Raw genomic sequence first — 72089 nt, 5'->3', positions numbered from 1 at the left:
AATTGTCGTTAACATCCGGTTACCACCCACAATCCAACGGGCAAACCGAACGAGTTAACCAATCATTGAAACAATATTTGCGCTTGTATTGAGCCAAACTCCGGAATGATTTGTCCGAGTTTCTTCCGTTGGCTGAATTTGCTTACAATAATTCTTGTCATTCCTCCACTAAAGAGTCTCCATTCTTTTCAGTTTTTGGTTTTCACCCCAGAGCTAATTCTTTTTTTCATCATTCCTCAGTCTCCTCGCTAACCTTAACCTCCCATCTCAGAGCCATTTGGAAAAAGGTGCACCTTGCTCTCAGAAAAGCGGCCTTTCGAGAGAAGAAATTTTCTGACAGGCTCCGACGTCCTTGCACTTTTAAGGTGGGAGATAGGGTGTGGTTGTCGACTCGCAACATCAGGCTTCGACAATCCTCGGCTAGACTGGGACCCAAATTTATTGGGCCATTTCTTATTATTAAAAGAGTCAACCCAGTTGCCTTTCGGTTACGTTTACCAAGATCTCTCAGGATTGGAAATACGTTTCATTGTTCCCTGTTGAAACAATACGTTTCTTCCAGTAGATTTCCTCGGAAGATCTCTCAGGGTAGATCTCCAGTGGATGTACAGGGACAACAGGAGTTCTTGGTAGAGAAGGTTCTCGATTCCAAATTGTCCCGGGGTCGGCTGTATTTTCTAGTTCACTGGAAAGGCTATGGTCCGGAGGAAAGGTCTTGGGTCCTGGATAAGGATCTTCATGCCCCGAGGCTCAAGAGGGCATTTTTTTGGGAATTTCCTCAGAAACCTGGCTTTAGGGGTTCATTGACCCCTCCTCAAGGGGGGGGTACTGTTAGGCGCCGGGGTCCGCTTGTCTGCGCGGCCCGGCGCCTAGCAACTAGAGACGCCGTGCGCGTACAGTCGCCGACTCCCTAGCAACGCTAGACGCCGGGCTGAGCCGCACGGACCCTAGCAACGGGGACGCCACTGGCGGACCGCGTTCCCCGTTGCTAGGCTTTAGGAAATTAAGATTTCACCTGCTCTCTGGCCGTGCAGCAAGGCAGCTGCACGGCATTTATTCTAATCAGCCTTTAGCAGCTGATTGGAGGACTCCTTGTTAAATACACTCCCAGGGCTTCTCACAGACGCTGGTAATAGCTTCCTGCATGCTGCCTTTGTTTGCTGAGAGTCTGTTTCCAGTCCTGCTGTATCCGGTCATTCCAGTCCTCAGAAGTCCGGTATTCGGGAGTTGTCATCTCATCCCAAGAGGTCGTTTGGTTCCCTGGAGTCCTGACTGATCACCGTTTTATATCCAGTGGTGTTCGTGAGTTGCGGCTCTGCCGTGTGTTGCGGCTCAGCCGCTTTACCTTTTATATTTTGTGTTTGGAGCATTTGCGGAGGGTTCCGCTTCCACAAGTCCTCTCTGGTGCTCGGCGGTGCCGGGTAGGAGACTTGGACATGTGGATATTTTGGTTGTCCTTTTCCCTGGCGGTTTCTCCGCACATATTATAGTTTTGAGTTTGCTTAGCCCCTGGCCTGGTTGTTTAGTTAGAGGGCCTCTTGTTATCACCCTGTCTCGGGTTTCCCTTTGTCTCTCATTAAGACCGGGGGGCATCGAAGTTGGGCAGACATAATCCGCCCTTCAAACGCGGCTGCCAAGGGCTCAAGAAACTATAGTCTCGCAGGGGATTTCTGACAACACGGGTGAGACAACAGAGTTAGGGCGCCAGGGGCTATTTTCCTGTCCTGCTCCCTTCCCCAGCATTCCGTTCCAGTGCTCCGGTTCTTGCCATAAGATCTCCTCTGACCAGAGTGCTGGAATCATAACAGGCAGAGGCCATGGGTCCTCTGAGATAATTTCTTGTAGTTCTGGGTACCAAGTTCTTCTTGGCCAATCCGGAACGATGAGTATAGTTCTTACTCCTCTCTTTCTTACTATCCTCAGTACCTTGGGTATGAGAGGAAGAGGAGGGAACACATAAACCGACTGGTACACCCATGGTGTCACTAGTGCGTCCACAGCTATCGCCTGAGGGTACCGTGACCTGGCGCAATATTTTTTTAGCTTTTTGTTGAGGCGGGACGCCATCATGTCCACCTGTAGCAGTTCCCAACGATTTACAATCTGTGTGAAGACTTCTTGATGAAGTCCCCACTCTCCCGGGTGGAGGTCGTGCCTGCTGAGGAAGTCTGCTTCCCAGTTGTCCACTACCGGAATGAACACTGCTGACAGTGCTAGCACGTGATTCTCCGCCCATCAAAGAATCCTTGTGGCTTCTGCCATTGCCATCCTGCTTCTTGTGCCGCCCTGGCGGTTTACATGGGCGACCGCCGTGAAGTTGTCTGACTGAATCAGTACAGATTGGTTTTGAAGCAGGGGCTCTGCTTGACTCAGGGCGTTGTAGATGGCCCTTAGTTCCAATATATTTATGTGTAGAGAAGTCTCCAGACTTGACCACTGTCCTTCGAAGTTTCTTCCCTGAGTGACTGCCCCCCATCCTCGGAGGCTTGCATCCGTGGTCACCAGGATCCAGTCCTGTATGCCGAACCTGCGTCTCTCGAGAAGATGAGCACTCTGCAGCCACCACAGCAGAGACACCCTGGCCCTTGGGGACAGGGTGATCAACCGATGCATCTGAAGATGCGATCCGGACCATTTGTCCAACAGATCCCACTGAAAGATCCTTGCATGGAACCTGCCGAAGGGAATTGCTTCGTAAGAAGCCACCATCTTTCCCAGGACTCGCGTGCAGTGATGCACCGACACCTGTTTTGGTTTCAGGAGGTCCCTGACCAGAGATGACAATTCCTGGGCCTTCTCCTCCGGGAGAAACACCTTCTTCTGTTCTGTGTCCAAAATCATTCCCAGGAAAAGCAGACGCGTCGTAGGGATGAGCTGCGACTTTGGGATATTCAGAATCCAGCCGTGCTTTTGCAACACTTCCTGAGAGAGTGCTACGCTGACCAACAACTGCTCTTTGGACCTCGCCTTTATGAGGAGATCGTCCAAGTACGGGATAATTATAACTCCCTTTCTTCGAAGGAGTATCATCATTTCGGCCATTACCTTGGTAAATATTCTCGGAGCCGTGGAGAGACCAAACGGCAACGTCTGGAATTGGTAATGACAGTTCTGTACCACAAACCTGAGGTACTCCTGGTGAGGTGGGAAAATGGGGACATGCAAGTAAGCATCCTTGATGTCCAGCGACACCATAAAATCCCCCTCTTCCAGGCTTGCAATAACCGCCCTGAGTGATTCCATTTTGAACTTGAACTTCTTTATATAAGTGTTCAAGGATTTTAAATTCAGGATGGGTCTCACCGAACCGTCCGGTCTCGGTACCACAAACATTGTGGAATAGTAACCCCTGCCCTTTTGAAGGAGGGGGACCTTGATTATCACCTGCTGGAGGTACAGCTTGTGAATTGCCGCCAGTACTACCTCCCTTTCCCTGGGAGCAGCTGGCAAGGCTGATTTGAGGTAACGGCGAGGGGGAGTCGCCTCGAACTCCAGCTTGTATCCCTGAGATACAATTTGTACAGCCCATAGATCCACTCGTGAGCGAACCCACTGGTTGCTGAAGTTTCGGAGACGCGCCCCAACCGCACCTGGCTCCGCCTGTGGAGCCCCATCGTAATGCGGTGGACTTAGTGGAAGCAGGGGAGGATTTTTGTTCCTGGGAACTGGCTGCCTCGTGCAGCTTCTTTCCTCTACCCTTGCCTCTGGCCAGAAAGGATGCTCCTCTGACCCGCTTGCCTTTCTAAGGCCGAAAGGACTGCATTTGATAATACAGTGCTTTCTTAGGCTGTGAGGGAACCTGAGGCAAAAAAGTCGACTTCCCAGCAGTTGCTGTGGATACGAGGTCCGAGAGACCGTCCCCAAACAGTTCCTCACCCTTATAAGGCAAAACCTCCATGTGTTTTTTAGAATCAGCATCACCTGTCCACTGCCGAGTCCATAATACTCTCCTGGCAGAAATGGACATTGCATTCATTCTAGATGCCAGCAGGCAAATGTCCCTCTGTGCATCCCGCATATATAAGACGACGTCTTTTATATGTTCGATGGTTAGCAAAATAGTATCCCCGTCGAGGGAATCAATGTTGTCTGACAGGGTATCAGTCCATGCTGCTGCAGCACTACACATCCAGGCTGAAGCAATAGCAGGTCTCAGTAGAGTACCAGAGTGTGTATACACAGACTTCAGGATAGCTTCCTGCTTTCTATCCGCAGGATCCTTTAGGCCGGCCGTATCCTGAGACGGCAGTGCCACCCTTTTAGATAAGCGTGTTAGCGCCTTGTCCACCCTAGGGGATGTTTCCCAACGTAACCTATCCGTTGGCGGGAAAGGCTACGCCATCAGTAACCTCTTAGAAATCACTAGTTTCTTATCAGAGGAACTCCACGCTTCTTCACACAAATCATTTAATTCATCAGATGGGGGAAAAGTCACTGGCTGCTTTTTCTCCCCAAACATAATACCCCTTTTGGTGGTAACCGGGTTAATATCAGAAATGTGTAATACATCTTTCATTGCAGTAATCATGCATCGAATGGCTTTTGTAGACTGTACATTTGTCTCATCCTCATCTACACTGGAGTCAGACTCCGTGTCGACATCTGTGTCTACCATCTGAGCCAGAGGGCGTTTATGAGCCCCTGACGGCCTCTGAGTCGCCTGGGCAGGCGCGGGCTGAGACCCCGGCTGTCCCAAGGCTGCTGCGTCATCAAACCTTTTATGTAAGGAGTTGACACTGTCGGTTAAGACCTTCCACATATCCATCCAATCAGGTGTCGGCCCCGTCGGGGGCGACACCACATGTATCTGACCCTGCTCCGCCTCCACGTAACCCTCCTCATCAAACATGTCGACACAGCCGCACCGACACACCGCACACACACAGGGAATGCTCAGACTGAGGACAGGACCTCACAAAGTCCTTTGGGGAGACAGAGAGAGAGTATGCCAGCACACACCACAGCGCTATATAACACAGGGATTTACACTGCTAATAAGTGATTTTCCCAATAGCTGCTTGTTTGTATCGATTTGCGCCTAAATTGATGTGCCCCCCCTCTCTTTTTAACCCGTCTTGTACCTGGATACTGCAGGGGAGAGCCTGGGGAGTGTGCTTCCAGCGGAGCTGTGAAGGGAAAATGGCGCTGGTGTGCTGAGGAAGAAGGCCCCGCCCCCTCAGCGGCGGGCTTCTGTCCCGCGTTTTCTTTAACTTAATGGCGGGGTTTTTTACACATATACAGTTAGCTGACTGTATTATGTGTATATTTAGCCAAAAGGTAATATAATTGCTGCCCAGGGCGCCCCCCCTCCCCCCAGCGCCCTGCACCCTACAGTGACCGGAGTGTGTGGTGTGCTGTGGGAGCAATGGCGCACAGCTGCAGTGCTGTGCGCTACCTTAATGAAGACCGGAGTCTTCTGCCGCCGATTTCATCTCCTTCTGTCTTCTGGCTCTGCAAGGGGGACGGCGGCGCAGCTCCGGGAACGGACGATCGAGGTCAGGCCCTGTGTTCGAACCCTCTGGAGCTAATGGTGTCCAGTAGCCTAAGAAGCACAAGCTAGCTGCACACAGGTAGGTTTGCTTCTCTCCCCTCAGTCCCACGTAGCAGTGAGTCTGTTGCCAGCAGATCTCACTGAAAATAAAAAACCTAACAAATACTTTCTTTTCTAGCAAGCTCAGGAGAGCCCACTAGGTGCATCCAGCTCTGGCCGGGCACAGATTCTAACTGAGGTCTGGAGGAGGGGCATAGAGGGAGGAGCCAGTGCACACCAGATAGTACCTAATCTTTCTTTTAGAGTGCCCAGTCTCCTGCGGAGCCCGTCTATTCCCCATGGTCCTTACGGAGTTCCCAGCATCCACTAGGACGTCAGAGAAAATGTATTGTATTTTAACATCTGACTTTAGGAGTTAATGTCGGACTCTTTTCCAGGACATTGATCCTTAATGTTATGGTCGAACTGACTAGTCATGCCCACTTTGAGACGTTGTACATGCTTCGACCGAGCAGAGAAACTATCACGCATTGGCTGACTAGTCTAGTCGTGGACAGACACACACACACGACTGGCATTGGCAACACTTCAACAATTCCCCGGGCGCCTCATTTCCAGATTCAGATCTAACTTCACTGGACTACTTCCTATTGGGAAGCATCTGAAGGGAGATAGTCAGTACGGTTGCAGAGCATGGAGAGTGCCTCTCCAGCCTGGATCCTCCCTGCTTTGTATCCCTTTGCTAAACGGGTTGCACTGGTCCAGCTACCAGGTCTGGATGGATCAATTGAGGAATACATTTTTATGTCGGTACTCAGCAGGTCTATTGGTTTGTAGTCTTTGCATTCAGCTGTGGGTTTTCCCTGGCTTAGGAAGTGCAACAATTTGAGTTTCCAGCATCTTCCTACAAAAAGGAGCACCAGAAGAAAGACTATTGAACAACAAGGCTGGGCAAGATAAAATCGGCAAAATATTTACAAAAATAAGTTCATCAATCCATCCGAACCAGGTGCTTTTGCTTACAATGACCTAATGGCATTTTGAACCTCCTGATCTGATCAGGGAGCATTTAGCTATAGAAGACAGCTTTAAATCTTCAAGGAATCCAGAGATAGGTGCGATTGCACCTGAGACCATCGACGCAACGTACAGATTTTGGGTACTTTGCGGCACAGGATGCAGGACTCATTCTGCGTGTGCGCAAACGGGTCCTGTGGCATAGCATGCAGGCCAGCATCAGACTGTCATTGATTGACAGTCTGATGCCGTTTCGGGGGTAGCGAGTGGGCGTGACGGGCTTCATTTGGAAAATCGGAGGCATGTCACTGCCGTTTAGGGAGTGAGAAGAGGCCAGTGATCTCCATAATAGGATGGAGATTTCTTGGCCTCTGCGATGGACAGCTTGCGTGGCACCATGGGTGCTGCAAGCTGCACGATGGTGGGAACTTTTTCACTATATAAAGGGGATTAAAAAGCTTTTCACCATTAGATGTAACTAGTGGTTTTATTCTATTCCTAGCTTGATGTGCTCTGAGTTTTTGGGCAAGATATTGACCAGTTCTGTTCCTTAAAGTATAGAACTTTTGTTGGATTTTTAAAAAAGTACCTTACAATCATTCCATATGTAAGTTTTATATTTTATTCTTTAAGGAAACCAGTTAATTTGAGGGTTTGGAAAGGGGGAGTTTTATTTAGAAAATCTAAATACTTATTGTTGTAATAAGGACTGTTTTTTCAATCAAGATCCTATCTGGATAGCAGTTCCCCTTAGGACTGCTTTAATAGCACACCAATATCAAATAGGGTTGAGGTTAGTTAAAGAATAAAAGAGGGGGCAGACTAGATGGGCCAAGTGTTTCTTATCTGCCATCAAATTCTATGTTTCTAATATGTGGTCATCTGGGAAGTTAGTTTCTTGATAGGTTTGAATAGTATCTTTCAGAGCTTTTACGGCTTTATCTGAAGCCAGAAAGTACTTAGGAAACATCCATGATTCTTGCATGTTAACAAACGTATTAATGGACCAGGTCCGTGTAACTGGAGCTTGGTCTGACCATCCCATGGGTAGAATGTTTGAATGATAGGTATTTTGTAACGTCCATTTATCTAGTAAAATCAAGTCTATACGGGATTATGTGTTATGTATAGTACATGAGAGAAAAATGTATAGTACTTAACTGTTTAATAGTAAACCCTTCAGGCATCATAAAGATCATATTCTGATAATAAAGCACACAAAGTTGCAAAGTGAGCTTTATCGTTTTTTCTAACACTAGAAGTTGTAGTACAGGTCGGTGTTCTATCAAGGTGCAGGTCAAGGACAAGGTTAAAATCTCCCATGGTAATAATATAGCTTCTAGAAATTCTTCTAGTTTTTTTCCCAAACTTTACTAATGAATGGAAGTTGTCATGTATTAGGCATATAATGAGACAATTATAACATCCCTGTCTTCCAATTTATCTTGCACTATCATATAGTGATCATTTTTATCTTCTAATTTAGTTGAGAGTTTAAACTGCATTAGCATTGTAAAATAATAAAGCAACCCCATTTTTTTGTTATCCTATTAGCATAATACGCTAATGGGTATCTTTGTGTGAGATAGTTGGGGGAGCAGATGATGTAAAATGTGTTTCTTGCAATGCCATGACTTTAGCATTATGTTTATGAAAGGTTTCAAGGGCCAATCTCATTTTATTAGGAGAATTCAGCCCGTGAACATTTAAAACATAAAATGTACCCATTTAAAGAAAAATAAGGCACAGTAATATGGCTAACTGTCTCCAAGTAAAAGACACTGTAAAAAAAACATGAACTTTGTGGCTCTAGGAGGGGAGGACAGGAAAAAGGGTCTGGGTCTTATTTAAGTGCTACGCCATGTCCCTGATGGCACATATCATATTATAATGTATAGTAAAGTATAATGTGAACTGGGGCATCTGTTGATGCAGAGACTAATTGTTGTAGTTGATTATGGGGTATGAAACTATAGTCTATGCTTCTGTAGAATTTATGTGGTCACTGGTCCCAAATGTAAGGTGCAACCAACCAAACATCTCTTAAAGAGAGACCTCTAACTGGATGTTTGGTATTCAACAGAGCCACAGGGACACATAGGGAGAGTCTGGTGACCCGTGACTTGTTGTGTCCAGTGAGAGGTTGAATACTCCAAAACTGATAGGATCTCTTACTTCGTTTTTTTTAAATAAAAAAAACATGTACACTGCATCAGGCTGGTTCAGCAGGGATTCACTTCCAATCTATTTATGCTGGGATAATGTTTAGAGGCACTTCGTTCTCTGCACTCACACCTGTATTCACCTGCGACACAGGTAGAGGTTATAAAGAGCCAGGTGCTTCTAAACATTGTTCCGGGATAAATGGACCGGAAGCGAATCCCTGGTCAGCCAGTCCGACGCTGTAATTACAGCATTATGCGAGGCTTGGCATTTGGCATAAATAGGATAGTCAAGGTAAATAACTTTAACACATGAAGTTGTTACTTAATACCACTGAGTGTGTCAATATACATTACATTAATACACAATCAAACAGAAACAATTGCCACTTTAAAGAATAAAAGAATCTGAGTGAATACAGAGAATACCTTTATTCAAGATGATGGTGAAAATGTATAGTTCATGTTTTAGTACTGACTTTGCCAAGTTAATGGGTTCAGAAAACGCTACATGTATATTCACCATACAGGTGCAGTTAAAGCAATAAAAATTGTTGAAGGTCACTAGTGATCCTTGTGGTAACCCCAACCGATTATGTTAATAGAGCCATAGGAACTATAGTCCTAGTTGTAGAGCTGCACGTGTATGCTATTATTCACGGGAAGGTAACGGCACACATCTTATGAAAACAAAGGCTTAAGGGGGGTACTCACGGGAGAGATGTGTGCTGAGCGATCTTAACACAGACCGCTCAGCACACATCTCTCACCCCGCTCAGCACAGCGCGATGTGCTGAGCGAGGGGGAAAGCCGACGGGGGGCCGCTCACTTCACACAACGGTGAAGTGAGCGACCCGCTAGATTGAGCCTGCATGCAGCTCAATCTAGCATCGGCGATAGCGATGCGCGGGGCCGCGCATCGCTATCGCTGGAGGGCATACACACGGCAGATCCGCGCTTAAAATCTAAGCAATCTAGCAAGATTGCTTAGATTTTAAGCACGGATCTCTCCGTGTGTACCCCCCTTTAGAGGGGTATTTATCAAAGCTTGTCGAGATAAAATTGTGAGAGCATGCAGAAGTTGATTGGCAGGTACTTTATCTCTCACAATTTTACAGATGGAGCCATCTTTATCTTGGCCTTTAATCGGATTAAATGAGCCAGGGCAGTCAGACTTAATCCCCTGCTGTAATGACTTAATCCCCTGATGCATTGTTCTCTCTGTATTGTATTGCAGCTGAGAACAATAGATGAAGGGCTAATGCTAATAAGCCTCCCTAGGCGCAGCAAGGAAGCCAAGATAAGACTGGCTCTATCTGTATCTCTCTTTCCGAACTTTGACAAATAACCGCCTTAATAAGAAGACTCAATTTAAGGTGCACTCTGTATGCCATGAAAAGAACATGAAATAATATATAGATAGTGATTAGTAAAGCTGCGCATTCACATCGGTTAGTCTCACGGTTTCTTGAAGGGTTAATAGTCCAAATCAGTCTCAATCAGATGTAGCATGCAGCTTCCTTCTCTTAGAGCCAGTGCTGCAAGTATGGTGGTACGGGGCAGTACTGCGTATCGGTAAGAAATTGACAGCCAGTATGCAGTACGCCAACCCGACCACTTGGCTTGCAGCCGCTGCTGTGTGTGAGGGGAGGAGAGTGCAGCGTGCGCCTCTCCTGCCCCTCAGTGCTCAGTCTGGTCTATGGCGGTGGCGTGTATCTCAATCACAGGTGCCGGTTTGTTAGCAAATCAGAGCTCGCGGACTGGCAGCGGCAACTTCTGATTGGCTGCTGTACCAAGAGTTTTGATTGGCTCAAGAACTGGCGTCTGATTTAAGATACACGCTGCTGCCAGAGACTAGACAGAGGGGCAGGAGAGGCGCACACTGAGCTCTCCTCCCCGCAGAGACACACTGGATGAGCAGCAGTCAGCAAGCAGCGGTGAGCAGCACATGTGTATCTGGCACTGTGGGGGCATATGTGTATCTGGCACTGCACTACTGGGGGCATATGTGTATCTGGCACTATTGCGGGCATATGTGTATCTGGCACTGCACTGTTGAGGTTATATGCGTATCTGGCCCCCTGTATGTGTATCACGCCCCCGTTTTCATTGACCACATCCAGTGTGGCATGTGGCCACACCCATATTTTGGCACAGTACCACTAATCATTTTTTTCTACTTGCACCACTAATTAGAGCCAAACCAGCAGCTCGTCAAGCACATGTGAAAAGAACAGAAATGGAAGGCGCAAGTATGAGTATAAAATATTCATATATTTACTGAAAGATAAAATCTGACATATATCTCAATAAAAGGTAATCAGCTCAGTGTTTTTGTAGTACAGCCTCTGGATAGCATATACCGACGAGCCGCAACAGCTCAGGTTGCCAGGTGCTGCTGGACGAATCTCCCACACACACAGACCAACTGGCTGACGTCACTGCGTCTAGCTTTATGGACTAAATGAACACAACATCATTACACCCTTTCTACATTAAAGTTGGTGCACCGGGCATTTGCTTGGTGGTACACTGTTGTTGGGTCATTTGGCTCCTCTGGGCCACTGCAGGCAGTTGTCATAGGGGCTAATGAGATGCAGTTTGTAAAGTCTTTCAGTGTGGGATATAAGAATTTATTATGAGAAAAATGTAATAATACAGGTTGAGTATCCCATATCCAAATATCCGAAATACGGAATATTCCGAAACACGGACTTTTTTGAGCGAGAGTGAGATAGTGAAACTTTTGTTTTTTGATGGCTCAATGTACACAAACTTTGTTTAATACACACAGTTATTAAAAATATTGTATTAAATGACCTTCAGACTGTGTGTATAAGGTGTATATGAAACATAAATGAATTGTGTGAATGTAGACACACTTTGTTTAATGCACAAAGTTATAAAAAATATTGGCTAAAATTACCTTCAGGCTGTGTGTATAAGGTGTATATGAAACATAAATGCATTCTGTGCTTAGACTTGGGTCCCATCACCATGATATCTCATTATGGTATGCAATTATTCCAAAATACGGAAAAATCCGATATCCAAAATACTTCTGGTCCCAAGCATTTTGGATAAGGGATACTCAACCTGTATATAGATTTCATTTGGACATGGGTAGTGTCTATGCTTTTATTATATATGTTTTATGTTTGTGATGTATATATTTGTGTAAAAGATTACATTTTCAGTCCATTTTTTATAAGAAAAATGTTTCTATATGTAAATTAAAATGTGGGTATGTTGCTTTAAGATTTTTATCTGGTAATGTGGTGTAAGTGGGGACGCACTGATATAACAGCAACCCCATGATTAAATGAATTTCTTAATATGATGGATTACATGCTATTTAATATGTAGTATACAGAAGGATATATTGACTTTATTCTAAATGGTACTAAGGGAAATTGTCATGGTCGGGACTGTCTGCTGTCTCTCTGCATTTCCCAAATGTAACATCATTGGGGGTCATTCCGAGTTGTTCGCTCGCAAGTGAATTTTAGCAGATTTGCTCATGCTAAGCCGCCGCCTACTGGGAGTGAATCTTAGCATTTTAAAATTGCGAACGATGTATTCGCAATATTGCGATTACACACCTCGTAGCAGTTTCTGAGTTGCTTCAGACTTGTCGTTCCTGGTTTGACGTCACAAACACACCCAGCGTTCGCCCAGACACTCCCCCGTTTCTCCTGCCACTCCTGCGTTTTTTCCGGAAACGGTAGCGTTTTTTCCCACACGCCCATAAAACGGCCTGTTTCCGCCCAGTAACACCTATTTCCTGTCAATCACATTACGATCGCCAGAACGATGAAAATGCCGTGAGTAAAATTCCTAAGTGCATAGCAAATTTACTTGGCGCAGTCGCAGTGCAGACATTGCGCATGCGCATTAAGCGGAAAATCGCTGCGATGCGAAGATTTTTACCGAGCGAACAACTCGGAATGACCCCCATTATGTGAATTGTATTTTGAGATCAGGCATTTTTTATATTGTATTTTGATATATTTATATATGAAATGCGGTTTATAATATGTGCCTATTACGTTGCAATTCTGGTGTAGTCAGAGGACACATTTCCTAGGAGACGATATGCTACTTAAGAACTCTAGTATAAATTTATGGCAATGTGTGAGAGGGCCACACCCCCTGATGAAGTCGATGACGAAACGCGCTGGGTATGGCTTAACGAGATACTAGACGCGGTGACGTCAGCCAGTTGGTCTGTGTGTGCAGGAGATTTGTCCAGCGGCATCTGGTAACCTGAGCAGAGGCAGCTCTACTACAAAATCGCTGAGCTGATTACCTTTTATTGATATGTATGTGAGCTTTTATCTTTCACTAAATATATGAATATTTCTCATACGTCCTAGAGGATGCTGGGGTCCACTTCAGTACCATGGGGTATAGACGGTTCCGCAGGAGCCATGGGCACTTTAAGACTTTTTCAGAGTGTGAACTGGCTCCTCCCTCTATGCCCCTCCTCCAGACCTCAGTTTAGAAAATGTGCCCAGGCAGACTGGTCGCACTCCAATGGAGCTCTACTAAGTTTCACTGAAAACTTTATGTTAGGTTTTTTGATTTTCAGGGAGACTGCTGGCAACAGTCTCCCTGCTTCGTGGGACTTAGGGGGAAGAAGTAGGAACCAACTTCCTAAAGAGTTTCATGGTTCTGCTTCTTGCTGACAGGACACCATTAGCTCCTGAAGGGTACTGAACACTAGCTGCGGCTACGCGCTCACTCCCACAGCACGCCGTAACCCCCCTAACAGAGCCAGAAGTCAGAAGATGCGTGAGTATTATTACCGGAGATCTGCAGAGAGGGATCTCCGTTCATCGTGACGGCTCAAGGTACTGCGCAGCGAGCGGGAATGCTGCGCGAACGTGCTATCCATAACACAGTGCACAGCAGGGTGCAGTGCGCGGGAGGCGCCCTGGGCAGCATGAAACCTACTCTCACTGGCAAAAGGTAGCATACTTTGTATTTACACTGTCCTACACCCCCGCCAGTATAAATATCTATTCTAAAGCTGAGGAAAAACACGCCATTACAGGGGGCGGGGCTTCTTCCTCAGGCAGCCAGCACACTGCTCAGCGCCATTTTCTCCCAGCAGCTGCAGGGCAAGAAACGCTGATCCTCCTCTCCACTTCTGAATCAAGTATCAGGGTGCAAAAAAAAAGGGGGGGGAGTGTAATAGTCGGTGCTAAAACCTATTATTCGTAATAGAAAGCGCTTGAAGATCTCTGTGTACAAAGTACGCAACACAGGGATTTTGTCTCTATGTACAAAGTACGCGACACAGGGATTTTTTCTTTTGGCGCTGAGTTGTGAACTGGCTATTCCTTTCTGTGTCCTTCTGACAGACTTTACTGTGGGTCTGTCCTCATTAAGCCCCGGAGTGTTGGTGGTGTGATTGTGCACGTGTGTGACATGTCTGAGGCAGGGAGCTCTTCCCCTGAGGGAGCCATTTTAGGGACACCGAGTTTTAATGTGGTGGCGCTGCCGGCACACCACAAGCCTGAATGGGTGAAAGAATTATTTGATAGTGTTAATCATATCAGTAAGAGATTGGATAAGTCTGAGTCTCATGCAGAAAACTGGAGAAAATCTGTTGAAGATGTGATTTTTAATAGTTCTGCCTTTTCATCCACAGGGGACCCCACTGGGTCACATAAAAGGTCATTTACACAAGTTGTACAGACTAATACCGACACGGACTCTGATTCCTGTGTCGACACTAGTGATTCCAGGGGAATAGATCCAAAGTTAGCAAAAAACATTCAATATATGATTGTTGCTATAAAGGAGGTGTTAGAAGTTACGGAGGCCCCTCCTTTACCACAGGAGAAGGCTTACTTTTGTAAAGATAAGAAAATTAATGTAACTTTTCCTCCATCTCATGAGCTGAACAGTCTTTTTGAGGGAGTCTGGACAAATCCTGAAAATAAATTTCAGATTCCCAAAAGAATTCAGGTAGCTTACCCTTTTCCTGCAGAGGACAGGAAAAGATGGGAGTCACCCCCCGTTTTAGACAGTGCCCTGTCACGGTTAACAAAAAAGGTGATTCTCCCTGCGCCTGGTACGGCTTCACTGAAAGAGCCGGCAGACCGCAAGTTGGAGAATACATTGAAATCTATTTATGTGGCCAATGAGACACTACTCAGGCCTACCATTGCCTGTGCATGGGTGAGTAGTGCTATTGAAAAGAGGTCAGAAAACTTGTCATCAGACATTAACACAATAGATAGACGAGATACTCCTAACGTTAGGTCATATCAAAGACGCTGCTGCATACATGCTAGAGGCCATGAAAGATATTGGTCTCTTGGGATCAAGATCCGCAACCATAGCAGTCTCAGCATGGAGGGTGTTGTGGATTCGCCAATGGAATGCTGACGCAGATTTCAAAAGGAATATGGAGGCTCTCCCGTATACGGGTGAGGCCTTGTTTGGAGATGGGCTGGATGCCTTAGTTTCTGCGGATACCACAGGTAAGTCGACATTCTTGCCTCATGCTCCTACGCCGGTGAAAAAGACACATCACTCTCAAATGCAGTCCTTTCGGCCCAATAAATACAAAAAGGGTAAAGGTTCCCCTTTCTTTGCGGGTTAAGGAAGGGGAAAAGGAAAAAAGTCTGCAGCGTCTACAGGATCATAGGAGCAGAAATCAACTTCTGCTTCTGCCAAATCTGCAGCATGATGCTGGGACTCCCTTGCGGGAGTCCGCTCAGGTGGGGGCACGTCTAAAACTCTTCAGTCAGGTCTGGGTTCAATCTGGTCTGGACCCGTGGGTCTTACAAATAGTTTCCCACGGATACAAACTGGAGTTTCAAGACATTCCCCCATACCGATTTTTCAAATCGGCCTTACCAGCTTCTCTCCCAGACAGGGAAGTGATAGCGGCAGCAATACAAAAATTGTGTAAGTATCAAGTTATTGTCCTGGTTCCCTTGTTACAACAAGGACAAGGGTTTTATTCAAGCCTATTCATAGTTCCGAAGCCGGACGGCTCGGTCAGACCGATTCTAAACCTGAAAAATCTGAATCTCTACCTGAAAAGGTTCAAGTTCAAGATGGAATCTCTGAGGGCAGTGATTTCCAGTCTGGAGGAAGGGGACTTCATGGTGTCAGTGGACATAAAAGATGTCTACTTACATGTTCCCATTTATCCTCCACATCAAGCTTATCTGAGATTTGCGATACAGGGTTGTCATTACTAATTTCAGACGTTGGCATTTGGACTCTCCACGGCACTGAGGGTGTTCACCAAGGTGATGGCGGAGATGATGGTCCTCCTTCGGCAGAAAGGAGTAAATATAATTCCTTACCTGGACGATCTCCTGATAAAAGCGAGGTCCAGGGAAAGGTTGGTGCAGAACATTGCACTCTCCCTGACAGTACTTCAACAACACGGTTGGATCATAAATTTTCCAAAGTCACAGTTGGAACCGACGACAAGATTGTCTTTTCTGGGGATGATACTGGACACAGAAGTACAGAGGGTATTTATTCCAGTAGAAAAGGCTCTGGAAATCCACAGAATGGTCAAACAAATTCTGAAACAAGAGTGTCGATTCATCAATGCATTCGGTTGTTGGGAAAGATGGTAGCGGCCTACGAGGCCATACAGTTTGGCCGATTCCATGCCAGAGTATTCCAGTGGGACCTGTTGGACAAGTGGTCCGGATCCCACCTACACATGCACCAGAGGATAATCCTGTCATCCAAATCCAGAATTTCGCTCTTGTGGTGGCTGCACAGTTCTCACCTACTAGAGGGACGCAGGTTCGGGATTCAGGACTGGGTCCTAGTAACCACAGATACAAGTCTCCGAGGCTGGGGATCAGTCACACAGGGGGAAAGCTTCCAAGGAAGATGGTCAAGTCAAGAAGCTTGTCTTCACATAAACGTTCTGGAGTTGAGAGCCATTTACAATGGCCTTCTACAAGCGGTACATCTTCTTCAAGATCGACCCGTACAGATTCAGTCAGACAATGCAACAGCAGTCACATATATAAACCGTCAGGGCGGAACGAAAAGCAGAGCGGCGATGGCAGAGGTGACAAAGATCCTCCTCTGGGCAGAAAGACATGCAAGAGCTCTGTCGGCAATTTTCATTCCGGGAGTGGATAACTGGGAAGCGGACTTCCTCAGCAGACACGATCTCCATCCAGGAGAATGGGACCTCCACCATGAAGTCTTCGCAGAGGTGACATGTCTTTGGGAAGTTCCTCAAGTAGACATGATGGCATCTTGTCTCAACAAGAAGCTTCAGAGATATTGTTCCAGGTCAAGAGACCCTCAAGCAATAGCAGTGGATGGACTAGTGACCCAGTGGGTGTTTCGGTCGGTGTATGTCTTCCCTCCACTTCCACTAATACCAAAAGTTCTCAAGATCATAAGAAGAACAAGGGTTCGAGTGATCCTCGTTGTCCCGGACTGGCCAAGGAGGGCTTGGTATCCAGATCTTCAGGAGTTGCTCATAAAAGATCCTCGGCCTCTTCCTCTTCGAGAGGACCTGCTCCAGCAGGGGCCGTGTGTATATCAAGACATACCGCGGCTACGTTTGACGGCATGGCTGTTGAGTGCCGGATCCTAGCCCGAAAGAGTATTCCCAAAGAAGTCATTCCCACTCTGATTCAGGCCAGTAAAGGAGTAACATCTAAACATTACCACCGTATTTGGAGAAAATATGTGTCTTGGTGTGAATCCAAGAAGGCTCCAATGGAAGAGTTTCAGTTAGGGCATTTTCTCCATTTTCTCCAGGCGGGTGTGGATGCGGGCCTATGATTGGGGTCAATCAAGGTCCAGATTTCGGCATTGTCCATTTTCTTTCAGAAACAATTGGCCTCCCTTCCAGAAGTTCAGACCTTCGTGAAGGGGGTTCTGCACATCCAACCTCCATTTGTGCCTCCTGTGGCACCATGGGATCTTACAGTAGTGTTGCAGTTCCTTCAATCGGATTGGTTTGAACCTTTCCTGGAGATAAAATTGAAGTTTCTCACTTGGAAAGTGGTCATGCTGTTGGCTTTGGCATCTGCAAGAAGGGTGTCTGAGTTAGGGGCCTTGTCTTGCAAGAGCCCTTACTTGATCTTCCATGAAGATAGGGCTGAGTTAAGAACTCGACAGCAATTTCTGCCTAAGGTGGTTTCGTCTTTCCATATAAACCAACCTATTGTGGTGCCAGTGGCTACTGACACCTTCGCTGCGTCAAAGTCTCTGGATGTGGTCAGAGCTTTGAAAATTTATGTCGCAAGAACAGCTCGGATACGGAAAACAGAGGCTCTGTTTGTCCTGTATGCTCCCAACAAGATTGGGTGTCCTGCTTCTAAGCAGACTATTGCGCGCTGGATCAGAGGTATGATTCAGCACGCTCATTCCACGGCAGGATTGCCGATACCGACTTCGGTAAAAGCCCATTCTACTAGAAAGGTGGGCTCATCCTGGGCGGCTGCCCGGGGGGTCTCGGCTTTACAACTTTGCCGAGCAGCTACTTGGTCAGGGACAAACACGTTTGCTAAGTTTTACAAGTTTGACACCTTGGCTGATGAGAACCTAAAGTTTTGTCAATCGGTGCTGCAGGGTCATCCGCACTCTCCCGCCCGTACTGGAGCTTTGGTATAACCCCATGGTACTGAAGTGGACCCCAGCATCCTCTAGGACGTATGAGAAAACAGGATTTTAATACCTACCGGTAAATCCTTTTCTCCTAGTCCGTAGAGGATGCTGGGCACCCAACCCAGTGCGTACTTCACCTGCAGTTGTTATTTCGTTGTAGTTACACAAGCGTTGTGTTAAAATTAATTTCAGCATGTTGCTGCAATAGTTCATGCCCGTTGGCATGTGTGATGTTGAATGCCATGTTATGCGGCATGGTTGAAGTGTGAGCTGGTATGAATCTCACCGTTAACGTAAAAGTAAATCCTTTCCTCTAAATGCCCGTCTCCCTGGGCACAGTTCCTATACTGAGGTCTGGAGGAGGGGCATAGAGGGAGGAGCCAGTTCACACTCTGAAAAAGTCTTAACGTGCCCATGGCTCCTGCGGAACCGTCTATACCCCATGGTACTGAAGTGGACCCCAGCATCCTCTACGGACTAGGAGAAAAGGATTTACTGGTAGGTATTAAAATCCTGTTTTTACACTTACACCTGCACCCACCATTTCTGTTTTTTTAATATACAGATAGTATCACAACTGTCTTAGGAATGGCATGGATGCTGACCATATTTGTAGGATTTGCCAATACCCTGAGCAGAGATGCGGAGTCTAATGTTTTGGTGGTTTTCACAAGAAAAGGGATTTGGGCTTTGCTTCGCCTGATACATAGGTCACGACCCTTTGACTAGGTTTCTATGCACAGGGCTGGTGGAAACTGGAGGAGCTGTAGGCAGGTAGTGTGACTGGTCACTGTGAGGCATAGTGGAGGATAGACAACAGGAACTGGTCAGAAACAGGGAGGCACTGCAGTAATGGGCAGAAGAATAGCCAGTCAGAACAGAACCAAGAGATCACTGGAAGCAGTACCAAGGAATCAGGCAAGAAGAATTGACTGGATCAAAACTCTGGGAATCCACTGGGAGCTCTAACAGAAACTGATGCTGGAGTTTAGGCATGAAGATTAATACCATAGTTTCCAGAGACTTCCTTATATAGGGAGGTGTTCAAAATAAGCACCAATGTGATGTCATGTTATTGGCACACCTGTTCCTTTAAATTTAGAATAGAGTGGCGTGCATGCCCCAATGGGAGCCGCAATTGCCTCGTAGCCAGAGCAGCCATGGCAGGAGGAGATGTCAGTGCCAGCAGCCAGGGGAGAGGAGCCCTTGGCAGACTAGCGCCGCCAGATCCAGAAAGTAAGTAGTGAGTTCCAGCACGCTCTGACAATAACCCCCTAGTGGTTGGCACTGAACACCCCACAAAACATAGGGAGAACTTGTGGAACTTGGAAAGAAAGCTGGGGAGCATGGACATCTGAGGATTTTACACAACATTTATCTTCAGAGAGGTGAAATCCTTGCAATCAATTAATGACTAAATGAACCCACAAAAAATTCTAGAATCCAGAATCTGTTTCACCTGGTATTCCTCCTGATATTGATCCTGGTGAAGTTGGACCAGATTTTTTAGGATGTAAATAATGAATTACATTGGGATCTTTAGAGTAGGCAGAATGCCAACGGATTAACAACCTGTAAGATTTGAAATAGCCCAATGAACTTAGGGTCAAACTTCATGGTAGGGACTTTCAGGTGTAAGTATCTTGTTGACAGCCCGACTCCCGGCTTTAACAAGGGAACCTTTCTTCTTTTCTTATTGAATAAGAATTTGTAGCGCAAAGAAGTTTTACACTGATTTTTTTTTTACCTCATCCCAAATTTTGACAAAGTGTTTGACAGTGTCACAGACTGCCGGGAGTGGTACTGATTTACGGGAGGGCAATACAAATAGGACAGGATGGGTGTATCAAGGAGTATGACCTGAGGTTTCACAATAAAGGTTATTATGGGTAAAATCAGCCCATGGCCATAGACAATCATCCTGGATGGCACAAACTGTAATAAATGTTTCCAGATTCCAGTTTGTCCATTACTTTGATCATGGTAGGCTGAAGAAAAACTCAATTTAACATTAAAATACTTAAAAAATACTCTCCAGAATTTGGAGTTAAAGTGTATTCAGGAAAGATGATTTTAGGGAATCCTTGTAGCCTAAATATTTATTTGATGAATATGGGCTGCTTTGGAGAACCTATCCACCACCACCCAGATTATATTGAATCTTTGACACGGAGGAAGTTATGTAATAAATTCTATGGAGATACGGGTCCAGGGATCATCTGGAGTCGGTTGTGAATGCAAATGTGCTGAGCACAGTAAAACAGGGTGTCACAAAATCCATTACATCTTGACCTCCACCAGTAATTCCTGAGAACCACGTCTAGAGCATTTTTCACCCTCAAATGACTGGTGAAGTGGAATGCATGTGCCCACTGGAGTAACTTCAGCTGTAGTTTTGATGACACAAATAATTTTCCAGGAGGTATTTTCACCTTGCTACTCAATTAAAGAAAACAAGCTGGACTTGTAATAAATTTATCCTTGCAAGGAAATTCCTCTTTCGTGGTACAGAATGTATGAGACAATGCATCAAGCCTTGATATTTCTCTTACATCCTAGAGGATGCTGTGGTCCATATTAGTACCATGGGGTATAGACGGGTCCCTTGGGAGCCATGGGCACTTTAAGAGTTTAATAGTGTGGGCTGGCTCCTCCCTCTATGCCCCTCCTACCAGACTCAGTTTAGAAAATGTGCCCGGTGGAGCCGGTCACAGCTAGGGGAGCTCCTAGGAGTTCTTTCAGTTTTGTTGTTTTTTAAAGAGTTTAGGCACAGGGAGGCTGCTAGCAACAGCCTCCCTGCTTTGTGGGACTTAGGGGGGGAGAAGTGTCCAACCCTAGAAATTAATGGCCACTATCTCCGCTGACAGGACACTGAGCTCCTGAGGGTGATGATCGCAAGCCCCCGAGGTGACCGCTCACTCCCGCAGCACTGCTGCCCCCTTCTAACAGAGCCAGAAGAAGTCAAGTGGTGAGTAGAACACCGGGGACCCGACAAGTGGGGAGCCAGTGAAAATGGCGGCATCAGGGTGGGAGCGCAGCGCTCACGCTGAGCTCCAGAGGGCTCAGAGGCACACTGTGCGATGCTGTGAGGAGCTCCCTGGGCCAGCGCAATACCCTACAAACTGGTCACTCGAGCTATCAGGGACTCTGTCTACTGCCAGCAATGTATTACCTCAGGCCAGTATAATCTTCTAAAGTGCGGAAAGACGTGCCATTACAAGGGGGCGGAGCTTCTCAGAGCGGATCCAGCACTCACAAGCGCCATTTTTTCCCTGCAGTTCCACGGACAGAGACGCTGACAGGGAGCGCTGACCCTCCACATAACTCCAGCTATCCTGTGCGGTACCAGAGGGTTATAGAAAGGGAGGGGGGGAGGGAGTGTTTTTAATCACATAACAACTGTGTAGTCTATTAACCTTACTCAGTCAGTGCCAGGCTTTTATTCTATAACTTCCTACTGGGACGCTGTGTGTGCTGGCTCCCTGACTCTGTGTCTCTCTGAAGGTACTTGGGGGAAACTGTGTCTGACATTTTCCTCTGTGTGTGTGTGTACATATATCTTACATTGCCATATCCAGCGACTCTGTATCTTGTGCTGCAGAGTGTGTATCTTCTCCAGAGGGATCCATTCCATGTACTCAGGAACGTAATATAATGTCTCAACCTGCTGAATCCGAACCATTGTGGGTGGCTTCAATTAAGGGAATGATATCCCAGATTTCATGTAGGATAACTCAGAATGAGACTGAAACACAGGTTTTGAGGAAATCTACAGAGGTTTTGTCGTGTTCTGTTCCCAATGCCTCTTTAAGATCCCCTGGTATATGCCCACAAAAATGTGCTCTTGCCCAGATAATGTAAGTCGACACTGATACCGACTCTGATATGGGAGACGGTGATGGGGATATACTGGGGGGTGAGACATCCCTTGCTAAGGGGGTGCAGCTCATGATTGAGTCCATTAGGGACGTTTTACACATTGCTGACAAAGTACCTGAGCAGGTCGAGGAGGCTTACTTTACAGACAATAAGAAAGCCTCCCTTACCTTCCATACGTCTAAAGAATTAAACGCACTGTTTGAAAAATCCTGGGAAAACCCGGAGAAAAAAATCAAGATCCCAAAAAGGGTTCTTATTGCTTTTCCTTTCCCTGAAGAGGATAGGAAAAAGTGGGAAAACCCCCCTATAGTAGACGCTTCTGTAGCTAGATTGTCTAAAAAAGGTAGTTTTACCTGTCCCCAGGTCTACCGCTTTGAAAGAGCCGGCAGACCGCAAGATTGAGACTACGCTCAAATTCATATACACTAATTCAGGCGTGCTGCTAAGGCCCACTATCGCTTGTGCATGGATTTCTAAAGACATAGTAAAGTGGTCAGGCACATTACTAGAGGATTTAGATACCATGGATAAAAGTGACATTGAAATGTTTTTACGTCACATACAGGATTCTGCAGGTTTCATGGTGGAGGCCATGAAGGACCTTGGTCATCTGAATGCACGGACGTTTTCCATGGCTGTCTCGGCACGCAGGGGACTCTGGCTACGCCAATGGTCTACGGAGGTGGAATCTGAGAAGAGTCTGGAGAACCTACCATTCACAGGTCAGGCTCTGTTTGGGGAAGCGTTAGATGCGTGGATCTCCACGACAACTGCTGGTAAGTCAACCTTTCTTCCCTCTGCTGCACCACAGACTAAGAAATCATATTCTATGTCTGCGATGCAGTCCTTTGGACCGCTAAAGCAAAAAAGTCCAAATCCTCATCCACTTTCTTTAGAGGTGGCCGGGGAAATCCCTTATAACTACACCCGCAGGTTCCCAGGAACAGAAACCTGTTTCTGCTTCCTCAAAATCCTCGGCATAATAGTGGATCCCCCAGCCTGGAGATCGGGCAGGTGGGAGCAAGACTAAGAAATTTCAGTCATGTCTGGGCATCCTCTTGCCTGGATCCTTGGGTAATGGAAATTGTTACCCCGGGGTACAGACTGGAGTTTCAAGAACTCCCGCCTCACAGATTCTTCAAATCGGGCTTGCCAGCTTTGCTGACAGAAAATTCTATCCTACAGGAAGCCATTCAAAAGTTGCTAAGGTCCAAAGTCATTGTTCTGGTTCCACCTCACCTACACCACACGGGTTATTACTCAAACCTGTTTGTGGTACCGAAATCGGATGGTTCGGTAAGACCAGTATTAAACCTAAAGTCACTGAACCTGTACTTGAGGGAATTCAAATTCAAGATGGAGTCTCTGAGAGCAGTGATCTCAGGTCTGGAGGAAGGGGGATTCCTGGTATCCCTGGATATCAAGGATGCTTACCTTCACATCCCGATCTGGCCGCCTCACCTGGCTTATCTCAGATTTGCCCTGCTGGACTGTCACTATCAATTCCAGGCACTGCCGTTTGGCCTCTCCACGGCACAAAGAGTGTTCACCAAGGTGATGGCAGAGATGATGCTACTCCTTAACACGCAGGGTGTTGTGAATTTCAGATTATTTCTAAATAAACATTTCAATGCCAGCGTTAATATATACTGCGGACGCAAGGCGCATCTTATAACCATATACGTTAAAAGTGCGCTGAACATCGCAACACTATATCCCTTAAGAGAAAGCAAGCAGTCACACACGTAAGCTGAGGTCCAACGCTCAGAGATATATATATTTGATATTAAAAGGGTATGCATACAATATAACATATGTACAGTATATCATTCAGTTATAATATAAATAAATATGGTTACAGAATTATAGTTACATAAGAAGCAGATACAGTTACAAAAGAATCAGTTACAGCCAGCATACTTCACCCTGCTGCTCAGTGCACAGTCCTCTCCATCTCTCTCCCCCTCAGTAAGCAACTAACTAACTAACTAACTAACCATATATTAGAAAACTGCCTATATCCAAACAGTGGGAGTTAACAGTCTTGTGGTTTCAGTCTCCTTCCATTGGTCCAGAGGCCAGATCTCTCAATCATGATGTGTTATTGGTCAGTTCATATGCAAGCATCGTCCAGTTTGAAGATGCAATTATAGGGGTTAGGCACTGGTTTTTGCTGTACACATGCTGTCTTCAGGAAGTTCTTTGTTCTAATAAGAGTGACTTTAGATTTCATACATTTAATCATAACTAATCGTTGCAATGTGCTACAATCTACCCATAGCTATCAAATTACTCCACACATTCTCCTGATCATTTTGACACTAAGCATGATATAATTAACTTGTTCCATTCCAATAATACATATATATCTGATGTTACACTCTATTATATAATTTAATACAAAATGGTGCTCAACATGTTTTGTCTATGTGTTGTATGAATATGTTGTATATGTCTTTGTGGCTTCTCTGTGCGAATGCGTGCGCTACCGTATATGCGTAAAACGCACGAACAGAGGCCACTCTGTTTGGAGTTTACATGTAGTGTGTATGTAATATTTTTGACTTCGACAGTGTGAACATAATTCCTTATCTGCATGACCAACTGATAAAAGTGTCTTCCAGGGAGAAGCTGTTACAGAGCATTGCTCTCACGACTCAACTACTCCACGATCACGGATGGATCTTGAACCTTCCAAAGTCGCATTTAGAGCCGACAAGGAGACTGTCCTTCCTGGGGTAGATCCTCGATACGGAAGTACAGGGGGTGTTTCTGCAGGAGGAGAAAGCGTTGGTGATACAAACAATGGTCAGGGATGTCCTGAAGCCAGCCCGGGTATCGGTTCATCAGTGCATTTGCCTTCTGGGGAAGATGGTTGCCTCCTACGAGGCTCTACAGTACAGAAAATTCCATACACAGTCTTTCCAACTGGATCTCCTGGACAAATGGTCGGGATCTCATCTTCACATGCACCAGAGGATACGTCTGTCACCGAAAGCTAGAATATCACTCCTCTGGTGGCTGCAAACTTCTCACCTACTAGAGGGCTGCAGGTTCGGTATTCAGAATTGGATCCTCCTAACCACAGATGTAAGTTTCAGAGGTTGGGGAGCAGTCACCCAGGGGGAAAACTTCCAAGGAAGGTGGTCAAGTCTGGAATCCATCCTTCCGATAAACATTCTGGAACTAAGGACTGTGTACAATGGTCTTCTACAAGTGGCACATCTTCTAAAAGATCAGGCCATTCAAGTTCAGTCGGACAATATGACGACAGTGGCCTACATAAACCGACAAGGTGGAACGAAGAGCAGAGCTGCAATGTCAGAGGTGACAAGAATCATCCTCTGGGCAGAAAAACACTCAGTGGTGCTGTCAGCAATCTTCATTCCGAGAGTGGACAACTGGGAAGCGGACTTCCTCAGCAGACACAATCTCCATCCGGGAGAGTGGGGCCTCCGCCCAGAGGTGTTCGCAGAGGTGACAAGTCTTTGGGGCATGCCTCAAATAGACATGATGGCCTCATGCCTCAACAAGAAGCTTTGGAGGTTTTGTTCCAGGTTGAGGGATCCACAGGCAGTGGCGGTGGATGACCTGGTTACTCCGTGGGTGTTCAAGTCAGTGTGTGTGTTCCCTCCACTTCCACTCATTCCAAGGATTCTCAAACTAATAATGAGAACAAGAGTTCAGGCGATCCTCATTGCTCCATACTGGCCAAGAAGGGCTTGGTACGTGGATCTTCTGGAGTTCCAAGGCCTCTTCCTCTTCGAGAGAACCTTCTGCAACAGGGGCCATTAGCTTATCAAGACTTACCGTGGCTACGTTTGATGGCATGGAGGTTAAATGCCAGATCTTAGCCCAAAACGGCATTCCGAACAAAGTTATTCCTACCCCGATACAGGCCAGAAAGGGAGTAATATCAAAACATTACCATTGGATTTGGAAAAAGTACGTGTCTTGGTGCGAATCCAAGAAGTTTCCTACAGTGGTTTTTCAACTTGGTCAGTTTCTCCTCTTCCTGCAAGCAGGGGTGGATGTGGGCCTGCGCCTGGGCCCCCTAAAAGTGCAGATGTCAGCCTTGTCCATTTTCTTCCAGAAATAACTGGCTGCCCTCCCTGAGGTTCAGACTTTCTTGAAAGGGGTGCTGCACATCCAACCTCCCTTTATGCCTCCAACGGCACCATGGGACCTTAATGTGGTAATGCAGTTCCTGCAATCGGATTGGTTTGAGCCTTTGCAGGAGGTGGAGGTCAAGTTTCTTACTTGGAAAACTGTCACACTGTTGGCATTGGCATCTGCTAAACGTGTGTTGGAATTGGGGGCATTGTCCTACAAGAGCCCCTACTTGATTTTTCATGAAGATAGAGCTGAGCTCAGGACGCGTCAGCAATCTCTTCCGAAGTTTGTGTCGGCTTTTCATATCAACCAACCCATCGTGGTGCCAGTGGCTACTGACTCCTTAATAACTTCAAAGTCTTTGGATGTTGTGAGGGCTTTGAAGATTTATGTGAAGAGAACTTCTCTTCACAGAAAGTCGGATGCTCGGTTTGTCCTTTATGATCCCAACAAGGTTGGGTGGCCTGCTTCTAAGTAGACGATTTCTCACTGGATCAGGTTTACTCTCCAGCGTGCTTATTCTATGGCAGGATTACCGTGTCCTAAATCCGTTAAGGCCCACTCTACTCGCAAAGTGGATTCTTCCTGGGTGTCTTGGCTTTACAGCTTTGCCGAGCAGCAACTTGGTCAGGGTCAAACACGTTTGCTAAGTTCTACAAGTTCGATACTTTAGCCTCTGAGGCAGTGGCGTAAGTTCGTCCTAGTCGCCCGGAGGCATGATACATTTTGGTGCCCCCCTACACATACACACACATACCATATGTAGCTATCCGGCACCCAGGGTGAACAGTAGCAGCGTGCTCAGGTACCTTTCCCAATAGTAATATAGATACACATAGAAAGTGGACGCACTCCAAGTCAGTCATTACAATAAAACAGACACCAGCATACCATTATAGTACACCTACAGTGCTCCCTCACCCGCCAGGTCTCCATGGAGATGCTTTGGCGCAGCGGTGTGCCAATATAATTAGTGTTCACTGTGGTATTTTTTTTTAGGGCAGGGTGCTGATCACGGGGAGGGCACATTTTTCATTCGGGAGGGCACATTTTTAAGTTAGATGGGCAAACTTAGGTACATACTATAATGCTTGGTGCTCCCATTCCTATGGCCAAAACATGGACAGTGCGCACCGAAGGTGCGCAGCAAAAATCTAGGGGCGTTGTTTCGTGGGGAAGGTAGTGCCCCTAATACACATTGCACCAGTTAGAACCTCCTATACACACTGCGCCAGGTAGAGCACGTTATACATATTGCGCCAGATAGAGCACATTATACACATTGCGTCAGATAGAGCACATTATACACATTGCGTCAGGTAGGGAGCACTGAGGCACATTGCACCAGGTAGAGAGCACTGAGACACATTGCACCAGGTAAAGAGCACTGAGGCACAATGCACCAGGTAGAGAGCACTGAGATACATTGCACCAGGTAGAGAGCACTGAGACACATTGCACCAGGTAGAGAGCACTGAGGCACACTGCACCAGGTAGAGAGCACTGAGGCACACTGCACCAGGTAGAGAGCACTGAGGCACACTGCACCAGGTAAAGAGCACCGAGGCACACTGCACCAGGTAGAGAGCACTGAGGCACACTGCACCAGGTAGAGAGCACTGAGGCACACTGCACCAGGTAGAGAGCACTGAGGCACACTGCACCAGGTAGAGAGCACTGAGGCACACTGCACCAGGCAGAGAGCACTGAGGCACACTGCACCAGGTAAAGAGCACTGAGGCACACTGCACCAGGTAAAGAGCACTGAGGCACACTGCACCAGGTAGAGAGCACTGAGGCACACTGCACCAGGTAGAGAGCACTGAGGCACACTGCACCAGGTAGAGAGCACTGAGGCACACTGCACCAGGTAGGGAGCACTGAGGCACACTGCACCAGGTAGGGAGCACTGAGGCACACTGCACCAGGTAGAGAGCACTGAGGCACACTGCACCAGGTAGAGAGCACTGAGGCACACTGCACCAGGTAGAGAGCACTGAGGCACACTGCACCAGGTAGAGAGCACTCAGGCACACTGCACCAGGTAGGGAGCACTGAGGCACACTGCACCAGGTAGGGAGCACTGAGGCACACTGCACCAGGTAGAGAGCACTGAGGCACACTGCACCAGGTAGAGAGCACTGAGGCACACTGCACCAGGTAGAGAGCACTCAGGAACACTGCACCAGGTAGGGAGCACTGAGGCACACTGCACCAGGTAGGGAGCACTGAGGCACACTGCACCAGGTAGAGAGCACTGAGGCACACTGCACCAGGTAGAGAGCACTGAGATACATTGCACCAGGTAGAGAGCACTGAGATTAATGTTTACAGCTGCAAAATACTAGGTTAATTTAGCCCAGGGGGACTCTCATGTACGTACCGGGTCTGGCGGCGCACGGCTGGCCGACGTGGAGGGGTCCGGCAGGCAGCAAACGGCGGGGCGGCAGGGCGCACAAAAACTGGCAGGGCGGGATTCAGCTGTCTAAAAAAGGGGCAGACACCTAGCGTGAACACTAGATATATATTAAAAAAAACACAAACGCCTCATTCACTTAAACACTCACACACGTCTCACTTAAACACACACGCCTCTCACTTACATACACATGCCTCTCACTTACACACACCTCTCACACACGTGCCTCTCACTTACACACACCTCTCACACAAGTGCCTCTCATATACACATGCCTCTCACTTACATACACATGCCTCTCACTTATAGGCCCTACACACATAGCGATTTCACTGCACGATATGAACGATCTTGTTCATTAATGAACGAGATATCGTTCATATCGTGCAGTGTGGAGTCCCCAGCGATGAACGATGTGCGGCCCCGCGCTCGTTCATCGCTGGGGCCATGTCGGCTGTGCATGCAGGCCAATATGGACGAGATCGTCCATATTTGCCTGCAAGTCTACGGAGCCGAGTGACGGGGGGAGTGAAGAAACTTCACTCCCCCCGTCACTGCCCCCCCGCCGCCGGGTCGCTCGTCGGCCGTATCGGCCGTCGGGCACCTTGGTGGCGCATCGCCTAGTGTGTAGGGCCCCTTACATACACATGCCTCTCACACACACACACACACACACACACACACACACATGCCTCTCACTTACATACACATGCCTCCCACTTACATACACATGCCTCACACACACACACACACACACACACACACACACACACATATGCCTCTCACTTACATACACATACATGCCTCTCACACACATGCCACTCTCACACACACATCACACATGCCTCTTTTACTTGAATGTACAACTTTCCTTAAAAACACACACACCTCACTTAAAAACAAGCACACACAAAACACAGTACTTCCCCCCCAAATACACCTCTCCCCCACCCCCACACAGTGCCTACCTTTGGCTATCATCCAGAGCATGGAGGAGCAGAGAGTTCTGAGCTTCCCTCGGCTGGCTTACTAAGGGCCCGGGAGGAGCTGTGCTCTGGAGCTCCCCCTAGCTGCAGCCAGTGCCATCTCTCTCTACAGGAGGCAGCTTCCGTGTCACTGACACAGCTCCTCCATCTGCAATAGCAGCGCAGTTCTCAGGCTGCGGGAGACAGTGGAGGAGATGCGCCCCCTTGTGGCGAGGAGCCCGGCGGCAGCCGACTCCACTGCCTCCCACAGTTCCGCCCCTGCTCTGAGGACCTACAGTTTGGTCAATCAGTTCTGCAGGCGCCTCCGCGCTCTCCCTCCCATGCTACTAATATGGACCCCAGCATCCTCTAGGACGTAAGAGAAAATAGGATTTTAATTACCTACCGGTAAATCCTTTTCTTGTAGTCCGTAGAGGATACTGGGCGCCCGCCCAGCGCTTCGTTCTTCTGCAGTTGTTACTTGGTTTGGTACTACCTTGTTCCTTGGTTAAGTACTGCATTGTTACTTTGTTAAGTAATGTTGTTCAGCTGTTGCTGACTTATTCGAGCTGGTTAGCTTGGTTTGCCTTGATATGTGTGAGCTGGTGTGAATCTCACTACTATCTGTGTATTTCCTTCTCTCGAAGTATGTCCGTCTCCTCGGGCACAGTTTCTAGACTGAGTCTGATAGGAGCGGCATAGAGGGAGGAGCCAGCCCACACTATTAAACTCTTAAAGTGCCCATGGCTCCCAAGGGACCCATCTATACCCCATGGTACTAATATGGATCCCAGCATCCTCTACGGACTACGAGAAAAGGATTTACCGGTAGGTAATTAAAATCCTATTTTTTGTTTCCAGTGCAATAAGTGATGACCACATTGAAACTATCGAAAAACAATGACCAACAATTCAGTGAGCTGTTTGAAGATCTCAGAATAGGTGCTGAAACAAAGAGCTGTTTCAGACGCGTGAATCACTATTTTGTGATTTCCTGGAAAGTACTGCGATGGGAGCAACTATGGTAAAATAATTCCTGATGAACTGAATCTCAGAAATCCCTGATTTGCTTTTAATCCTGGAGGATGTGGCCAGTTGGCAATGGCAAAGAGCTTCTCAGGATTAATCCCTAGACTGGATCCAGAGATGATATACAGTAGTCCAGAAATGCAATCTCCTCTTGCTCAAAGATGCATTTCTTCAACTTGTAGTACAATTGGTTTGCCCAAAGAAGGGTCAGAACTACACTCACATGTTTACGGTGGGATGTTAAATATCTAGAGAACATCAGAATATCATCTAGGTAGACCACAGTGCATTTATGAAGAAGATCCTGGAATATGCTATTCATACATTTTTGGAAGACATCTGGTGCATTGCTCAATCCTAAAGGCATGACCAAGTATTCATAATGTCTTCACGGGTGTTTAAATGTTGTCTTCCACTCATCTACAGACCTAATTATTATCATGTTGTTGGAGCCACACAGAGCCAATTTAGAAAATTCTGGCCCTCTTAATGTGATTAAAAAAAAAAAGCTCAGAGAATAAAGGCATGGGATACCAGTCTTTCACTGTAATGGCATTTAATCCCTGGTAATCAATACAGGGTCTGGGATCCCTAGCCTTCTTTTTAATGAAGAAAAGACCAGCTTCTGCATGTGTATTTGATTATCTAATGAAACCTCATTTGAAGTTCTCCCATACATTCTCAGTTGCTGCTTGAGTCTCAGGTACCAACACAAGATAGACTCATCATCAAGGAAGCATTTTTTGAGGGGTAATAAACCAATGGGCAATCCCATTCTTTGTGGACAAGCAGATTTTTTGCTGAAAACATCACTGCAAGATTGTTACAGAAGTGACAGGGAGCTGACTTGAGTGACAGTGCTATGGAGAAATTATTAGTGCTATGGAGAAATGATTAGTGCAATGGAAGAATAATTGCTGGAAAGCACTTTTGATGGCAGCAAAGTCTAGAAGACAGGATTTAGGGTTTACTCCAATCAGGGTTGGGAGCATGTATGCTTTGCTAGGGAAGACCCCCAAATAATTGGATTTTCAGCCATCAGGAGCATGAAGAAGGATATTAGCACCGTATGGAGAGCACCAACTTGCATGGTCAAACTCTGGAATGAGTGGTAACAGTAGGAATTCTGTTTTCCATCTACACCAATTGTACAGAGTGAAGACTGCAGAAGCACAGTAGGAATTCTGAGTTTTTTAACTTTTTGTGCTCTACTGACTTGTTCAACAGTAAGGATACTTCAACTTAAAATTATTATAAGACATTCTCTACCAGGGTGTGTAGAACTGAATCTAATCTGACTACCCCTTGAACAAAAGGCTTTTCACTTTTCCTGAATGCTTGGGACATTTGGTTAGAAGGTGCCCTGGCTCGTCACAATACAGGCAGAGCCTTTTCAGGAACCTCCTTTTTCTCTTCTGAAATGAGAGATTTGATTAATCAATTTGTATTGCTATTCAGGGATTGCAGAATGGCAGAACCTGCATTCGGCAATTGTCCGAGCATTGTGAAAGTCATCCAGGCAATTAGCACTACTGTGCACCAGATGATTTTCCCTTTTTCCCACAAGGGAGGGGCTTAGGCCAAGGCCTGCCCTGACATCAATTAAATCATACAAGATTGTGCATTTTCATTTTCACTTTTCCTGCAAGACATTCTGAAGCGTAGTCAGCAGGATCAGACAAAGTGGCATTAGGGTCATGCAGAGTCAGCTATGAGAGAGGTGCTTGACCAAAAAGACTATGCACAAGTGTATACTGAAAGTGATATCTGATAATGAAAACCAACCGATAAAAAAATATTTTTATCTTTCCATAAGACCTAGAATTAATGGATCTGGTTGGAGGTGCGCCTGAAAGCGAGTTACAGTATTCAAGTTAGAGAGTTCAGCAAGACCACTAGTGGATCCCTGCCAAGAAGGCTTCCTTGGTGGCGCACTCTTTTATTGTGATGTATATTGTATGAATGTTAAAACGTAATTCTTTATTAACATCTAATTAAAATAGATTTTAATAAGGCATGACACAGGTTTACGTTTTTGTCAGCCTAAGATAATAAAGAGTAAAAATCAAATGTTTTAGTTAGTTTTAATTACTATTCTTTATTAACTAATTTAGAAGTGAATAAATATATCAATGAGACTATATATATATATAGAGAGAGAGAGAGAGTTTGATATAGCAATAGTGAAAATATAAAAGTATTTATAATGATAAACAGGCACTGTTATAATGATTGAGATCTGTTTAATTAATTTCAGATCTCTGCAACCTGTTATACAGTATACCGGCTCCCTGCCAGGCTCTCCTTCTATTATGCACAATATAGAATAATCATAGGCACTGATCCTTATCTCTTAATTGGTCTAAAATATACATAAAGTGGTATTCTGATAAGGCATTGAGGTCATTCCTTGCATAGTTAGCCAAAGTACAATGATATGCAGTGTGCAGTAAAATTTCTGCGTAGAGTTTGGGTCATTCTTTACATAATTGATGAAAACAGTGCAAGAAAATAATATGCAAAACAATCCCGTTCCAACAAAGCATTTAGATCATTAATGGAATAATATGAGAACAATGCAAGAGGACAGTATAAGGCCAATTATTCATCCTATATATTACTGGGTGACATGAGCAGGGGTTAAAGTGAGCCAGAATGGGGCGGAACTGCATTCCGTCAGTCCCACTTGGAGACGGAATGCAGTTCCGCCCTCCTCCAGCTCACCTCACCTGATGTGTGCCGGCGCCGCAGGGTGATGCTGTTACCAGCGGCGCCTAGCTCTCGTTGCACAGTGGAAGACCGGCGGCAGGAGCTCACTACTGAGCTCCTGCTTCCGGCTCCCGGCTCTAGTGTGCGCTATGAGAGAGACGTCATGACGTCTATTTTATAGTGCAGGGAGCCGGACGCCAGGACGATCACAACGGCCGGACGCGGGAGCGGGGCTTGGTAAGTATGTTTTTTTTTTTTTTAAGGCATGTCTACTGGGTGCAAGCTATAGGGGGCAAGCTTCAAGGGGTAAACTACTGGGGTCAAACTACAGAGGTGCATTACTACTTTGGGCATTACTACTTGGGGCACACTACTGGGGGCATAACTACAGGGGCTAAGCTACTGGGGGCATTACCAGGGACGTGCAGTCAGGGGAGGCAGGGGAGGCAGTGCCTCCCCTATCTTTAATTATGAAAATAATACAAAGAAGATACTTATGACACATATTCTGTGTCATAAGTATCTTCTTAATATTATGGCAATCATAAATACCTTTTTAACTTAATGTCAGCGGCACCTCACGCTGGCCATTGTATATGGCCGGAAGCAGGGGGCGGGTAGGGGGCGGGATCAAGCAGAGGGCTGTAAAAGACCATTAAAAAATCCACAGAAAGCGGCACCTGTACAAGTGCCTCGACTGGCTGACTGGTGCATGGAGCCGCCTGTCATCTGTGGCACCGCCCCCCTTATGTGTCACCCGGCAACAAGTTGTGCATGACAAATTCCGTGACCTGGTGACGTACTATTGGGGGCGGGGCCACAAATGATAGGCGGCCCCGCACACTAATCAGAGCTGACTTCCCCCGCCACTGCCTTCACCCCAGGGAACCGGCACTGTTCCCCCCTCCTGCAGCGTCATCTAAAGGCAGCCGAGCTCCACTGGTGGAGCGGCCGGAGCCAAAGCAACGGGGAGACCACATGGACCGGGATGCGGCCACTATCTTGCCGCCTGCACGCCTCCGCACAGCAACACCGTCGGCTTCCCACCTGCCTCCGTCACCGGATCCATGGGGCTATACAGCGAGGCTCACCCCATCCTGCCTGGCTGCTTCCCCTGCTCTGGAGCTGCTCCTCCCACCAGGCATTGGCAGTCCATTTCACACCGGGTCATCATCCAGTGGAGAGAGCACAGGGATCAGGCCTCCTCCAGCTCCAGGCCCACCCCTCCTGCTGAGACCACCTGGTCTGGGCCCAGCTCTGGATGTGCTCCTGACCTAATCCACAAGGTGAGCGGGGAGCTGAGGGGGGTGAACACTAGGACTGCCCTGGGTTCTGAATAGGTATAAAGACAGTTCCCTCACTTCTGAGGTTTAGTGACCACCATCGATGCTGCAGACGACATACCATAAGCTTTGTGGTATGTCACGGTGTGTTGTAATGTGAATTTCGGCTCATACCGTGTGCTGTAGTGTGAATTTCGTGTCATACGGTGTGTTGTAATGTGAATTTCGGCTCATACCGTGTGGTAAAATATGAATTTCAGGTCATACGGTGTGCTGTAATGTGAATTTCGGCTCATACCGTGTGCTGTAGTGTGAATTTCGTGTCATACGGTGTGTTGTAATGTGAATTTCGGCTCATACCGTGTGGTAAAATATGAATTTCAGGTCATACGGTGTGCTGTAATGTGAATTTCGGCTCATACCGTGTGCTGTAGTGTGAATTTCGGGTCATACGGTGTGTTGTAATGTGAATTTCGGCTCATACCGTGTGGTAAAATATGAATTTCGGGTCATACGGTGTGCTGTAGTGTGAATTTCGGCTCATACCGTGTGCTGTAATGTGAATTTCGGCTCATACCGTGTGCTGTAATGTGAATTTCGGCTCATACCGTGTGCTGTAGTGTGAATTTCTGCTCATACCGTGTGCTGTAGTGTGAATTTCGGCTCATACCGTGTGCTGTAGTGTGAATTTCGGCTCATACCGTGTGCTGTAATGTGAATTTCGGGTTATTATGTGTGCTGTAATGTGAGTTTCGGTTCATACTGTGTGGTATCAGGTGAAAGGGGCAACAGTACTAGATAGTATAAGGGGTCCTACTACACTGAAGGACACGCCCCCATTTGAGTGGCCACACCCCCTTTTCCGGAGGCACGCGCATAATTGCAACCTTCACTTTTCCATACACCCACTTCAAAATTTCCACTTCGACCACACTATATATATGTTCTCAGTGCCTCTCCAGCCAATGACCTCACCGCACGTCACTGGGCATTACTATTTGGGGACTAAACTACAGGGGGGTTAAACTACAGGGGGGCTAAACTACAAGGGGCAATACTACAAGGGGGCTAAACTACAAGGGGCATTACTACAAGGGGGCTAAACTACAAGGGGGCAAACTACAGAGGGCATTACTACTGGGGCAAGCTACATGGGGCTAACTACTGGAGGCAAGCTACTGGGGGCAAACTACAGGGGTACATTACTACTGGGGGCATAACAACAGGGGTGCATTACTACTGGGGGCATAACTACAGGGGCATTACTACTGGGGGCATAACTACAGGGGTGCATTACTACTGGGGGCATAACTACAGGTGCACATTATTACTGGGGGCATAACTACAGGGGCATTACTACTGGGGGCAAACTACAGGGGCATTACTACAGCGGGGCTAAACTACAAGGGGGCATTACTACTGGGGGCATTACTACTTGGGGCAAGCTACAGGGGGCTAACTACAAGGGGGCAAACTACAGTGGCGCATTACTACTGGGGGCATAACTACAGGGGGGCATAATTACAGGGGCTAAACTACTGGGGGCATTCCTACTTGGGGGCAAACTACATGGGGCTAAACTACTGGGGCATTACTACTTAGGGGGCTAAACTACTGGGAACATAACTGCAGGGGCTAAACTACAGGGGGCATTACCACTGGGGCATTAATTACATGGGGCTAAACTACTGGGGTCATTACTACTGGGGGGCTAAACTACTGGGGCATAACTGCAGGGGCTAAACTACAGGGGGCATAACCACTGGGGGCTAAACTACATGGGACAAACTACATGAGGACTAAACTACTAGGGGCTAAACTACTGGGGGCATTACCACTGGGAGGCTAAACTAAAGTGGGGGGTAAACTACTGGGGTCATAACTGCAGGGGCATTACTACTGGGGGCTAAACTACTGGAGGCTAACTACTGGGGCTAAACTACAGGGGGCTAAATGACTGGGGGCATTACTACAGGCAACATTACTACTGGGGGCAATATTACACAGGGGCATCATTACCATTAAGGGCATTACTAATGGAGGCACTACTAATGAGGGCATTGTAAAGGGGGCACTTCATAAGGGGCATCACTCCTTGGGACATAAGGGGCACTACTACTGGGGGCATTGCATAAGGGGCACCACTACTATGGGCTCTATATAAGGGGTACTACCACTGTGGGCACTACCAGAACAGTGGACATTGCATAAGGAGCACTACTACTGTGGTCATTGTAAAAGCTTCTGCTGTGGGCATTGTGTATTACGGGGTGCTACTACTGTGGGCATTATTACTATTGTGTGACCACACCCCTTTTGTTTTGAGATCACTTTTTGGGGGCGCGCACCTACTTTTATAACATGGGCGCCGGGGGAGGGGGGGGAGTGAGTTCCACCAACTCTCTAGGACCACTTTAAGCACTGGACATGAGGCTGTGCAGGGAAAAGAGAATTTCATATACCATTGGCATCTGGGGGTTAGTATCAGGTGAATAAGATATGCCAGTGGCTTGGGGAGAGAGGAGAGCTGCCTGCAGTCCCCATAGCACAGGCTTTCCCAACCACGGTCCTCAAGGCACACCAACAGTGCAGGTTTTAGTGATAGCCAGGCTTCAGCACAGGTGACTTAATTAGTAGCTCAGTTATTTTGATTTAACCATCTGTGCTGCAGCCTGGATATCACTAAAACCTGCACTGTTGGTGTGCCTTGAGGACCGTGGTTGGGAAAGCCTGCCATAGCAGATGGGGAGAGTGATCAATGGCCAGCAGAAACCTCTCACTGCAGCACCCACAATGGAGCCCCAGGAACCAGCACCTCTGAAACTGAAAAGTAAGTACTAGGCTAAGGCAAGTTGTGACAGAATGCTTTCTCTCAGCAATTTACTTCAGTAAGCATCCAAGTAGGAGGTTGCAATGGAGTATGCTTTTCTAGTAGCAGCATTGGAGCCTTGCACTGCCAAGCTTTCAACAAAGATTGCACTGCAGTTTCAAGAGTACATTACTGTTGAGACTAATGCTGAGAATTCTATTCTACTGTCAAAGGATATAAAACCCAAAAAGCCCAAGTACAAGTGCTTCAAGTGTCACATAAGGACATAAGAATATAGAGCAAGTAAACCAAGTGGTACCTCTTCATGCAAGTGTGACAGAAAGTATGAGTCAGAGCTGAATGTAGCCAACAGTCACCACAAAAATTGCTGGTACAGTACATGGACACAGAAGCCACTGGCACTTTAGCTGTAATGAAGGTTGGTTCAAGTCACTAAATTCATGCAATCCTGTAAAGGTCAATGGAATATGAGATAAAGTTCTAAATGTCAAGAAAGTTGGGATAATTACTGTGAACTTAAGGATTAATGACATACAGAGCTGGCCCTAGGCATGGGCAAACTAGGCAATTGCCTAGGGCATCTGATATGCCTAGGGGCACAAGCAACTTCTGCTGATAAAAATGATATGCAGCATGCCTATATTCTGTGTGTAGCATTTCATATGCAGATACAGCCACAGTCGCACACAGTATACAGGCATGCAGCATATCATTTTAATCGGCAGAAGCTGCTTGTGCATCCTAGCCACATAGCAATGCAAATAAGATGCATTTTCATAGAAAATAGGCACCCGATGTTAGCAGAGCTGCCAGTTGACTCACGCCAGGAACTAACTATATGTGTATAAGGGCATTAATAATGTGTAACATATGTGTAAGGAGCACTATGTGTGTGATTATGTGTATAAGGGCACTAATAATGTGCAGCATACAGTATGTGTAAGGGACATTATGTGTGTCATTATGTGTATAAGGGCATTAACAAAGTGCGGCATATGTGTAAGGGAAATTATGTGCATAAGGGCATTAATAAGGGTTGGCATAATGTGTAAGGTGCATTATGTTTATAAGGACATTAATAATGTGTGTCATATGCGTAAGGGGCATTACTGTGTGCTATTATGTGTATAAATGTATTACCAATGTGTGGAATTATATGTATAAGGTGCTCTAGTGTGTGGTCTAACGTATAGAAATGGCACTACTGTGTGGTCTAATGTGAATAAAGAGCAATATGGTGTGGTGTAATGTGAATAAGGAGCAATTCAGTATGAAGTTATGTGAATGAGGGGCACTACTGTGAGGAGTAACATATATAAGGTAAATTGGTACTACTGTGTGATGTAATGTGAATAAGGGACACTATCGTATGATAAATTGTGAATAAAGTTGCACTACTGTGAGGCATAATTTGAAGTGCCAGCAAAACACATACCTTTTTGGGCTGTGCGCCGAATGTACTTATTGTTCTTATTTAAATTACAGGGGGTAGGAAAAAAAAAAAGGACTGCTATGGGTGGGGTGTGATGGTGCTGGGAAAGGGGTGCAGGGTCAGAGGCGGAACTAGTGGTGGTGCTAGGGGGCACCAGCCAAAACCTTGCCTAGGGCATCACATTGGTTAGGGCCGGCTCTGAGGACATAACAGCTGTTACAGACATAGAAGATGTACTATATGTCCCAGTTCTGGGAACCAAACTGATTGGACAAGAAGTGATACAAGGCCCAATTTGCAGAGCAAGAAAATGCTGTGTACAATGAAAGAGGGACTGTAATTGCTATGGCAACACCATGCCAAAACTTTATATCCTAGACATTGAGGAGTGTTGTCCAATGGCGACTTCATATTCCAAGTAATTTATGCAGCTGCAGTGTGGTATAGGAGACCAGAGTCTAGATGGCATGGTGACGGATGTCTGTGAATAACCCAGAAAGACCAGAATTTGTAAGTTGCATGAAGGGCAAGAAAGTATTTTACCAGTTTCCAAAGTCAGTGTCCAGAGCAAGATCACCATTGCAACTAGTGTATGCAGACATGTGTGGACTGATACAAATAGAGTCAGTGAGTGGGAATTACCACTTCATGATGCTTATAGGTGATGTTACCAAGGTGACTCACTGGAGTGCAAGTGATAAATACTAAAGGTCGATTTTCATCGATTACAAAACAATGATGAAAAATTATCTAAATGGATGTTTTGCTTCCAGGGCTATAGCACACATTTACTAACATTTTAAAAAATAATATAACAAAAATCGTCATAGAAAATGTGTGTTTTAGCCCCTGAAGCATGACATTGATTGTTATCGATTTTCATCAATTAAAAAATGATTTAAAAAAAAGTGGATACTCCCAATTCTAATGATTGCCTACATACCTGGGCAACATAGTGTGAGATGGCCAATAGAACAATCATTGAAAGATCACAGGCTATGGGGATTACTCAGAGATGGATGCAGATTTTGCTTCTGAAGCAAGATATGCGCCCATATACTCACATGCTGGGGGCCCCCCAGCACAGGGCAAGGCCACCCAGCATGTAGCATGGTAGGTAGTTCAGCGCCATTTTTTTTCTCAGAGTGGCTGCGTGTGACGTCGCACAGCCAACCTGAAAATGATACGGACAATGCAGCGGTGTGCGCTTACTAAACCCCATGGCGCCGCACCCACATCACCCGTGGCAGTCGTTCAATATGCAATCGCATCCTTCCAGGATGTGATTGCATGTTGACAGGTCGTGCACTGTGGCCAGTGTGCATGCACAGACCCGTCCATCTTTGAATAAGGCCCTATGTTAAGTGATGTGGGTCGGGATGTGCACGGCATCTATCAGTGCAGGGAGTGGAGCCGGGGAGCTGTCCAGCCGCTCAGGGAGCACTGGGCACACCCCTAAAATTACAAAATTGGGGGTCACGGTCAGAGGCTCTGTCCAAGGCCCCACCCCCTCGTCACGTTCGGCGCGGCATGTCCCTAGTACATGCACTTGAAATTTTGGAGGTATGCTCTTTCAGCTATACTGGAAGCTGAATGCCACTGCAAAGTACCTCACACACTTTTACAGTAGGGAGTCTTTTAGGGAGTAACCCAATTTTGTAACTACAGTCCCTTCTTGCAAACTGTGACATTTAATGAGGAGACGAGGACATCTCCATTGTCCCACTGCTGCTTGTGTTTATGTACTTCTGTAACACTAGGTTCAATGAAGACATCAGATGCCATTTTTGGGATATATTCTGAAATTGGACTACAGACCCAATTTCTGTTTCTCCTGTGCTATTGTTCCAGTAATGTTTTTGACTGGGCCATGGTTATTTACATCTGTAAACTGGCCTCTCCACAGCTTCCAAAAGTGGGAGAAATATGTCACTAATACTGCATCATACATTAAATAATGAACTAAGCCAGCAGTGGCTACAGTGGAACCATGCTGTGTTTCTATGTTCACTTCTGCGGCAACATAATACAGAGTATCCTCGTGCATGAAGGTTACCCCAACAGTTTTCCCCTGCCACTTTGAGGGGTTCAGCCATTTGGTTTTTACAAGAGTCATCAGACTACAAGAATGTAACAGAAATTTTACCTGTTTGCCTTCTATAGTGATTGTACATAATACTTTCTTTGGCTCAGTCTGTTGTTCTGCTAAGCAGTATAATGATGTTCCATGATTCTCATAAGCATAATCACATTGCATAGGTTCAGAGGTTATTGGAAAATTATTAGCAATATGGCCCAATTCGCCACATTGGAAGCATTTAATCATACTTTTATCAAGTCTTTGGCGAGAACCTTCCTGGAGCGTATGGGCAATTTCTAGGTTCCAAGCCCTCAGTCTTAAATTCATTCCCGTGGCCAGCACCCTGGACAATCCATTCTGCTTTTTAAATGTCTCTATGTCTGGAATATCACTTTGTACCCCAATACTTTGAAGATTACTATCATATAAAGAATCAAATATCTTTAGATCGCCTTCTCTTGCGGTTTTTCTCGATGGCCAATAGTTGCACGCTGGTGTTTTCCAGCAGAGCTAGTGTGGCTTCCTGCTTTTGCCTGGTGGCTTCTTGCTGTTGCCTCTGGGTAACAGATGCATCCTGGTGGCTTCCTGCTGAGCCTTCGTAGCCTGTAGCAAGGCCTTCACCATGTCCTCCATGTTATCTCGTGATGTAGGGGTGAAGAAGAATTTGGCTTGCCTTTTCAGATGACGACACCATCACAGCGAACACGGGACAACAGTCTTTTCAGCCATAACAAATTCAGTGTCTGTCACTTTAAAAAATAAATAAAAATCTTATTAGCAAGGTTCTTTTTATTTCACTTGCAACACTTGGCTTTCAAATGTATTCCTCTCACAATAACACAATAACACAACAATTGCTTTGGTTGTCACTTGCACCACACTTTGACTACAATGACCAGCATATAACAAGGCTCTTTCTCTTAATAGCAACAGGAAATCCCATACCACAGAATGCCACACCTTGAATTAATGAGCAGATCATAGGCTTGAACCCTCAACAGAATAATAAACACATTTTTCTTTAACCCTTACAATGCTGCAAAACAATACAAACACTTTTGTTTTTGCTATGAAAATAAATAAAAAACCGCGCTCCAGCTGAGATTTATTATGCTTGAGCAACTCTGAAAATTTAGGGAAAGTAATAACAATGTGAAGCAGAGCGCTTGTTATTATGTATCTATTCTATGCAATATGTGTTTGTAACAAATGTTGCTTAAAGGATAATTTGTAGCAGTGCAATACCTGTAAAAAAATAACGGGTTAGTTAAATGTTAACAGCCCTTTTGTATTTTTGCCACAGTCCTTAGTTTAGCATTAGGGTTCCATTGCTTGCTGTCTTGGGAGGTCAGGATTATTATATCCCTAACTATCCCTATTCTACCAACCGGGTCCACGATGACAGGGGGATGTTGGTTCCCCACTCCGTAAAGCCGCTTCACTCCGGCCACGTCTCCTATGCGCTGTGCGGCGCGCTGAGTCTGCTTGGAGTCCCGGTCTGTGTGTTGGCTTTGCGGCGTGCTCTGTATGTGAGAGTCACTGAACTGACAAACAGACTGTCTGTTCAGTGACTCTCACATACAGAGCACACCGCAAAGCCAACACACAGACCGGGACTCCAAGCAGACTCAGTTCGCCGCACAGCGCATAGGAGACGCGGCCGGTGTGAAGCGGCTTTACGGAGCAGCAATGTGGGCACATACACTATAATTTGCCATTTTGAATAAGTACTGTAGCTGTAGTTTTGCAAGGGTTAATGAGTCTCGGGCAACAAATTTGACTCCTGAAGTCAACAGAGTGGGGTCACTTGCATATGATCCATATGGATTTTGCCTTGCCCAACACTGGTTTGGGTATGGAATACGCAGGCAAAGTGGGCACATACACCGTATTATGATTTACTATTTTGAATAAGTAGCTGTAGTTTTTCAAGGGTTAACAAGGCTTGTTCAACAAATTTAACACCTGAAATCAACAGAGTGGGTATCTTTTTAATAAGAAAATTGCAACATATATTAGATAAATAGAGTATGATAAAATTCATAAAACAAGACACACAATATACACTGAATTGTTTTCTAGCTAACCAAACAGAAAGCAACAAAGCTTGTATGGCTACACACACTGCCATTACAGCTTAACACAAATCATCTAGACAAAACCAACCTACTATACAAACAATACACATCATAACCACAAGCAATAAAAAAAAATGAATGAAACCTTTTAGGCACATGTAAACCGTTTCAACAAAAAAAAAAAAAAACAGAAAATCTACGGGGAGGTGAAGAACAGAAAGCCAGAAGATGAACAAGAAAAGGATTTCTGCTACCCACTTAAGGGGGTTTCAAGTGGCGCCAGAGCCTGGACCACCCGACAGCATCCAACCTCCTCCTGTCCATATCCATCATCCTCCTAATCTCGTGTAGAATATTTCCCACCACCACTTCACAGGGGAGGACCTTTGCTCTGAGAGAAACCTGACACCGTGCACTCCATGTGTGAAACCTAATTGCTAAACTAACTAAAAAAATTGTGGTTAATCATATCCTTTATACCCTTTGTACGTCCCATAAACCCACTCAGGGTAACTATGCCCCGAAAGGCACGGGATGCGTAAGGCCCTTGAAACCGCTTTACAAACCTTTATATTGAAGGGACACTCAAGGAGGAAGTGGTCCATTGTCTCCTCCTCCCCTAGACATTCCTCACGTGGGCAACCACGATCATCGGCATTTCGGCACTTGAGATTACCCTGCACATAAAGTCTCCCTTGGAAGGAAAGCCAGGCAATATCCCTGAACTTCAGTGGGATTCTCCGAGAATTAATCAGAGACAACCCATCTGAGAAGACACTGCCCGGGCAGTCCCTTAACGACAGCGGAGCATAGAAGTGAGTCTGTAAAATTCTTCTTTCCAACTCCTTTCTAGAGAAGTTTTTTACTTCACCCACCTCCAGCCCCCAAAGCCTCATCATTTTCAAGCACAGTATAAAATAGATTGGGAGGTAGCCATGCCGGACTCCAAGGGTTTTTACTCGGCCACCATCCATCCATAACCCGAGGAAGGGAGACACCCAGGCCCTAAAACTTTCTACCCATCGAGGAGGAGTTTCTAGAAACAAACTCCCTAGATTTAGCTTTAAAAAAGTTGTAGCGAAAAACACTACAGGGTTGACCATACTCGGCCCCCCTTGTTCCCTCGATCTGTAGGTAATCCCTCTCTTGACCAGATTTATTCCATTCCCCCATAACATCAGGAAGAATAAAGAATACATCCTGGTCCACAAAGATTGTGGCAAAAAGCACACATAACTGACATACAAAGAAAAGCGGAACCAAGTAGGTTTTGCACAAATCAACCCTTTCCCTGAAAGAGAGCTACCACCCTCTCCAGGACTGCACCTTTCTAGTAGCATCTTCCAGTCTCTTATCCCAATTTTGAGTGGCATAATCACCACAACCAAATTTATTACCTAGAACTTTTATCTCTGGACTGGCACGGGGGAGACTATCCGGAAGGGCAAACTCGTCACCTTCATCCCCCATCCAGAAAGCTTCACACTTGTCCTGATTGATCCTGGAGCAAGAAGCCTCAGAGTACTCACAGATAAGACGTTCCATGTCATGCGCCTCTGCAACAGATGACATGACCACAGTAACGTCATCCGCGTAGGCCGCCACCCTTAGTGGTAGCCCAGGGTCCAGCTGCACCCCTGCAACAGTACCGCACTCAATCCTCCGTGAATATGTACAGAAGGGGGCTCAGGGGACACCCCTGATGGACACCCGAGTCAACCGAAAACGAGGGCCCAACCCAACCGTTGACAAGCGGGAAGCTCTCAGCCTGATTGTAAATGACACGTAGCCAATCTACCACCCTTACTGGAAGACCATACCTTTCCAGCACAGCCCACAGGTACCGGTCAAAAGCCTTGGACTGGTCAAACGCCAGCAAATACTTACACCATTTTTCAGCACGACATTGCTCCACAGCCTCCCGGATGCCAAGGACAGCCCTAAAGGTGCTTCGACCCTTTACAGTGCAATACTGAGACGGGGAAAGTAACAGCCCTGAAACTTCCATCAGCCGATTAAAGAGTACCTTTGCCAGAATCTTTCTGTCCGTATTGAGAAGAGCGATGGGGCGCCAATTCTCAATACGTCCTTACCTTTAGACAAGAATATGAGAGCAGAGGATCTCATAGAGGGAGGGAGCACTCGAGGGCACTTCGAGGGAGCACCCAGGCTTTCATTAAATACCTCTACAAGACGAGGAGCCAAGACGTCTGAGAAAACTTTAAAAAATTCAGATGTTAACCCATCTGGGCCCGGAGATTTTTTTATAGACAAACCGTCTATAGCCTTCTTGACCTCCTCCACTGTCACATCATTCCCCAGAGTCAAAAGAAGGATCAAGCTGCTCAAGCCCAGGTGTCTCCCCCAGGAACCGATCCGTCCTCTCTCTAATGAGTGGCTGCTCAGACAAAAGGTGGGAGCAATAAGACCTGATGACTCCCAATATACCCTCCCTGTCTCCATGAAGAGTACCCTGGTCATCAAACAGGCCCCGGACCTCCCTCAAATCAACTGATTTTCTGCAACTCTGGTAAGGATCAGGCGAGTGGTATTTCCCATAATCCCTCTCCAAAATCAAAGAAGCCAGACAATTATACTGATATTCTTTCATCTGAGCCTTCACTCGGGAGATTTCCCCACAATCCCCACGCCCAGAGATCAAGAAATCTAGTTCCTTTCTCAGGCTCTGGTAGATTATATCTTTTTGTCAAGTTTCTCCTGACTACCAGCCTTTGAAAAAATCTTTGAGTCCTCTTTTTATACTCCTCCCACCACTGAGATCTACTCCAACCAGCCTCCAGAAGTGTTTCCTGCAGTTGAAAAAGTCTGTCTACCTCCCTCCTCCTTCAGGAGCCCGGTATTCAAACGCCAAAGGCCCCGCCCATTCTGAGGGGTTTCTGAGACGTTCAAAGCAACACACAGAAAAACATGATCAGAGAACTCTACTGGCTTTGTATCAGGAGGCAAAGTTTTCGAAGACTCCTTAACAAAAAACCTATCTATCCTAGACCTACGGCTACCACAATGATAGGTGAAACCAGTGAGGTCTGGGAAATGGCGAACATGCACATCGATCAGACCAACCTCTCTAATCATGCTAACTAAAAAATTGGAATCATAGCCCAGGGTCATCTTTGTGACTCCCCTATCTTTTGGCCTAATGACGGTGTTAAAACCACCAAAGACAATCTGCTGGGCCGTAAAGAGAAATGGTTTTATCTCCCTGAAAAGACATTTCCTATCCCAAGCTGTTTGGGGCCCATAGATGTTTATTAATCTCAGGTCATGTCCTCTCAGGTTGACATCCAAAACCATGCACCTACCTACCTGTAATTCTACAATCCTGTGCACGTTTACCATATCAGTAAAAAGCACTGCCAACCCACCGTACGCCTCAGCCGCAAGAGACCAGAAGGAAGGCCCACGTTTCCACTGACCCTTGGCCCGATGAAGTGTGGCCAGGTCACCTATCCCGGTCTCCTGCAAAAATAAAAAATCAACATCAACCGTATTGAAAAAAATCAAAGGCCACGAAACAAGCATGTTCGGAAAACATGGAAGGCACATTAATGGTGGCACATCGCATAGGTTGGGGATCCATGTTTTTTGGATTATAGAAGTAGGATCCCATTCACTTTTTCTTTGGTTGTCTTTTAGAGTCCTCATCCGAGGATTCAACTCTTTTACATGCCAGCCCAAAAGGGATAGCATCCTTGTCAGACAGGGAGATTTGTTCCACCTCCCCCTCACTCACACTATCAGCAACAGGGACCACAGTCTCACTATCAATCCCCTCCCCAACAACCCACCCCTCCTCCTTTACCACCTCGTCTGGGGGAGGATCCAGATCAGGGGCCTTTAGGGTACTAATAAAGGAGCCGCCTCCAGGACCACCCCCACCAGGGCACCCAGGAGTTTCATCAACCACCAACACCTCACCTGAAAAATGAGGGACTTCCCCTTCTGGACACTGAGCTACTTCAACCACGTCTAACAGGGGTCCTACAGCTTGGCTCAACTCTATCCCCACAGGATCCCACTCCAGCTCCCCCTGAGAACCATTTCTTTCCAAGTGTTTAGTTTTGCTTTGGGCTTTACCTTGTTCCATTTTTCCCTGTTTATCCTTAGCTACAACCTCCTTCACAGCAACTGACAGATTAGAGGCCTGCTTTGGCTTTCTATTTTTTGAGACATTTGGGACAAAAACTAATTATTTTCCCCCAACCATCACCACCTCCCCCTCTTATTCATCATCAGAAGAAGACAGGACATTGAACCTATTTGAGCAAACAACATCTGCCTCTTTTTTTTTTTTTTTAGGCTTCCTCCTCCTCCCTTTATTGACGATCTGAAAGGATGCCTCCCCCTTTTCAGGCTGAACCTTCTCTTTCCCACCATCTTCTATTCTCCTTGAGATGTCCTGATGCTGCAGAGTTACCGGTACGCTATCTTCACGACCAGGACAAACCTCCGGCACAACTTCTTCCACCCCTGCACTATAATTATGCAAAGCCTTAGGGCATCAACTGTAGGGATGACTAACTGCACCGCAAAGATTACAGCTGACCTTGCTGCATTCCCGGGACCCATGCCCCAACTGGCCACACAAAGCACATTTAATCACCCCACAATCGCTACTTAGGTGACGGAAGTCACCACACTTATGACAGGTTCTGGGTTGCCCAGGGTAGAAACACTGGAGCCGATCCCGGCCAATGTAAGCGGCGGAAGGTATGTGTCTAGTCTCAGCCCCTACCTGGTGTAACCTCACAAAGGCCAAATAGGCACCACCCCAGATCCCCCTAGTATGATCAAACTTTACCAAAGGAGATAGTACTGTACAAGACCTAGACAACCAATATATAAAATCAGCAGGGGGCAGTGATTCATTACGCACCAACACAGTGATCTTAACCCTGTCCTGCCTCGTGATGGTATGGGCTTTGAAAAAACAATATGGTTCCTTCATCTTGTTTTTCTCCCAACAGGAGCCAAAGGCCTGCAGGCCATTCAGGGAGAGGAAGCTCAGGTCGAAATCTGGAGATCTCACTGGGTGAATGCATGCAAAAAACATCTACAGCCTCAAACCCCAGTGAGATCATACCTAAGAACTCCAACTTCGAAGGAGCCTCCCCATCCCCTACCCATCTGAACTGCACCCCATTTCTTTTTTTTATGGGCTGACCCCCACTCACCCCGAACTGAGGACCAGCACTCGCCCGACCAGAAGCCGCCAAAGAATTAGCATACAAATCAGCATCCGGCCTAACCTCAGAGGGAGTTACAGGGAGACCTTCAGGTGCCAGACCACTACCAGCCCCTATTACCACTCTCCCAACCCCACCAGTCATCCTGACCTGCTTCGCTGGAAGCAAATTCACAGCTGCTAGAGCCCTCACCGGCATATCCATGTTACCATATACAGTTTCTGCCAACATAACTTCTACAGGGGTTAATTTGCTCTTATCTACAGCTGGCAGTCCTTGAGCCAATCTCTGCCCTTCTTTCAGTATGGCTTCATACTTTGAAACACCCATCGACCTTGGTAATGATGTCACCTGTGATGTCATACCTGATGCAGCTTTGGCCCCGCCTCCCTCAGCCACCACAGCAACTAAGCCAGAGCTAGCCACCACAGGCTTACAGGGATGGCCAGCCTCAGCATCAACCACGGCCCCCGTCGCCCCCACACTTGCAACTTTAGAGGCGAGCGTTTTGGGGACAAGTCCACAGGGAGCAGCGACAGTCACCAGAGTCACAGCACCCCCGCCGTTACCCCAGCAACTGCCATGCACCCCGCATCGTCACCGCCCAGCACTCCCTCCATGAGAGACGCCTCCCCATTTGGAAGCCACCAGATACTGCCATCATCGGCCTTTCCACGATATCTACAGCACCATGCACGATCTTAGAAACATCACTTCCATCACAGCTCCCGACAGCCACTTCCTTTTCCATAGGCTGGACTCCCACCTCCATACCCTCCACTGGAGGCTCTGATGCCGCTACTGAACCTGCCAGGACCGGGCCTGCCACCGCCATCCTGTTCAGGCAGAGATTCCTGCAACTCCTTTCTCCCCTGAGACAGAACCTGACTACACAATGCTGACGCAACCTGCCGTGACCAAGCCAGTACTGCTCCTATCATCCTGCTCAGGTAAGGACTTCATCTCCTGAGAAAGAGCCAGATTACATAACGCTTTAATTCTTTCCTTTACTGCAGTCAGGCTAGTATTTAGCTCCCAAATCTCATCCTTTAGGAGAGCTCTCTCACGGCTGCTACAAGTATTTTGTTTCCTTCTCTTGCGGGAAAGACAAGAGGTTAAACGAGTCTGCTCCATTTTTAACTAGAGATGAGCGGGTTCGGTTCCTCGGAATCCGAACCCGCCCGAACTTCAGGTTTTTTTACACGGGTCCGAGCGACTCGGATCTTCCCGCCTTGCTCGGTTAACCCGAGCGCGCCCGAACGTCATCATCACGCTGTCGGATTCTCGCGAGGCTCGGATTCTATCGCGAGACTCGGATTCTATATAAGGAGCCGCGCGTCGCCGCCATTTTTCACACGTGCATTGAGATTCATAGGGAGAGGACGTGGCTGGCGTCCTCTCCGTTTATAGAGATTCGAGAAGAGAGTGAGACAGAGAGAGACACAGTAGTAATTTGGGGAGCATTAGGAGGAGTACTACTACTACTAGTACTTGCTGAAGTGATAGAGAGAGATAGTGTGACTGTATTATCTGACTTGTGGGGGAGACACTGACAGTGGGGAGCAGTTAGAGTCTGAGAGCAGGACTCAGGACTCAGGAGTACATATAACGTACAGTGCACACTTTTGCTGCCAGAGTGCCAGCCACACTGCCATTGTTTTGTGACCACACTGACCACCAGTATAATATATATTGTGATTGTCTGCTTAGGACTCAGGAGTACTACTTGCAAGTTGCTGATAGTGTGACCAGTGACCTGACCACCAGTTTAATAATCACCACCAGTTTATGAGTTTAATATATATTATATATATATATATATAATTGTATATAATATATATATATAATATTGTATACCACCTAGCACCTACCCGTGTTTTTTTTTTTCTTTCTTCTTTATACATACTACTATAGTAGCTTACTGTAGCAGTCTGCGGTGCTGCTGAGCTGACAGTGTCCAGCAGGTCCGTCACCAGTCATTACATAATAAATATATAATATATACCTGTCCGGCTGCAGTACTAGTGATATTATATATACATATATATTGATTTCATCTCATTATCATCCAGTCTATATTATCAGCAGACACAGTACGTTAGTCCACGGCTGTAGCTACCTCTGTGTCGGCACTCGGCAGTCCATCCATACTGTCCGGCTGCAGTACTAGTGATATTATATATACATATATATTGATTTCATCTCATTATCATCCAGTCTATATTAGCAGCAGACACAGTACGGTAGTCCACAGCTGTAGCTACCTCTGTGTCGGCACTCGGCAGTCCATCCATAATTGTATACCATCTACCCGTGGTTGTTTTTTTTTTCTTTCTTCTTTATACATACTACTATAGTAGCTTACTGTAGCAGTCTGCGGTGCTGCTGAGCTGACAGTGTCCAGCAGGTCCGTCATCAGTCATTACATAATAAATATATAATATATACCTGTCCGGCTGCAGTACTAGTGATATTATATATACATATATATTGATTTCATCTCATTATCATCCAGTCTATATTAGCAGCAGACACAGTACGGTAGTCCACGGCTGTAGCTACCGCTGTGTCGGCACTCGGCAGTCCATCCATAATTGTATACCATCTACCCGTGGTTGTTTTTTTTTTCTTTCTTCTTTATACATACTACTATAGTAGCTTACTGTAGCAGTCTGCGGTGCTGCTGAGCTGACAGTGTCCAGCAGGTCCGTCATCAGTCATTACATAATAAATATATAATATATACCTGTCCGGCTGCAGTACTAGTGATATTATATATACATATATATTGATTTCATCTCATTATCATCCAGTCTATATTAGCAGCAGACACAGTACGGTAGTCCACGGCTGTAGCTACCGCTGTGTCGGCACTCGGCAGTCCATCCATAATTGTATACCATCTACCCGTGGTTGTTTTTTTTTTCTTTCTTCTTTATACATACTACTATAGTAGCTTACTGTAGCAGTCTGCGGTGCTGCTGAGCTGACAGTGTCCAGCAGGTCCGTCATCAGTCATTACATAATAAATATATAATATATACCTGTCCGGCTGCAGTACTAGTGATATTATATATACATATATATTGATTTCATCTCATTATCATCCAGTCTATATTAGCAGCAGACACAGTACGGTAGTCCACGGCTTTAGCTACCTCTGTGTCGGCACTCGGCAGTCCATACATAAGTATACTAGTATCCATCCATCTCCATTGTTTACCTGAGGTGCCTTTTAGTTGTGCCTATTAAAATATGGAGAACAAAAATGTTGAGGTTCCAAAATTAGGGAAAGATCAAGATCCACTTCCACCTCGTGCTGAAGCTGCTGCCACTAGTCATGGCCGAGACGATGAAATGCCAGCAACGTCGTCTGCCAAGGCCGATGCCCAATGTCATAGTACAGAGCATGTAAAATCCAAAACACCAAATATCAGTAAAAAATGGACTCCAAAACCTAAAATAAAATTGTCGGAGGAGAAGCGTAAACTTGCCAATATGCCATTTACCACACGGAGTGGCAAGGAACGGCTGAGGCCCTGGCCTATGTTCATGGCTAGTGGTTCAGCTTCACATGAGGATGGAAGCACTCAGCCTCTCGCTAGAAAACTGAAAAGACTCAAGCTGGCAAAAGCACCGCAAAGAACTGTGCGTTCTTCGAAATCCCAAATCCACAAGGAGAGTCCAGTTGTGTCGGTTGCGATGCCTGACCTTCCCAACACTGGACGTGAAGAGCATGCGCCTTCCACCATTTGCACGCCCCCTGCAAGTGCTGGAAGGAGCACCCGCAGTCCAGTTCCTGATAGTCAGATTGAAGATGTCAGTGTTGAAGTACACCAGGATGAGGAGGATATGGGTGTTGCTGGCGCTGGGGAGGAAATTGACCAGAAGGATTCTGATGGTGAGGTGGTTTGTTTAAGTCAGGCACCCGGGGAGACACCTGTTGTCCGTGGGAGGAATATGGCCATTGACATGCCTGGTGAAAATACCAAAAAAATCAGCTCTTCGGTGTGGAGGTATTTCAACAGAAATGCGGACAACAGGTGTCAAGCCGTGTGTTGCCTTTGTCAAGCTGTAATAAGTAGGGGTAAGGACGTTAACCACCTCGGAACATCCTCCCTTATACGTCACCTGCAGCGCATTCATAATAAGTCAGTGACAAGTTCAAAAACTTTGGGTGACAGCGGAAGCAGTCCACTGACCAGTAAATCCCTTCCTCTTGTAACCAAGCTCACGCAAACCACCCCACCAACTCCCTCAGTGTCAATTTCCTCCTTACCCAGGAATGCCAATAGTCCTGCAGGCCATGTCACTGGCAATTCTGACGAGTCCTCTCCTGCCTGGGATTCCTCCGATGCATCCTTGAGTGTAATGCCTACTGCTGCTGGCGCTGCTGTTGTTGCTGCTGGGAGTCGATCGTCATCCCAGAGGGGAAGTCGTAAGCCGACTTGTACTACTTCCAGTAAGCAATTGACTGTCCAACAGTCCTTTGCGAGGAAGATGAAATATCACAGCAGTCATCCTGCTGCAAAGCGGATAACTGAGGCCTTGACAACTATGTTGGTGTTAGACGTGCGTCCGGTATCCGCCGTTAGTTCACAGGGAACTAGACAATTTATTGAGGCAGTGTACCCCCGTTACCAAATACCATCTAGGTTCCACTTCTCTAGGCAGGCGATACCGAGAATGTACACGGACGTCAGAAAAAGACTCACCAGTGTCCTAAAAAATGCAGTTGTACCCAATGTCCACTTAACCACGGACATGTGGAGCAGGGCAGGGTCAGGACTATATGACTGTGACAGCCCACTGGGTAGATGTATGGACTCCCGCCGCAAGAACAGCAGCGGCGGCACCAGTAGCAGCATCTCGCAAATGCCAACTCTTTCCTAGGCAGGCTACGCTTTGTATCACCGCTTTCCAGAATACGCACACAGCTGAAAACCTCTTACGGCAACTGAGGAAGATCATCGCGGAATGGCTTACCCCAATTGGACTCTCCTGTGGATTTGTGGCATCGGACAACGCCAGCAATATTGTGTGTGCATTAAATATGGGCAAATTCCAGCACGTCCCATGTTTTGCACATACCTTGAATTTGGTGGTGCAGAATTTTTTTAAAAACGACAGGGGTGTGCAAGAGATGCTGTCGGTGGCCAGAAGAATTGCGGGACACTTTCGGCGTACAGGCACCACGTACAGAAGACTGGAGCACCACCAAAAACAACTGAACCTGCCCTGCCATCATCTGAAGCAAGAAGTGGTAACGAGGTGGAATTCAACCATCTATATGCTTCAGAGGTTGGAGGAGCAGCAAAAGGCCATTCAAGCCTATACAATTCAGCACGATATAGGAGGTGGAATGCACCTGTCTCAAGCGCAGTGGAGAATGATTTCAACATTGTGCAAGGTTCTGATGCCCTTTGAACTTGCCACACGTGAAGTCAGTTCAGACACTGCCAGCCTGAGTCAGGTCATTCCCCTCATCAGGCTTTTGCAGAAGAAGCTGGAGACATTGAAGGAGGAGCTAACACAGAGCGATTCCGCTAGGCATGTGGGACTTGTGGATGGAGCCCTTAATTCGCTTAACAAGGATTCACGGGTGGTCAATCTGTTGAAATCAGAGCACTACATTTTGGCCACCATGCTCGATCCTAGATTTAAAGCCTACCTTGGATCTCTCTTTCCGGCAGACACAAGTCTGCTGGGGTTCAAAGACCTGCTGGTGAGAAAATTGTCAAGTCAAGCGGAAAGCGACCTGTCAACATCTCCTCCTTCACATTCTCCCGCAACTGGGGGTGCGAGGAAAAGGCTCAGAATTCCGAGCCCACCCGCTGGCGGTGATGCAGGGCAGTCTGGAGCGACTGCTGATGCTGACATCTGGTCCGGACTGAAGGACCTGACAACGATTACGGACATGTCGTCTACTGTCACTGCATATGATTCTCTCACCATTGAAAGAATGGTGGAGGATTATATGAGTGACCGCATCCAAGTAGGCACGTCACACAGTCCGTACTTATACTGGCAGGAAAAAGAGGCAATTTGGAGGCCCTTGCACAAACTGGCTTTATTCTACCTAAGTTGCCCTCCCACAAGTGTGTACTCCGAAAGAGTGTTTAGTGCCGCCGCTCACCTTGTCAGCAATCGGCGTACGAGGTTACATCCAGAAAATGTGGAGAAGATGATGTTCATTAAAATGAATTATAATCAATTCCTCCGTGGAGACATTGACCAGCAGCAATTGCCTCCACAAAGTACACAGGGAGCTGAGATGGTGGATTCCAGTGGGGACGAATTGATAATCTGTGAGGAGGGGGATGTACACGGTGATATATCGGAGGATGATGATGAGGTGGACATCTTGCCTCTGTAGAGCCAGTTTGTGCAAGGAGAGATTAATTGCTTCTTTTTAGGTGGGGGTCCAAACCAACCCGTCATTTCAGTCAGTCGTGTGGCAGACCCTGTCACTGAAATGATGGGTTGGTTAAAGTGTGCATGTCCTGTTTATACAACATAAGGGTGGGTGGGAGGGCCCAAGGACAATTCCATCTTGCACCTCTTTTTTCTTTAATTTTTCTTTGCGTCATGTGCTGTTTGGGGAGTATTTTTTGGAAGGGCCATCCTGCGTGACACTGCAGTGCCACTCCTAGATGGGCCCGGTGTTTGTGTCGGCCACTAGGGTCGCTTATCTTACTCACACAGCTACCTCATTGCGCCTCTTTTTTTCTTTGCGTCATGTGCTGTTTGGGGAGGGTTTTTTGGAAGGGCCATCCTGCGTGACACTGCAGTGACACTCCTAGATGGGCCCGGTGTTTGTGTCGGCCACTAGGGTCGCTTATCTTACTCACACAGCTACCTCATTGCGCCTCTTTTTTTCTTTGCGTCATGTGCTGTTTGGGGAGTGTTTTTTGGAAGGGCCATCCTGCGTGACACTGCAGTGCCACTCCTAGATGGGCCAGGTGTTCGTGTCGGCCACTAGGGTCGCTTATCTTACTCACACAGCTACCTCATTGCGCCTCTTTTTTTCTTTGCGTCATGTGCTGTTTGGGAAGGGTTTTTTGGAAGGGCCATCCTGCGTGACACTGCAGTGCCACTCCTAGATGGGCCAGGTGTTTGTGTCGGCCACTAGGGTCGCTTATCTTACTCACACAGCTACCTCATTGCGCCTCTTTTTTTCTTTGCGTCATGTGCTGTTTGGGGAGGGTTTTTTGGAAGGGACATCCTGCGTGACACTGCAGTGCCACTCCTAGATGGGCCCGGTGTTTGTGTCGGCCACTAGGGTCGCTTATCTTACTCACACAGCTACCTCATTGCGCCTCTTTTTTTCTTTGCGTCATGTGCTGTTTGGGGAGGGTTTTTTGGAAGGGACATCCTGCGTGACACTGCAGTGCCACTCCTAGATGGGACCGGTGTTTGTGTCGGCCACTAGGGTCGCTTATCTTACTCACACAGCCACCTCATTGCGCCTCTTTTTTTCTTTGCGTCATGTGCTGTTTGGGGAGGGTTTTTTGGAAGGGCCATCCTGCGTGACACTGCAGTGCCACTCCTAGATGGGCCCGGTGTTTGTGTCGGCCACTAGGGTCGCTTATCTTACTCACACAGCTACCTCATTGCGCCTCTTTTTTTCTTTGCGTCATGTGCTGTTTGGGGAGGGTTTTTTGGAAGGGCCATCCTGCGTGACACTGCAGTGCCACTCCTAGATGGGCCAGGTGTTTGTGTCGGCCACTAGGGTCGCTTATCTTACTCACACAGCTACCTCATTGCGCCTCTTTTTTTCTTTGCGTCATGTGCTGTTTGGGGAGGGTTTTTTGGAAGGGACATCCTGCGTGACACTGCAGTGCCACTCCTAGATGGGCCCGGTGTTTGTGTCGGCCACTAGGGTCGCTTATCTTACTCACACAGCTACCTCATTGCGCCTCTTTTTTCTTTGCGTCATGTGCTGTTTGGGGAGGGTTTTTTGGAAGGGCCATCCTGCGTGACACTGCAGTGCCACTCCTAGATGGGCCAGGTGTTTGTGTCGGCCACTAGGGTCGCTTATCTTACTCACACAGCTACCTCATTGCGCCTCTTTTTTTCTTTGCGTCATGTGCTGTTTGGGGAGGGTTTTTTTGGAAGGGACATCCTGCGTGACACTGCAGTGCCACTCCTAGATGGGCCCGGTGTTTGTGTCGGCCACTAGGGTCGCTTATCTTACTCACACAGCTACCTCATTGCGCCTCTTTTTTTCTTTGCGTCATGTGCTGTTTGGGGAGGGTTTTTTGGAAGGGACATCCTGCGTGACACTGCAGTGCCACTCCTAGATGGGCCAGGTGTTTGTGTCGGCCACTAGGGTCGCTTAGCTTAGTCATCCAGCGACCTCGGTGCAAATTTTAGGACTAAAAATAATATTGTGAGGTGTGAGGTATTCAGAATAGACTGAAAATGAGTGGAAATTATGGTTTTTGAGGTTAATAATACTTTGGGATCAAAATGACCCCCAAATTCTATGATTTAAGCTGTTTTTTAGTGTTTTTTGAAAAAAAAACCCGAATCCAAAACACACCCGAATCCGACAAAAAAAATTCGGTGAGGTTTTGCCAAAACGCGGTCGAACCCAAAACACGGCCGCGGAACCGAACCCAAAACCAAAACACAAAACCCGAAAAATTTCAAGTGCACATCTCTATTTTTAACTCTTCCAGGCTCATATTCACATATTCATCCATAGAGGATTCTGAGCTGCTATCAGAGACCACAGCATCCCCCACTTCACCACAGGCAGGTACCTTCGCCATATCACCCCCCTCTTCCCCCCCCCCCCCCCCCCCCGAGTTTCCTCACCCAGAGAGCCAGCGTCCCGTTGTTTGGGGGTCACCAGTGGGGGATCCTGTTTCTTCACAGGATCCACAATCACTGGGGCTGCCACACTGACCGAATCTACCAATGCTGGAACTTCCATGGCTGTCTGCAGGCCAGAAATGGGACTCGCCGTCATCGTCCTCCCCAGGAGGAAAATCCCGCAGGCTTTAAAAAAGGACCAGGGCCTAAGAGCGCTTTCCTGTGCAGCCTCCTACAGTCTCAGGCAACAAATTTGACACCTGAAATTAACAGAGTAGGGTCCCTTTAATATAACCCAGATGTACTTTGCCTTGCCCAATGCTGGTTTGGGCATGAAATACGCTGGCAAAGTGGGCACATACACTATAATTTACCATTTTGAATAAGTACTGTAGCTGTAGTTTTGCAAGGGTTAATTAGTCTTGGGCAACAAATTTGACTCCTGAAACCAACAGAGTGGGGTCACTTGCATACGACCCATATGGATTTTGCCTTGCCCAACACTGGTTTGGATATGGAATACGCAGGCAAAGTGGGCACATACACAATATTATGATTTACTATTTTGAATAAGTAGCTGTAGTTTTGCAACGGTTAACGAGTCTCGGGCAATAAATTTGATACCCAAAATCAACAGCGTTGGGTCACTTGCATATGACCCACATGTATTTTGCCTTGCCCAACACTGGTTTTGGCATTAAATACACTGGCAAAGTGGGCACCTGAACACTATAATTTTCTGTTATGAATAAGTAGATGTAGTTTTGCAAGGGTTAACGAGTCTCGGACAACAAATTTGACACCCAAAATCAATGAAGTGGGGTCACTTACATATGACAAACTTGTATTTTGTCTTGCCCAACACTGGTTTGGGCATGAAATACGCTGGAAAAGTGGGCACAAACAACATATTATTATTTACTATTTTTAATAAGTAGCTGTAGTTTTGCAAGGGTTAACGAGTCTCAGGCAACACATTTGACAACTGAAGTCAACAGAGTGGGGTCACTTGCATATGACCCACATGTATTTTGCCTTGCCCAACACTGGTTTGGGCATGAAATACACTGGCAAAGTGGGCACCTTAACACCATAATTTTCTATTATGAATAAGTAGCTGTAGTTTTGCAAGGGTTAACTAGTCTTGCTCCACAAATTTGACACCTGAAATTAACAGAGGGTGGTCACTTGCATTTGACCCACTTGTATTTTGCTAGTCCCAACGCTGTTTTGGGTATGAAATACACTGGCAAATTGGGCACACACAACATATTTTACCATTTTGAATAAGTAGCTGTAGTTTTGCAAGGGTTAACTAGTCTTTGGCCACACATTTGACACCTGAAATCAATAGAGCGTGATAACTTACATATCATCCACCTTTATTTTGCCTGGCCCAACGCTGTTTTGGGCATGAAAAGTGAGCACACACCATAGTATAATTTACCATTTTGAATAAGTAGCTGTAGTTTTGCAAGGGTTAACTAGTCTTGGGCCACAAATTTGATACCAGAAATCAAGGGTTACATTAGCTCCTTATCTCACAGAGGAGTCACAGAGAGCCTATGTTGATTTAAAGGTGTCTGAAGCCAGCTCCTATCCTTGCTTGAAGGGGGCTATACTCAGCAGGATTGGGGTGACGGATCCCAGCAAAGACCAAGAATATCACGAGTTGCAACTGAATCCGTCCACGCCTCCAATGGTCAACCTGGCATTATTAGCTACAGACAGATACAAACTCTGCTCAGCAGGTAGTAGAAGTGGTGGCCCTAGACCAGGCTATACGGGAATTAGACTGTGGTGTAAAACACTGGGCCCTGCAGGCTGACCATCAGACAATTGAGGAGCTAGCAGTGGTGATTTAGAGGTACCTGATGCTTGGAAAATTTTATAAAGCCAAGCAATGGTTACAGCCAGTACCTAAGCCCAGTACCCAGATCCCCATTGTTAAACCAAACAGCCTGTCTCCAGTCATATGTTTTGAGTGCTGGGAGACCACTCATGCACAGCGGTACTGCCTAAAGCAGGGTGAGTCAGTGGATTGCAGTTCAGGGAAAACAGCAGGACCTGTAGTCAGCATGGCGGCTGGAAGTATTTCCCCAGATGAATCAATCCTGTTTCATCTGATGGTATAGATTGAAGGCTGGGATATCTGGGCCTTGGTTGATACTGGTAGTGAATTGTCTATCATCTCTGCTAACCTGGTTCCTCACAGGTCTGGCCAGGTTCTACTCCTGGTAAAGGTGCTATGTATACTTGGGACATAGAAGAATGCTCATGAGTGCAACTGCCAGTGGTGATTAAAGGACAACCAGTAAAAATGGTAGCCACAGTAGCATCCAAACCTCCTTATCCACTAATCCTTGGCAAGGATTTTCACATGTTACCGGAGGTTATTACCTGGCATGACATTGGCCGACAGGCAGAAGCTGAGCTGACCCAGGGGCCAAGATCTACTGTCTCAATCTCAGAGGGAAAGTGAGATTGAGACACATTGGTCCTCCGTTGGTGAAAGAGTGTCTTTGCAGGACTTTGGGTGAGATCAATAGAACAATGGCAACTTGTCCAATGCTTTTTAAAATGTGGCAGTGGTAAATGGTAAGGTAAACTCTGCATTACTACCTGAAGGTGTACCTTACTTTATGGTGAAAAACAATTTGTTTTACCTTGTAACTTATTTGCAAGGTAAAAGGGTAGACCAGTTGCTTGTTCCCCGAAAACACTAGCAGCTGGTATTGAGGGCGGTTCACATGCATTTATGGGGTGGCCACTTAGGGGAGGAGAAAACTCTCCAGAGTATCCAGCTATGGTTCTTGTGGCCAGGCATTCATGCTGCAGTAAAAAAATATTATCAGGAATGCCCAGTGTACCAAAAGACCGCACCCCAGACAGAATTTAGGGCGCCCTTGGTTTTCCTGCCTATCATTTCCGTGCCTATTGAGTTAATTTTTATGGATCCAATAGGGCCAGTGGAAAAATTGGATCATGGGCATCAGTATATATTGGTGGTGGTGGACTATGCCACCAGGTACCCGGAGGCCATACCACTACGTAACATTAAATCTAGCACTATTGTCCGGGAGATGTTGATGCTGTATACCCATCTAGGAATACCAAAAGAGGTCCTAACCGACTAAGGTACTCCTTTTGTGTCTAAATTAATGAAAGACCACTGTAACCTGTAAAGTGGATAGAATTATCACTTTGGTTTACCACCGGCAGATAGACCACTTGGCCGAATGCTTTAAGTGAACCCTTAAGCAGATAATAAAAAGGGCAGTGTCACAGGAGAAGCAAGATTGGGAGCTACTCTTACCTTAACTAATGTTTGCAGTTTGAGAGGTACCACAAGCCTCTACAGGGTTTAGCTCCTTCAAACTCCTCTATGGTAGACAACCCAGAGGGATACTAGATCTATTAAAAGATGGGTGGGAGCAGCAATTGTCCCAAGAGCCTACATCTTTCAGTTTGTGTCCCAATTGTATGGCTGTCTAAGACAAATTGCGCCACTTCTGACCAAACATATGGTAAGGGCCAACAGCATCAAAAACACAGTTATAATGTTATTGCTCTCAACCGGACCTTTAATACGGGTGACAAGGTACTGTTACTTGTGCCTACTACTTAAAGTAAACTCTATGCCCAATGGTGAGGCCCTTATGAGATCAGGGAGGTGGTGGCACCTGTGAACTATAAGGCATGGCAGGAAGGTAGAAGGAAAGTGGCAGGGACGTGCAGTCAGGGGAGGCAGTGCCTCCCCTGTGATTAACGATTAAAATAATACAAAGAAGAAACTTATGACACATAGTCTGTAAAGTATCTCCTTTAGCATTGATATTATTTTAATAATTTTTACCTTTAAAAAAAACAGTTCTAAATGTGCTTTGGAGGCACTGCTCTCGGTGCCTCCCGCTGTCTCTGTTAAGGGGCCGGAAGCGGGGGGTGGAGCCAAGCACTGGGCAGTGAACGCCCATTAAAAAAAAGCAGCAGAAGCGGCACTTACTAGAAGTGCCTCTTTGACAGGGGTGTACTTTCATGCTCATATGAAAGCACACCCCTGTCACTAAGACTGACATGATTGGGCAGATTCGTGGGGGGTGGTGAGCACCAAGGCATGTAACACCCACCGTCGTGTAGGACTTTATTTGTAATTATTTTTATTTACATATGCAGCCGCCCACTATCCCCTGCCCCGCCCATCCTCCAGTAACGTTAAAGCAAAAGCAGTCCGACCAGCGGGGAAACAGGAGCCGCAATCCACACCACGTACGTTACCTACAGCTCCACTAGAGTGAGGTGACCGCAGGAGCAAGCCAGATGTTGGAGCAACGGTCAGGAACCAGTTCGGGGGCGTGGCCTAATCACGGACCCATCACCACGCCCCTTTGAGGGGAAAAACCCATGTCGGTCAGCCATCCAGTTACACAGCGGTGCACTGACCAGAATGCGCAGCCCTATACACATCCAACAGGTTTGCTAATTCCTCAGTTACCCGCGGGGGGGGCAGTAGGAAGGGGGGGGGCTCAGGGCTGTACTGTTGTATGCTATACCTCCAGCAGAGTGGATCTCCCTCCTATCACCCCCTCCCTGTCACCCTCTCACTGTCATACGCTCCCTGTCACCCTCACCCTGTCAGCCTCTCCCTGTCATTTGCTCCCTGTCACCAGCTCCCTGGCATCACCCTCACCCTGTCACCCTCTCCCTGTCATCCGCTCCCTGTCACCCTCACCCTGTCAGCCTCTCCCTGTCATCCGCTCCCTGTCACCCGCTCCCTGGCATCACCCTCACCCTGTCACCCTCTCCCTGGCATCACCCTATCACCCTCTCCCGGTCACCAGCTCCCTGTCACCAGCTCCCTGTCACCTGCTCCCTGGCATAACCCTCTCCCCGTCACCCGCTCCCCGTCACCCGCTCCCTGTCACCCTCTCCCTGGCATCACCCTCACCCTGTCACCTGCTCCCTGGCATCACCCTCACCCTGTCACCCTCTCCCGGTCACCAGCTCCCTGTCACCAGCTCCCTGTCACCTGCTCCCTGGCATAACCCTCTCCCCGTCACCCGCTCCCCGTCACCCGCTCCCTGTCACCCTCTCCCTGGCATCACCCTCACCCTGTCACCCGCTCCCTGGCATCACCCTCACCCTGTCACCCTCTCCCGGTCACCAGCTCCCTGTCATCCGCTCCCTGTCACCCGCTCCCTGGCATAACCCTCTCCCCGTCACCCACTCCCTGGCATAACCCTCTCCCCGTCACCCGCTCCCTGGCATAACACTCTCCCCATCACCCTCTCCCTGTCACCCTCTCCCTGGTGTCACCCTCTTCTTGTCACCCTCTTTTTGGTGTCACCATCTCCCTGTCACCCACAACTGGCACCGACTGCTGTCACCTTCTACCTCTCACCTTCTTCCTGGCATCACCCTCTCCCTAGCATTACCCACAGCTGCCAACTCCCTGTCAACCATTGCTGTTACCTTCTCTCTTTCAACCACTGCTGTCATCCTCTCCCTGTCACTCACTGCTGTCATCCTCACCCTGATGTTAACCTCTCCCTGTGACCCACTGTTATCACCCACTCACTGGCGTCACCCTCCCTGACATCCTCTCCATGACATCACCGCCAGCGTCTCCCTGGCATTTCTCCATCACCCACTGCCTCTCTCCATCACCCTCTCCTTAGTACCACCCTCTCCCTGATGTCACCCACTGCTGTCACCCTCTCCCTGGTATTACCCCCTTCCTGTCACCCACTGCTGTCATCCTCTCCCTATCACCCACTGCCTCTCTCCATCACCCTTTACCTGTCACCATCTCCCTGTCACCCACTGCCTTTCTCCAACACTCTCTCCCTGTCACCTACTGCATCTCACCTGCTTCACTGTCTCCCCATCACCAGATCTCCCCTGTCGCCATTTTCCTTTCCAAGGACTCACCCTCTCCTTCACATATGACCACGCCCCTTGTGAGTCTACACTCTCATTTCGAGACCACACTCACTTTTCCGGGAGCACCTGTACCAACAGCGGTAGCAGGTATCGGCTTGGGGGTGGTAGCGGGTATCAGCGGAACACGGTTGACATTATGGCTACAGTGCCTCACCAGCCACTGACCTCACCGCACGCCACTGGAAAGTGGTACAAGTCTACCATGAGAGTTTGTTGAAGCCTTGGAAAGAAAGTGCCAGTCAGCCCTATTTAGTGGCTGTGAAAATGCCACAATGTCAGTTGCCCATTGAAGTCACTGAGTCCTAGCCAGAAACAGAAGTGGTAAACTTAGTAGCACAGTACCAGGTTGTGTTCTCTGCCCTCCAGGGGAAAACTCAAATCATACAGCATGAATTGTTACTTCACCTGGGGTGGTGATAAAACAAAGGCCATTTTGTATCTCTGAGGCCCAACAGGTAGCAGTAAAATGGGAACTGAAAGAGCTGCTGCACTTGAGGGTCAAAGAGGAGTCAAACAGTGAAGGGAATCATCCCATTGTTTTAGAACCCAAGCCTTTTGGAGCTTTGAGATTCTGTAATACTTCAGAAAGTTAAATACAGTTCCTCAGTTTGATTCCTATCTTATGCCCCGGGTTGATGAACTGGTAGAAAACTTAGCAATAAGCCAGTATCTCACCACGCTAGATTTAATGAAGGGATACTGGCAAATTGCTCTGATGGAAGCTGCCAAAGCAACGACAGCCTTCTCTACCCCAGTGGGGTTGTTCCAGTATAAAGTGCTGCCCTTTGGTTTGGTGTCCATGCAACTTTTCAGAGAGCTATGAATAAATTGCTCCGGCCGCAAAGGGAATCCGCAGCAGTGTATTTAGATGCCATTGTCATTTTTAGCTCTGACTGGGAGTTGCACCTTCCAAAGGTGAATGCAGTGTTACAGTTTCTACGGGCACATGGGTTCACAGCTAACCCGGAGAAGGGTGCCATCGGAATTGTGGAGGCAAAGTATCTGGGGTATATTGTAGGCCAAGGGCAAGTTAAACCTCAACCCAGCAAGGTGGAAGCAGTCCTCACATGGCCTAAACCAAAATGAAGGTTGCAACTCGGGACATTCTTTGGTCTGGTGGGCTATTATCGTAGGTTCAGGGGGCAGAACTTGCAGCAGTGCAGCCAGGGCCCCGCCCCGATAAAGGGGACCACAGCCGGAGGCAGTACAATGAGTCAGACTGACTCATTACAGTACATGCAACATGCCGGCACGCTGCAAGCCGCCGGTCCCCCTTAACAGAATGAGGCTGAACTGGTGTGCAGAACTGTTGTCTGGCCAGAGGGGGAGGAGGATACAGTGGAGGAGTCTGGAGAAGGAGATGGGGCTATCTTCCCATATCATCCACAGGCAGCCCAGCTATTTCTATTTGCTACAGGCGCCGGAGCATCACATGACCATGCAGCTAAACTGAAGAGTAGCTGAGGGAGTGCAGCGGCATTTCTTCTGTGGCGGTCAGGCAGGTGTGTGTTTATTAAGTTTTATTTTATTTTACAATTTTCTAATTGTACATTTCCTCCTGCAAACTCCGAATCGCAGACCTTGAAGAGGTGGAGCCTGCATTGAAGGGGCGGAGTTTGGGAGGTGGTGGGCGGGGATGTTACAGTAAGCTGGGCTCTCTGCAAACAGTAATGGTGATTGTGCAGTGACATATAACATACAGCACAGCATAGAGTGACCCCACTAAGGCACCTATGCACAGGGTCATGTGTTTGCCACCCAGAGTGCATGTGCTGCTGCTGGCTGCATGATGCATAGTGCGGGCATCTGTCTCCATGGGCCTTGTGTATCCTTGTACAAAGGAATTGTCCCATCTTTATACAGTGAAAAGCTTCCTGAGTTTTTGTGGGAGTTGGATACAATTGGCTGACAGTTATCATATTGACATTCATTATGTCGACATGAAGAACTGTCAACACACAGTCCCTTGTGATCGAGAAGCAGCAGTGTCTTTTTCTGTATCACACTGCATCGGCGATGTCTCAGCAGAGTTATGGTGAGTCCCTAAACCTTCCCTAGTGCCTAACCTTAACCTTTCCCCCTCCCCGCAGCCTAACACTAGCCACCCCCCAGTACCTAAACCCCCCTACAGCCTAACCCTAAACTTACCCCTAGTGCCTCCTATATTTACGTAACATGTAAAAAGAGCACTACTGTGTGGCGTAATGTGTATAAGGAGTTGTACTCTCTGACGTAACCTGTATAAGAGGTACTACTGTGTGGTGTATCGTATATAAGAAGCACTACTATGTGGTATAAGGTGTATAAGGAGCACTATTGTGTGGCGTAACGTGTATAAGGAATACTACTGTGTAACATAACGTGTATAAGGAGCACTACTATGTGGCATAACGTGTATAAGGAGCACTGCTGTGTGTCGTAACGTATATTAGGAATACTACTGTGTGACGTAACATGTACAAAAGGCACTACTGTGTTGTAACGTATATAAGGAGCTCTACTGTGTGTTGTAATGTGTATCAGGAGCACTACTGTGTGGCGTAACGTATATTAGGAATGTATAAGAGGCACTATTGTGTGTTGTAACGTGTATAAGGATCAGTACTGTGTGCCATAACGTGTATCAGGAGCAGTACTGTGTGACGTAATGTATAATAGGGATACTACTGTGTGGCGTAACATGTATAAGAAGCACTGCTGTGTGTTGTAATGTGTACAAGAAGCTGTGACAGGACGGTCCCGTACGAAAGCACTTGCCGCTTTCACGTCCCGTTGGCTGCGCACAGAATGGAAGGTCAAGTCACACGAGGCCTGACCACAACGGGGCTAGGTTTGGCCTAACCCTGTTGGTCACAAGATGAAGCAGTCTTCTTGAGGCAATGATGTTTATTTGCTCAATGATAACCTTTAAAAAGGCTCCTCCCTATTGCTAGGGGCAACAGCATACAATCAGATGTTTTCAGCAGAATAAGATGTTACAATACACAATCCTATGGGCCAACTGCCCTCCTTTTATCCCTCTCCAAGACCCCTTACCACAGGGGGTAAGCCCGCCCTGTGGTGCACAACCAATCAATGATTACCCATGAGCTGTGCATGCCTTGGTCTCATGCACAGCTTACATTGTCCCCTATGGACAGTGGGGAGTGGTCGGTCTCCTTTGACTCTCCCATCTTGGAGGATCAGGATACGCTCCGGTGCCGTTCAGTCTGGCTTGGGGAAGTTTTCCCTCCTAAATCTGACTTCCATAAACCTGCCCGGGACCCAGCTCACTGCCTGCAGCCTGGATTTGGGCTCCAGAGCTGGGCAGCCTGGCTCCCCGGTCCAGGTTTCTAGGCCACTACGGGTGATCTCCATGGAGCTCCAAGAAACCACTCAGCTTGTTTCATAGCTGAGCTGCTTCTCTTTCTCCCTGTGCCCCTTGGAAGTGTGAGGCTGGATGGGAAAGCATTCCGTTTTTGGGGAAAAGGTCTGGGAGAATCCATCAGCCTGCACAGCCATGGATTCCCCCCTCCTGGGACACACAACCAAGTAAGTGCAATTTACCTTTAAATACATTACATTTAAATCACACTGTACATGTTATACATTTAAATACACTCTGAGCCTGCACAGGCTCCACATACCTAGGCACTGCAGTGCCTTACAACACACTGTACTTTCTATTATTTTTTACACAATGTCTGGTTTGTGGAATACTGTGTCCTAGTCCTGCAACCTGGCTGCTAGGGCTCTCTCAGTGCTGGAGGTATGGGGCTGGCTTCCCCCACCCTCCAGCCTGCCTGCCTGCCACTGGGGTCCAGGGAGCTGGCTCTCCCTGTCCCCCCAGTGTGGCACTAACTTTGTGGCCTCGCCGCACCCCCCTGTACCGAAGCCCGGCGACCCGGGACACTTGTCCCGGCCGCCGTGACTCTGGCTCTATTGCAGCGCTGAGGACCCCAGCGCTCATCATCCTGCTCACCAGCCTAATTGCACCCATGCCGCTAGGGAGCCGGCTAGCCCGGTCCCCCATGAGCGGCGCCTGTGGTGGCCTCGCCACGCAGGGAGCTGGCTAGCCCGGTCCCCTGTATGCGGCGCTGATTTTGGTGTCTCGCCGCAGCGTCCGGCGGGGAGCCGGGCTGCGGTGCACCCCCCCCTCACCGGCCAGCAGCCCGGGACGTCCGTCCCGGCTGCTGTGGCTGGCCACCCGTGCTGGGCTGAGGCGGCGGGAGCAGAGCTCCCGGCCTACAGCGGCGGCTCTCCCTTCTCCCCCGGCGCGCACACTCCAGTGCGCCCGGGGCTGCACCGACCGCTGCCAGGAGCGGAGCTCCCGGACTCCGGCGGTCAGCGGCAGCCCTCTCCCCCGGTGCGCACACTCTGCTGAGCACGCCGGGGGCTGCCCTCACTGCCGTGGTCTCCGGAGAGGTCCGGGACCACGGCACACAATAAAAAGTACAGCATTTAAACATTTTACAAGCACGGCGCCTAGCGCCCATTACTTTTTAAATCTGGCGCCAAGCGCCCAATGTCTGTTAAAATGGCGCTGGGCACTAGGGGTTAACCCCTTCAGTGCCGCGGCGGCCATTTTCCGCGTGGCTGGAGCCTCTCCGGCCACACTCCTCCCCCCCATTCAAGCGGGTCAACCAGGGACCCATGTCCCAACGATTTGGGTCCTGGTCCCGCAGTCCGTTGGGGTGAAGGGGACGCTACATGGGGGGTGTAGGCTCTGGCCTAGACAGTTCATCCATAGTGTAGTGGGCCTCTCCTCGTGGGTGCACAATGTTCAAATAGTCCACCTGAAGTCCAAGTTCAAGGCTCCACCACAAAAGTCTGTCCAATTTACCCAAGGTAGGTTGCAGCCACCTAACAGGTGGGTGGTAAGTCACCACGGTGGGGGGCCGGTTACAAAAAAGTGCCACCCAAGGTGTCCCAATTGTGGCATACCCCACCTCCCACAATAGCAGTATACTGCTCAACCAGGCCACAGGGTGCTCCCGCCCATATGGCTCTTTCTGGCTCGGTACTGCTCCCAGTCCGTGCAGTGGCGCAATAGTTCGTAACACACAGTCCTGGTCAAGAATGTACGCCATCAGCACTGGAGCGGGTACCCGAGCCTCCTTCAATGACTGGAATGCCAACTCGCAAGCGGGTGCAAAGTCTACTGACTTGGGAATGCCCTTCCTAGCCATCTCTGTCAAGGGGTTCACTACAGGACTAAAGTCAATGACAACATTTCTGTAGGGCCTTACAGGTTCTAAGGTCAGTACCGGTCTGGGTGATGTGGGTCGGGGACAGCCTCTGGTTGCCTCCACCCCCTCTGGTTTGGGCCTACCCCTGTCTCCTACCACATGGTGCCCCAGGCACTGCACCTCCGTCATACCTATCTGGCAACTGTCTGCCCTAACTGTCAGACCTGCCCTCCAATCCTCCTCTGTCGACCTATGACTCGGGAAACCTACCCTGTCACCTAGGCCTACTCCTTCCTCCTCGTCCGCTACCTGTGCCACAGTGATGGCGGCCAGACCACCAGCCTCTGGATCCTGTGTGGCATCCACTACAGGGAGGCTGCGTGTCTTCCCCGATCTACTGCGCACAGGCAGGGGACCTGCTATGTCCACAGCAACTTGCTGCAAGGGTTCTCCTATGGGCAGAGGCCCAGAGACAACACAACCGCTGGAGTGCCCCAGCTGCCAACGCATGGCACCAGCCTTACAGTTGGTCTGGGCGTCATCCGACATTCCAGACCACGGTAAGCTCTGTGTCGGGCACTTCAGGGTACGGTCTGTCTCCGGGTTACTGTCCAAAGGGGTTTCACTGGCAACAGACACCGGTTGCGCAGGAACGTTCCCTGGGGGGACCAGTTGGACACATTCCCTATCTGGTCTATCCCCTCCCACTTTCCTGGCTACCCTGTACCTTAACCCTTCCCGCCAGGTCATACTTCCCGCCCCAACCCTGTCAAGGCCGCTGCCAGAGTGGTGCCTCATGCCTATCAGGGATGGGTCAAAGAGTTGAGCCTCCCTAAACTCCTGCCTGTGGCCCTCAATCTCTCCTAAATTGGGACACTCTACAGGGGGATCTAGGTGGGGACTACTAGGGTCAGTCTGGTAGGGGTCAGTCATGGAAAAGTCAGTGTGGTTTCTCATACTCACCGCCGGAGTTGGCAAACCACTTGGGTCAGGAGCATCATTGGGCACCCCCACAGGATCAAACGAGCTGGAACCGACATCCTCTGCGTTGCTAGGGGACGTAGGCATTCCAGAGGCAAAAGGCATGCGGGGTCGATGTGCTGATCTTACCGCTGTAATCTTTTCCTCTGGGCTGGTTGATGCTGTGGTTGGCTGTGCTGGCAGTTGTCTAGCAGCTGTAGTCTTTTCCTCTGGGCTGGGCTGTGCTGGAGTAGCTGATGTCAACGGTGGTTTTGGAATTTGACTCCGGGGAATGGCGCCAACAAACGTAGTGACGATCCCACCACCCAGATCATTTCCTAGGACCACATCAGTTGGGAGACCATCCATGACGGCAACTTCTCGCAACTCTGGTCCAGCTCCCCAGTCCAGGTAGACTCTTGCCATGGGAACCGCTTTCTCTGTTCCTTCTGCCAGGATGACCGTGGCAGTGCGACCCTGCAATACTGCAGCAGGATCTATAAGGTGGGGGCTCACCACAGTGATTGAGGCCCCAGAGTCTCTTAGGCCTCCTCCCTGCAGGGGTCCCACGTGGACTGGCTGCAGGTGCCTCCTCATGTTGTGTAGGGGCTGTTTGGCCATGCAGGTGACTCTCTCCGCAGAGTGCACCTGTCTCTCGCCACACTCCATCGGACTGACTGGAGGGGGAACAGTCTCTGTAATCTCATCTCCTCTCGTCAAACAAGCAAGCCGGGCTCCAGCACTCGGATTTGGGGCACGAGTCTGGGGTGCTTGGGATGCAGGACAGTTCATCCTCAGATGTCCGATTTTCCCACAGCCGTAGCACTTCTTCTCCAGTCGTGGCACCGATTATCTCTGATCAGTTGCAGGGACGCTGCGGTGCGGTTGCTGGCCAAGAGCACCTGGGTTGGAAGATGCTTGTCTTTGGGGGTGATGAGCTGAAGAGGGGGGTCCCCTTGGTGGTGCAGTCTTTTGGAGCTGGCTGCTGGCTGGGCGCTTCTGCCCCTGTGGCCGAATTGCCACATACTTGTCTGCTAACTGGGCAGCCATCTTTAAGCTGGGTGGCTCCCGATCTAGCACCCACTCCTTCACTTCTGGGGCGCACCTGCGGTAGAACTGCTCCCTGCAGATCAGGTCGATCAGTGCGTCCCATGTAGTGGCTTCCGAATCCTTCACCCACTTCACCACGTATTGCCGCAGCTGGTTGGCAAACTGCTCATGGGTGCTGCTAGGATTCTTGGGCAAGTCTCTGAACTTCTTCCTGTAAGACTCTGGAGTGATGAAGAATCGCTGGAGGAGGGCCTTCGCGACTTCGTCGTAGTTCCCACAGTCCTCCGTGGCCACTCCTCGATAGGCCTCCAAGGCCTCTCCATGCAGAGTGGGTACAAGGTGTCTCACCCACTCCGACTTGGGTAAATCGTGTAGTTTACAAGTCCTTTCAAAAACTTGCAAATGTCCATCAATGTCCCCATCACTGTCTGCAAACTTGGCAAACTGAATGCGTCCCGATCTGTGTACAACAGCTGACAACGGCTCCCGGGGTACCACAGCCTGTGGTGCCCGCTCATCACGCCACATCTGGATGATGATCAAGTGCTCTTGCTCCGTTGCCCTTTCCCCCAATTCCGCTAGCCGATCTGCTAGGGTATCCGGGCCGCCCCCCCCTGGGACGTTGGGATCCTGGCCCTGCTAGGGATTGCTGGGAAGCATTGCTGCGGTGAGAGAGGGCGGGGCTTGTGGTTCTCACCGGTTCCTTACGAAGGTCCACTGTTGGGCCGTCCTCTGCGATGCTGACGCCGTCAGTGCTTTCCACCTCCGCCCAATGAGACTCCTCCACGCTCCTGAGCGCCGCCTTCATGACGCTTCTGGACGCGTTGGAAGGGATATCCACACCCTTCTCCTGGCACACGATCTCCAGATCGCCCTTGGACATTCCGCTGAATTCCGCCATCTTGTGGGTTCTCCTGCGCTGCAGTTACTCCTCTCCTGAATAACTCGGCTTCTCCAATCGGGTGATGAAAAGCCGCCTGGGAATATCCCACCGCTGCCACCAATTTCTGTGACAGGACGGTCCCGTACGAAAGCACTTGCCGCTTTCGCGTCCCGTTGGCTGCGCACAGAATGGAAGGTCAAGTCACACGAGGCCTGACCACATAGGGGATTCCCGCTTACTGTCAGTAACCGCCTGTTACTGACTCCACCCACTGCGTTGTGGGCGGGTTTATGCTGCCACCACCAAACTCCTAACCTGCCGTGGCGTTTGGAACCACGGTTCTGCTCTGTATGTGCCGACGCACTGCCTTACCACAGCTGTGTGGTGCTGACGAATCCCCACTAGCCACTTGCTAGGCCTCTACCGGTAGCTGGCGGAAGGCGGAGCTTGGAGACGTTTAGGTGCTTCCCTGGACAGCCGGAGGACGGGGCTAGGTTTGGCCTAACCCTGTTGGTCACAAGATGAAGCAGTCTTCTTGAGGCAATGATGTTTATTTGCTCAATGATAACCTTTAAAAAGGCTCCTCCCTATTGCTAGGGGCAACAGCATACAATCATGTTTTCAGCAGAATAAGATGTTACAATACACAATCCTATGGGCCAACTGCCCTCCTTTTATCCCTCTCCAAGACCCCTTACCACAGGGGGTAAGCCCGCCCTGTGGTGCACAACCAATCAATGTTTACCCATGAGCTGTGCATGCCTTGGTCTCATGCACAGCTTACATTGTCCCCTATGGACAGTGGGGAGTGGTCGGTCTCCTTTGACTCTCCCATCTTGGAGGATCAGGATACGCCCCGGTGCCATTCAGTCTGGCTGGGGGAAGTTTTCCCTCCTAAATCTGACTTCCAGAAACCTGCCCGGGACCCAGCTCACTGCCTGCAGCCTGGATTT

The 72089-nt window shown here is 47.8% G+C and overlaps 1 long non-coding RNA gene across 1 annotated transcript; it reads right to left on the bottom strand.

Moving 5' to 3' along the window:
- Positions 1-39287: 39287 nt before the first annotated feature.
- Positions 39288-61600, bottom strand: LOC134943553 (uncharacterized). Its single transcript, XR_010181605.1, has 3 exons — positions 61411-61600; positions 41097-41779; positions 39288-39431 (listed from the first exon to the last, which is right to left on the bottom strand). It is a non-coding gene; the product is annotated as an uncharacterized LOC134943553 (long non-coding RNA).
- Between the last annotated feature and the right edge of the window lie 10489 nt (positions 61601-72089).

This window comes from Pseudophryne corroboree, chromosome 7, assembly GCF_028390025.1.
Source record: "Pseudophryne corroboree isolate aPseCor3 chromosome 7, aPseCor3.hap2, whole genome shotgun sequence".
In the NCBI taxonomy this organism is placed as follows: Eukaryota; Metazoa; Chordata; class Amphibia; order Anura; family Myobatrachidae; genus Pseudophryne; species Pseudophryne corroboree.
Note: the sequence above shows the minus strand (reverse complement) of the source record. Positions and strands in the feature narration are given on the sequence as shown.